Genomic DNA, 71897 nt, shown 5'->3' on the forward strand with positions numbered 1-71897 from the left:
AACAAATGGAAAGATGCTATGCAAGCTGAATTAAACTCACTAAACAATCGAAAGGTTTTTGGACCTATTGTCATTACACAAAAGTCAATGAAACCTGTAGGATATAAATGGGTTTTTGTGAGAAAACGAAATGAGAAAAATGAAGTTACAAGATATAAAGTAAGACTTGTAGCTCAAGGTTTTTCTCAGAGGCTAGGAATTGACTATGAAGAAACGTATTCTCCTGTCATGGATGCTATTACGTTTAGATATTTAATCAGCTTAGCAGTCTCTAAAAATTTAGAGATGCGCCTTATGGATGTTGTCACAGCTTACTTGTATGGATCACTAAATAGTGACATTTATATGAAAATTCCCGAAGGATTTAAACTCCCCGATGCAATAAGCTCAAAGCCTAAGGAAATGTATTCCATCAAATTACAAAGATTCTTGTATGGACTGAAACAATCTGTAAGGATGTGGTACAATCGTTTGAGTGATTATTTGATAAGCAAATGATACACAAATAATCTTATTTGTCCATGTGTCTTCATCAAGAAGACAACATCAGGATATGTGATCATAGCTGTGTATGTTGACGATCTAAATTTAATTGGGACACAAAAAGAAATTAATGAAGCAATTGCTCTTTTAAAGAAAGAATTCGAAATGAAAGATCTTGGAAAAACCAAATATTGTCTTGGTTTACAAATTGAGCATATGCATAATGGGATACTTGTACATCAGTCAATTTATACTGAGAAACTCTTAAAACGTTTCAATATGGACAAAGCAAATCCTTTAAGCACACCGATGGTTGTTAGATCACTCAATGTTGACAATGATCCATTTCGTCCTTGCGAAGATAATGAAGAGATTCTTGGTCCCGAAGTACCATACCTCAGTGCAATTGGAGCACTTATGTATCTTACTAACTGTACAAGACCTGACATTTCTTTTGCAGTTAATTTATTGGCAAGATTCAGTTCATCCCCTACTAAAAGACATTGGAATGGCATTAAACATATTTTTCGGTATTTAAAAGGAACTGTTGATTTAGGTTTATTTTATCCTAACGATTCAAAAGAAGGGTTAGTTGGTTATGCAAATGCAGGTTATTTATCTGACCCCCATAAAGCAAAATCTCAAACTGGATATGTATTTAAGAATGGAGGAACTGCGATTTCATGGCGTTCTCAGAAACAAACACTCATTGCAACATCTTCAAATCATGCTGAAGTCATTGCATTGCATGAAGCTTCAAGAGAACGTGTATGGTTAAGATCTATGTTACGACACATATTGATTTCTTGTGGACTAGAAAAAGATCGAATTCCAACTCCTATCTATGAAGATAATGCAGCTTGTGTCTCGCAAATGAAGGAAGGATATATCAAAAGTGACAGAACAAAGCATATACCACCAAGATACTTTGAGTATACTCGAGATCTTATTAAAGACAATCAGGTTGAAATGAGATATGTCCAGTCCAGCAACAACTCAGCTGATCTTTTCACAAAAGCACTTCCCACAGCAACATTCAGGAAACATGTTCATGATATTGGCATGCGCCATGTACGAACAATGTAACGACCTGTAATTTGAGGGGGAGCTATATACTGCACTCTTTTTCCCTTAGCTAAAGTTTTTTCCCATTGGGTTTTCCTTTAGCAAGGTTTTTTTAATGAGGCAGTACTTCAAGACCCCGAAGTTTTGAAATGGTGTCATCTAAGGGGGAGTGTTATGAATCACCACCGACAACCTTGCCGACAATATTGTATGACACCAAATTTCAAAGGCCAATTATATGACCTTGTCTACCAATTATACAATCTTGTCTTCTAAATAGTATAGTTGGTTGTAATATATATATTGTCACACCCTCAAAATCCACTAACGGAGTTTTACCGTCAGAGGGTGTGAACTAACAGGATCGGAATCATTAGTTATAATCAAACCATAAAACAAAGTTTCAAAACCATGAAAAACGTTTACGAGTAATTTAATGCGGAAGCGTAAAACCATAGCAAACAATGTTACGTCACGCAGGACGACTTAAAACCCAATGATAATAGTTTAAAATAAGTTTTGCATAATTAAAAACGTTTCAAGCAATATATGTTCCTAAACCGCGCGCCCGCCTCGGCTACCTGAGAATAACATACTAAAAGTGTCAACACAAGGTTGGTGAGTTCACAAGTTATATAAAAATAAATGTTTAGCGTTTGCGTTCAGCGTTTTGCGTTAAGCGTTGTGCGTTACAGCGTTTTGCGTTACAGCGTTTTGCGTTACAGCGTTTTGCGTTACAGCGTTACCAGATAGTGTTATGTCAATTATATATCTATAGGTAGCTAGCCTATAAAGCAAGTATTACTAAGTGTTCGACACCGAAGCTAACTGTTTATCAATTTGCCTTGCCACCAGGTCATCCAGACCATGGTATGTGTTTAGCCAAGATTACACCCGCTCGACATCCAGTCGAGTTTAGCGTTGGGTGGGGTTTGTCAAACCCAGTAGTACTACTCAACAGTGACTCGCTATTATCCAAATATTAACCGGTTCGATGTTATGAAGGACTTTAGTTTACGCGTTTGCCACTTAGTCTTTACAAGTGATATATAATCTATATTAACAAAATCTTAAATGCGTTGCGGAGTATGTTATCTCCCCCAAGAGAAAAGCGTTTAAAGAGTTTAAAAAGGGGAAAGTGAAACTCATTGTTTGCGAAGAAATTCCCAAATTAAATCACCAAGATGCGCGTCACAGAAAAACTCTCTCTAGCGTTCTAAAACAACAAAGAGATTTTTCTAAGTGTCGGAATATTATCGAGTCTCTAGACCCGGCACATAATACCTATGCACATAACATGTTTCGTGTTTCGTTTGTGAATCGTGTGTGGCTTTAACAAATGTATTTGTGATCCCTTACATGTGTAAGCAATTATATACGTGTCATGTATTCATAAAGTACATCACTAGCAATTACTCCCCGTAAGGGCAATTTGGTCAACACATAACAATTAACTAGCAACTATTCCCCACGAGGGCAATTTGGTCAAATCATTACAATCAATTAACAATTATTCCCCGCAAGGGCATTTTGTTCAAAACACGACAATTAACTTGCAATCATTCCCCTCAAGGGCAATTTGGTCAAAACACGATAATAAATTAGCAAGTATCATGTTTCATGCATTTTCACAAAAACTCAGCAGCTAGTTTCACCGAGACAGAAATTCTACTTGAAAGATTGTACTATTCCACCAATCATAGTATCTCAATTAATTTACCAAAAATCATCACAGAAGCATATATGTCTTAGGTTTCCAGAACATATTTTATTATATTTTTATTCCACATAGTTTTATCACAATCATCAAATCATTACAGCAAACTCATAATAGTCAAATTCATGCGCAACAGAATGTTATTTGAAATTCCCGTTAAACGAAAAATCCAATAAATGCAAGACCACTTGGGTTAAGTTCCTAACTCAATGAGTCAACTTCCAGAACTGGAACCAACCCAATTGACCTCGTAGTTCATGAGATATAACATTTACAAAACAACCTAACAGCAGGTCTAACAACTCAGCTTTGCACAACGTTTTTGTAAAATCATAAAAGTTAATTTCTACTTGTCCAAAAATTACAATTTTATATTCTTTAGAAACTAGACTCAACCTAGTTTACTGTAGTATCAATAATCTCAACCAATTTTCACATTTACACTTTGTTACAGTCACTTAAACATCAATAACACATTCTGTCCAGAAACTGTTTACATCCAAACTCAACATATTAACAATCTATGAACTATCATGCATTCATATAACACTCTAGACTCCATAAACACCATCCATGCACATCAATTACACATTACATACATGATTAGGGTTTTTGTTTGAACTCAAATCAAAGACTCAACAATTAACGTATAACAATATCAATACTAGTTATCATATCATTATCAAATCATCATCCAATCAAACAAAATCATATGAACACATAACCATATAGAATCGGCAGCTAGGGTTTGTGATTAACCCAACAAACATCAAAATCAAGTAATAAGGATGCATAGGATAATCAATTATACCTTCCTAGCACCTAATTCTTCAATCAAAAGCTTGAATTGATGGTTGTATGTGTGTGTAAAGGTGACGGCAGCCGTGAGGGGGGGAGGGGAGAAAGCTCCGATCGGGATGTGGTGTGGGGGAAAGAAAATAAGTTAGGGTTTGGTTAATGATGTATTTATAAACATAACATGTTACATTCAAGTCCCTCCACTTCTAAGTATTACTTTTCTAGCCTAACTAACTTGTTTGCATCTTGAGTTAACGTTTATAACCATGTTATCACATAACACATAAGTCTAACACATAATTATCACATAATTACTGTTTTGACGTTTTTCGTTTATTCATCAATCGTTTGCGTCAACTCGTTTACGTTTCGGTGCAATTCCCGAAAGACTACACATGTAGTAAGTGTTAAGCGTCATTTAAACCCTAGTTTAAATGTAATGAAGTGTGCGTTATAAATTCAATGATCTTAAGTTTGAATTGACGGAGTTGAGTTAACGGAGTTGAGTTAACGGAGTTAACCTGAAATTGACGATTGTCACATATATCATGTAAATGTAAGGGTAAAGATTATCCGAGACACGTTCTCATATTTGCTATTATCATCTTCCTTTCATAATCATATTCAATATTCTTATAATTGTGGTGATATTATAACACTAACCAGATTTTGTTTTGACTTTTTATGTTCACACATGTTTTTATTGCTATATTATATATTTTTGTTTTTATGTGTACTAGTATAATATATAAATGTTACACAAATTAAATTAAAAATAAAAAAAGGTTCTTATAAAACAATTAAAAGGACATATTTGCAAAAATCCTTAAATAACATAGAACAAGATTAGCTCGACGGAGCCTCTCACGCAGCAGTATGGATCTGCTGCGTTAAGCGACCATATGTCGAGCAATGATTGGTTAGTAATGTTTAAAACTCAAATGACATTCTATCAACTTGTCATATCAAAATGACATTTTCATGAATTTCCACAATAATAATTTCATGCAACAAGAAGGTAGAGATTGCATACCACTAGCACGAAGCCTGTTCTTTCCCTGCAAAAGCGAAAACAACGAAATCACTTCGATAATCCGATCCAAACAATATAACATTAACAATGTCCTTGGTTTAAATATCAAACCAAACATTTTAAAATTTGTACATGAAGGTTTAACCAACAACTTTACCTGAGCTACATCGGTGAATGCAATCAAAACAATCAACAACACCACCAAAAACAAAGCTGTGGATGATCGTCCACCTGCCATTAATGTACTCTCTAACAAAATCAAGATATAATAATATTGTGAAGATGAGTTGAAGTGGAGATATGGGTATATATTTTAGGGAGTGTGAGATATTTTGGTGTAATTTGTAGATGAGATTTACACACATTTGATGGTGTGAGGGTGGTGGTGGTGGCGGACGTTAAGGCATGAAAAAGGGAGATTGCAACCACCAAAAGAGTTGGTTGTCCAGATCGGGAATACCGATGGGAATTAAATTCGTCGGCTAAAATGCCGCGTTTCATGTACTTTATAGCAACGTTTTGAAACCCGGCCCGGCCCGGCCCGGCCGGTCGACCGGTCCGACCGGGACCCGGTATTATTACCGGTCAGGGTCATGGTGTTTGACCCGTTTTCTAATAGCCTGGCCAGGTCTTGCGGGCGGCGGGCGGACCGGACCCGGTGACCCGCCGGGTGAACCGGCAAAAACGGTAAAAGCAAATTTTGACGGAGGTCGATACACAGATAAACACAAAGTATTCTTTGATTTAAGATCTGGATGGCTCAATCGAGACCGAGTCGACATTGGGAGGTGAAACAGACACCAAACCGTCGGCGTCGAAGCCAGTGGTGTCGCTTTTGGCATGCCGGAACAGTGATCGGAAATCCCCATCTACTGATGTGAGCAATAAACGACTGTAGCTGCAACCAAGAATCCCCATCTTCCTTCACCGAGTTCCTTACACCGCCGCCAATCTCCATCGCCCTCCTCCGTATCTCCTCCCCTTCCTTCGTCGCCATCAATATACTCACTGCCTTTTCGACATCTTCCGCCACCACATCTTCCGGGTCGGTCCGACCTTTGACCCGGTTTTTATCAAGTTTTTCCAGTTTTATCCGAACACCAAACTAAATTTCAAAATTAGAACTAACTATGATGGAAACCGTTCTTGATCCGACGAATTAATGACCCTATCAGGACGTGTCACGAAACATACTATTTTGTCGGATATGGCAGTTTACGGTTTTGTTCGACGGATTAATGAAACAAACCGACGTAATAATAAACAGCTGATCAGTTCATGCTTCCGTCGGATCCAACTGTTTATGTTTAATTTGTCCGCTGCACCCTAGATTTTTTAATTCGGGAGTTTTTGATTTTGAGTTCTAGATTGAAAGTGAACATATGTTTGTGTTCTCCTCGAAAAATTAGGTGATTTGTCCGATTGATTTGCTTAATTTTGTGGAGAAATAAAATATAGAAAATGAAAAATTACGTCGAACCCACTAAATCTTGTCGGATCCATTAATATGTTGACACATCACACATGGCACGATTTTAAAGGTCTAAAAATTCCGTCTAATCTGATGGAAAAAAATAGGCTATTTTGGTAATTTTTTTTAAACATAGGTTATTGTTGAAAAAAATTGGTCAAATAAGGTTATTTTAAAAAAATTTCCCCATTATAAAATATATTACATATTCAAAGTTATAAAATCATACCGTATATATATGTTATTTGACCGATGGTATTGTACCTATCTCGAAACATAAAAGAAATCGACATTGAATCAGTACCGACCAACGGTACCCAATACGGTATGACTTGTTCATCTCTTTAGGCTATGCGTAGTTGAGGGGCTACAAATTGAGGCGTTTTGCGCCGTGTGGCGCCCAGTCAGCAAGGGGTGAGAATTTGTTTTTGGGGTGTAATGGTGTAGGGGCTACAATAGTAATATATATATATATATATATATATATATATATATATATATATATATATATGTATAACACACATATTAGTAAAATAATAATACTTTTCTTCTTCTTTCAGGTGATAAAAACACCGCGCCCCCGCCCCTTTTCGCCCAAAAATCGCTGGGGGCGGTGTTCGCGCCCTTTCTCGCCCAAACTCTAACCCCATTACACATTACCTAATAGTACATCTCGAGCAAGACAAGCTAGTTCCTATTGGATGGTTAGAGATCTTTGATTTGTGCCATAGGACGCACGAGATTTAACTATTTAAGTCATGTGCTGTTCCACTTGATGTATTTTTCTACAAACGATTTAATGTTAATACATAATAATTATTTTTCTACTTGCATTGGTCTAATGAAACTCTTTTCATGATTTTTTTTTACATATTTAAAAGGTGTGAAATTATGTTTTTCTTTTGGTCAAACATTAGTTTCGCCCTGAGACCATGAGTAGTTATAAAGCTCTAACCCTAGACGTTATGCGTCACGTGACGCTTAGTCATATTTATGGCTTTTTACAAAAAAACAAGTGTAGTCTTAAAAGCCTCCATAACTTTCTATAACTTTATTTATTTATTTTTAATTCTTTGCATTCCACCTGTGTTATGTACAAAACGCCACCCAAAAAGAATTATCCAAAACGCCTCCATAAAGCCTAGGGGGCGGTGTTCCTAGGCTTTTTGACCCCATAAAGTCTCCATAACGCCTCCAATTCGGGTGGTCTAACAACTTATTATTAATGACAATTTTATTGCGTGGTTAAATATATTTTGGTATTTAATGTAATAATATCAACTATTAATTTAATTTAAATTAAATTAAACAATTTGTGGATGGTATATGGCACATGAGAATATGAGGGCATGACGGCGGCAATTCGCGAAGCAAGTTAACGGCACATGTGAGACCGTGCGTAGCAATTAGCATGTACTTTTTCTTCATTGTGCCGTGTAATTAACGGCTGAATTGTTAATAATGCAATTTGTTGTGTGTGTTAGAAAGGAAAATTGCAGCAAATATATAAAATAATTGAAAATTATAATTATTTTGGTTTATACAAAAATGAATTTATGGATAAAAGATATATAAAAATGTTGTTGAGATCAACATATATAGTAAAAAATTATTTAAAATTTTACATCAATCGACCCGTATCCTCATTCCGATCAAAAATCCTAAAACATTAGTTTGAAATTCGGAAAAAAATATAACGGTGTTAAGTTCTTTTTAAGAGGGGACCATTGCGGGCCAACCTTTTATAATTTGAAACCGTCTATCCTCCTTCCGATCAAAAGTTCTAAAACATTAGTTTGAAATTCGGAAAAAAAATATAACGGTGTTAAGTTCTTTTTAAGATGGGACCATTGCGGGCCAACTTTTTAAAATTTAGAACCGCCAATGACTATAAAATGAATAGGTATTATCGAGCATTCGCGCAATAGTGGAATACCAATCAGTAGGGATTATTAAAATCCAATAAATGATATAGGCCTTAAAAATAATAATAAGGTAACGAACAGGGCCAGTGATGGGCTTGTGTGGGCTGCTCAACCCATAATACTCTAAAATGGTTTGGTCCACTATACAGGGAGTGATTTTGTTTGGGCCTGATCTAAGTCTCTAACACCTAACTTTAAGCCCAGTAGAAGCCTACAGATCGGCCTGCAATATATCTAATGTGAAAGAACATTTATTATGGTTGTTTCATTTTTATTTACTTACAATAATTTCAGTGTGTCAGTGTATGTGTGTGTGAATTTTCAGGGGTTATTGTTTTGTCACCTAACTAGCAAATTCGATATAGAGTTGTCAATAGTAAAAGGAGTAGGTTTTTACATGCAGTGTTAATTGTAAGTTAATAATGTTGTTTTTTCATTATAGACACATATTGGTCTCTTTATTTCAATAGGGTTTCTTTGAACGGCCATTTGGATAATTAACACGTATTGAGTCGCTGATCATCTCCATTCCACCGGAGGAAAATAACCCCTGGAAAACCGGTAATCCCTTTATTTTGTCACATACGAGACTTAAACTCAAAGCTTATATCTTTTTTTTTTCTCGCTCGGGTGTTGCTCATTAAGTTATAGGAAACACAAAATATATGAAAAATATAATTCTTAAAAGAAGAGAAACAGAAACTTGGTCGGATATCCTAGTTTAAAGAGTACAAAAGATCTACCAACTAGATTCGAGCCAATGGATAACACTTTTGACCAAAACACCCCTAGCTTATCCTTAACAGAAAACAACAAGTCAAACCCTTATACTTTAAAGAAATGTCATAAAACCCCCTCTAAATCTTAATATTCAAAACTCAAGGACATTTTGGCTTCCCTTCTTGAGTCTTCCAGTTATTGTAGCAAGCACACGACTTCTTGTTGCCGTACACACCAGCCGGCACACACAAGCATTTTGCACAACACTTTTGGCAGAAGAACATGCACGGCTTCTTGTGCGATGTTGCCGAGCACCGGTACGTGCATCTCGGCTTACAATCTGAACACCATAAACAATAATAATGTCAATGTGCATTAATATACATCATAAAAGCTCACGACTCGTAGAAAAAAGCTCGTTCAACACTGCATCACAAGCTGAACTGAAGTACTGAACCCGAGCCAATATAAAATTAATTTTTTTATATATAAATATTTTAAAATATATCCATGTGAAGAAATATAAAACTAATTTTTTACATATGGATATGTAAAAATATAAATTACTTTATTTTATGTATCAATGCGAAAAAACTCTAAAATTAATATAAAAGAGTATTAAAAAAACTAACTATTTCAACTTGTTAAGATTAATGTCATTCTAATCTTGGTGGGTGGCAGGGTGGTTAAGGTGTTAAATGTTCAAACCTCACAGTTTGCAAAAATTTAGTCATTCAAAAAAACTTGTTAAAATTAGTAAGTCGGCTCATTTAACCTCAACTCGCATTGTAAACGAGCCGAGGCTGAGGCTAACTTGGCTCGGCTCGGTTCGAACCCTTGTAACGTACATCTAAATGTACAATTAATAAGTGAACTTCCGGTAGTGATATCATACCTCGGGGACGAAGCTTGTTATACCCCTAAATGTGCAAGAGGAAAATAATATAAGAATAGTGAAAAGCATTGGCTAGAAATGTAGCTAGATTAATAAAAAGTAAACGGTAACAAATCTGTACCTGAGCTATGTCGGCAAATGCAAGCATAAGAAGTAACGATAGAACGAAAACCAGAGGTGTGTGTGAACGTATGACTCCTGCCATATTGTTTTTGTTTTAGTTTTACTCTCTAGATATGAATATTGAGATCTATTGATGGGATGTGATGAAGGGTGAATATGTTATTTATAGCGAATATAGGATGTGTTTTTCATGAAAAATGATGAATCGGATGTCACGTTTCTGCACAGTAGTGAGTACTGTTTTTGTGTTTGTGTGTGAGAGAGAGGAGCGGTGATGAAGGCGTGGAAAGGGGGAATGAATCAACTAATTTAGTAAAGCTAAAAAGTTACTTTTATATAAAGCCATTCATAGAAAGAGCTAATTATTCATTTATTTGTATAAAACATTGCCAACTACCGTCTTTACTCACCTTATCGTTATAGGTGGCCACATTTAAAATGGGTTGGGATTTTCAGTTGGCATGCGATTACATTTGGAGTCGATAGTAAAACTAGTTTTAATCTTATACGAGTTTTACTTCAAAGCATTGTTATAAAAATCTCAATTAAGCGTCGGTCAAATCCGACCAAAATCTTCAGTTTCTGGCGAGGTTCCGACCAAAATTAGTAATTTCCGCGCGGGATTCCATTTAAAACCAACGGTTTCCAGCGAGATTCAAGCCAATTTCCAGCCAAAATGTGTTTATGTATGTATATAACTAAAAATTACATATAAAAATGTGTGCATGTATATATAAAATTGAAAATATACATTAAAGTTTGATTCGATTAATCCCGACTAATCGCTAGTTTCCACCTTACCGCCCGACTAGCGACTTTTACAACATTGTTTTTGAGGATATACCAGTTGAAATCCATTAAAACCAAACTGGCCCGGTTTCAAACTGATATGATTTTCACCTTATAAACCGATTTCTAATCCAGTTCAGTTTAAACCGATCCGGTTTTGACGTTCTTTGCATTGACGCAAAAGGGTTTAAAAAAATGTAGTTTGGCCTAAAATCCGGTTTTGTGCACCTTAACTTGTAGGTTCGGTTCAGATGGCCTCGTTGATCAGTTCTTCATGTTAGTAATGGAATGACATGATAATATGATAAACCTGTAATTATATGCGTACTTGTTACAACAAGGGGATTAGTAACGGCATCAAGGAATGATGTAGACGATATGATTGTCAGCCTGGTCGAGTTCCGATTTAGGGTGTATAGTTAAGGATGGTGATTAGGGTTTTGAGAGGAACCCAGTTTGGGGAGATAGGAGACACAAACTTGTATGTGTGTTTTTGATTAAGTTATGATATTAATTTTCTCTCTCTCTCTCTCTCTCTCTCTCTCTCTATATATATATATATATATATATATATCAAAGGGGAAACACTTTATTAGCTAGTAAGAGTAATATGACACATCAGCAATTATCAAGCTAATATATAATAATGTATACTAATACTTTTAATCAGAAGGGTAAAATCGTTTATTATACTTTTTTTTGAACGACCAATTCTATTAACAAAGCCCTTAGAAGACTCGCAAGTAACTAGATGAAGGAGAGCCTTTATATTTTCTTTGGTTATATTGATTGACATTTGTGTTTTGTTGAAAATAGTTTCATTAACGTCTTCCGTAAACTCCAATAAGTCATGAGAATGATCGATTATATTGATTTTCGTTTGCCTTCATTATATAGATGGTTAAAAATATATATATCAATGCATAAAATACACCACGCTAAGAATACTCAAAAGCATCCGCTGGCTAGTTAATGATCGATTAGTGAAAACAGACCTGAGGATGTGGGAAACAACATTAGGGTACTCGGGGTGCTCGGGAAATCAAATAGGGTAACTATGGTAAACCGGGATCACGGCCGCAAGTGGCTCGGGTGAGGTGAGTAGGTGTTAGTGTTACGGCTGTTACCCAACAAAAGCTGGGGTTCGAGCCTCACAACAATCAAAAGATGGAGAAAAAAAATTAGTTGTTCGAAAAAAAAAATTACTTTATAATCAATTCAGATTTAAATTATTGGCGGGCTTATAGTAAAGACAGATTGGTCGATTGGGCTTCGAGTTGACTGGGCGGGCTTTACTGACCATGGAATGGAGGCCCATGTATGGTGAAGGGCCAGCAGTTGGTCGACTAAACAAGAAAGAAAAAAAGGTTTTTTTTTAATACATATATTAACATTCAAATCAAGTAATCAGGAGAATATGATTATAATGCATCCTTTTAAATTATCAGATAACCTCAAACTTGAGAATCCAATAATAATTTGTCAACAGTGTTTAATTAACAATAAACACAATTAGAGTGATGGAGTTTATCCTTAGAAACAAGATTTTGAAAATCCTATTGGTTATTGAAACCGTTGCACTACTGGTATGGCCGGTTCTGGGCTAGTGACGGATGTGAAACCATGCAATTTTATCTTATATATAATTTAATCACACCTAACATTTTTTTAAATTAGTTAGGCAACGCTTTAGTTGCATAATAGGTCTAAGCATGTTTTTTCGCACTGAAAACCTGTTACATAGCTGATCTGGTTGATCCATTTGAATCATAATGATGGTTGAACCGGAATTCACAACTTTAATATTCTCAAACTCCATTTAACAGATTAATCAAATACTTTATGCTTCAAGTTGTATCTATGAAGGCTTCACATTTTTATGTAAATCCACATCATTTGAAGATTCAGTAATTACCTAACTTATTTTAAAATAGTTATATGTTTATACAATATTTTGTTTTTAAAGTATTTATTCATGTCACGTGGTAATGTGGTACCAGTTTTCAAAACTGATTTCAACTTTTCAAGTTCAAAGCGCATTATCATGAAAGAGATATTTTTTGATAAGAGAGTTTATTAGAGTTGGAGTTTTTTTTTTTTTTAATGACTAAATTGTGCACTGGATTTAAGCCCATGATATTGTATTTCACACCAAAAAGCACAAAATTAGAGTGGCATGACTGGTGCTGGTTTAACTTTGTTAATTTTCTAATATAATTAGTGGTTCGGTTGGGTTGTTTTTCGTTTTGTTTTGTTTAGCTTCTTTTGTTTGGGCTACTTGCCTCTTATAAATGATCTCTCTTTTGGTTTTTATTTAAATAAAAAAATTACCACTCATCAAAGTAGGAGTTGGAAAGCATTTAATTTATATATAAAAAATAGAACCATGTCTAGGTCGATTTATTTTATTTATTATGTTCAATAAAATTTGTTGCTTGAATTTTTACATGTAGTTTATTTAATATATTTTTTACCCGGCCCATTTTGGGTTAACTCGTTTTAGTTTGACTTGTTTTTTGACACCCATTGGCTAAAATTTCTGAATTCACTATTGAGTGAGGTACACAAAGACTTCAATTTAAAAGGGGGAGATTGAGTTTAAGTCCCGTTAGGACCAAAAATAGGGGGGCTCGAGTTGGATGAGAGGGTTTTCTCACTTATAAATGAGTTTTCTCATGAATGTGGAATGAAGATGATCAGATTGACTAGACCGACTAGTAGCCCGTTAGTGATCCGAATTAAGTGTCCTAGCCAATTGAATCTTGACAAGAAAAAAGTAGTTAGAAACTACTGGATCGGAAGAGTCTGGACACGTGACGATGAGATATGATTAGATAATTCGATGAGGCAGGTCCGGTCACTTTGATGTAGGTGGTCTGTAACCAGCTTTGTTTACGTTGCTCTAAAACTAATGCAAAAGTATATTGCGAATATATTAATAATTCATAATTTTTAGTTCAGAAAACTATAGTATGTTACTTTGTTTCAGTTTTGAGTTATAGTTCCGTAGCAATTTTTAGTTTAGAAAACGGAACTTTAAACGAGCTTTTCTTGTTCTAGGCTGTGATGTTTGCTCGTCATCTAATAATAATTCAACCATTAATCCCATTTTATGAAGGAAAAAACCATATCGTTTGACAAGATTTTTTATCTTTTTTAAATCTTGTCGCTCATTAATGTGGGTCGGGTATTTTGTATGTATTTTAGTGTATTAATTATGTAGTTTTATGGAGTATATTGTTAGAACTTTGGTACTTCATACGTGCTTTTGTATTTCAGGTAATTGATCGTTAAAGATGCTAAATGAGAGATCTGTACGAGCATGGAATGATATCTCGGGAAGACCGAAGCATTATTTGATGTCTTGGGAAGTGTTTCAAGGATTCGGGAAGAGTATAGATGAGTGATCATAAGCCGATACTAAAACTGAACAGATGGGTTGACGAAATGCGACCTTGAAGTAAAACGAGCATATCATGAGCTAGAAAATGAGTTATGAGAGCCATGATATATGAATTTTGGGTTTCTCGACGAGAGGAATCTGAAAATGAGGTTTTATTAGGTCGCGGTACGCGATGGGATGGTCATATGGCCATCGCGTACCGCGACGGGAGTGCAGACGGGAATTTTAGGTTTATATGTTATTTTTCATTCTGAAGAACCCTAAGTTCGTTTTTGACGACCAAGACGCGATTCCAGCAGTCCAAGAAGACGATTTCCACTATCATAGCTCGTGTCAAGACCCTACATATGATTTCTATCATCCGTATCGAAGATTCGATGATGTCTAGGCTCGGCTAATCTCCTAGAATCGCACCCGGGATGTATAGTTTGTAACCTTTTACAGTTTTTCTCATGTGATTAAGAACACTTGTGTATTGTTATTGATGATTGATATATGATTATTGATGTTTAGTATTTCTGTGTGTTCGGTCGGTTTAGGTTTACGTTGGTCTGAACGATCTGTTACCAGTTGCTAGATAATTAGTCATATAACTGTTTGGTTAGATTGAATACGATAAAACGTACAATTACCCTTATCTGAGTCACACTGGCAAGGACTGTTTGATAACCAGTGCCGTGTGTAAAGTAATTGTTAACGTCTAAGGTTTTGTCTGGTTGATCAGTGTCTAGTTAATCGTTAATAATAAATCTGTTAGGTTGCATGAGATACTGTTTGGTTGCTTACTTGAATTCCCGGGTGTGGTTTGCTTTGTTAACTGCTTAATACTCGTTTACTTGTTCGCTGCTTAGTTCTTTTAATTCAAACTATTGCTTGTGTGATCAGCACTAAAACTTGTTACTTCATAATATTAAATCTGTTACACGAATTGCATTGACCCCACACTCCTTGTGATACGATACCCTACTTGCTCTAACTATTTAGAATAATTAGGTTTTTGATTGACTCAAACGACGGTCATTAAAATGGCGCCGTTGCCGGGGAGTTAGTGCGCTTAGTGTTTTCGTGTTATTTTATTTTTTTGTGTCTAATTTTAATTCTAGTCTTAATTTTTGTTTTCATTTTTTTATTTTTAATTTTATTTTTCTGTATTTTACGCGGGTTGTGTTAGTTGTGCAGATTACAGGTTTATGCGCACCCGCCATTCGAGCCGACAGTCTCCGTTAGTTTACGATCCCGAAATCGAGAGAGTAACTCGGCAGAACCCAGTACAAAACAGAAACTCACAAATGGAAGACCAGAACCAGAACGAAAACCAGAACCAGAACAATAACCAAAACCAAGATCCACTTCCACAAACCAACATGTTTCACCCAGAAAACATACCCGATCCACCAAACTTCAATAACCAGAATAACCAAAACAACTCAGCTCATGCCTCCAGAACCCGAAATCAAAACCGAAACCGAAACCTTAACCGAAACCTAAACCTCAACTTTGACCAAGCCGGACCATCCGCTCCAAACAACAACCCAAACCGTCGAGTTCGGATAAATATTAATGATGTTCGATCGAGTGTTTCGACTGAAGATGAGGATGAGGGTGAAGATAATAATGGAAATGAAGGTTTTCGGGCAGTTGATGATGAGGTAGATCGATGGGTTAGGAGGAATCGGGCGGTTGAGCCCGAGAATGAGGTTGATGAACTAGAGGATGAGGGTGATAATCAGTATGAAGAAGAAGTGTAAGAGCCGGTAATTCGAAGACGGGCTGAACCCGTTAACAGACACTGAAGGGATCGTGAAAGGGTAAATCGGGCAGAACGGCCCGAAAGAGTTCGTGGTATTCCGGTTAACCGGGGTGGTATGGGAAACCCTGGGGGGCAAAGGAGAAATTACATAGCCCCGGCTCATGGTGTTAACAGTCGGTTCAGGCCGACTATCTCAGACGGAGCATCCTCGTTGGTCCCACAAGAACGAGTGCAGGGACAACCAACTTTCAAGTCCCGGCCATCTTACATCAACATCGTTCCTCACTTCAACGGGATGGCTTCGGAAGACCCGTATTCACACTTAGCCGATTTTTCGGCTAATTGTGGGTCTATTGGTGATGGTACGTACGATCAGGATGAAGTCCGGTTGCGGTTATTCCAGTTCTCATTAAAAGACAAAGCGAAACTGTGGTTTAACTCGTTACCAACACACAGTATCAAAAACTGGGCTGAGATGCAACAAGTCTTCCTAAACGAGTTTTATTCACAGTCGAAGACTACCTAGGCCCGTTCAGACATTCATCACTTTTCACAATTACCAGGTGAGTTATTCCATGAAGCTTTTACCAGGTATAAGGATATGATCAGAAAATGCCCACATCACCAAATCGAACTGTGAGAACTGGTAAAGTGCTTTGTTGATGGTTTGACATACGAGGACCGAAAGCATTTTAAGGCCTCGTGTAATAGTCAGTTGTTGAATCAGCCTGAGGAAGATGATTGGGAATATTTAGAGTTCATGTGTGAAGATTCCAAGGCAGAAGCAACAGCTGAAAGACGAAGACGGGGTAATTCATCCAGATCGGTTAAGTCAGTCACGAGCGAGTCTGAAAGGATTGCTGAGTTAGAACGTGAACTGGCTGAGTTAAAAAAGGATAAGAAGAGAGAGATCGGGAAAGTTGGTGTTAAATTTCCGGTTTGTGAAGATTGTGGTGAACTCGGGCATAAGGCAGAAAATTGCCCCGAGTATTATGATGATGAGGAGGATGACACCGAGGAAGTTAATTATGCTTACGGGGATTCCGATGGTCAAGGGTTGAATTCAAACACCTATCCCCGGGCCTGAGGAATCACCTGAACTTTCGTTACGGAAACGCGTCTACACAGTTGAACCCGAACTTTCAGGGATCGAGCCAGAACAGGTCGCAGGGTAATTACCGCCAGGGAGGTTATCAGCAGCAGCAAGGTTCGTATGATCAGAATCGGGGGTATAACAGAAACGGTAACCGGGGTGGAAATTTATCGGGTAATCAGGACCAGCAGAGGGGGTCCTCGGGAAATGCGGATGAGTCGGTGCACTCAAAGTTGGATGCATTGATGAAGTTTATGACAGATCATAAGGCTGAAATGAAGAAACAGTTTGAGTTACATGATAAGTCAGCAGGGGTAATGTCAAAGCAAATTGGTTAGCTCGCAGCAGATATGGCAAAGTTGCAAAAGAGTGCAGGTCAACTCCCGAGTGATACTACAGTCAACCGAACCATTACTGCTCAAGCTCCAAGAAGGGAAACAATGTGCACATCAATGCTGTAAGTCTTTTACCTCATTTTGAAATTTTTAGTGCTGAAGTGAATTCACCACCACAATTTGTTGAGGGGGTGGTGGAAGATTTTAGTGGTGAGAGTGATTGTGTCGGTAAAAATGAATCAATTTTCCAAAATGAATCACAACCAAAAACATATGAAATGTCTTTTTGTGAATATTGCACAAGTGAAAAATGTTTGAATGGTAAATTGACCAACATGAGAGATGAGGAGGTGGAGAATAATACCACCTCAAGTAAACTCCAAGACCCAAGAGTGCCGCTTTTATCAATTCAAATTGGGAAATTTAAAACTGATCGGGCACTCCTAGATCTGGGAGCATGTGTTAGTATCATGCCCTGTAGTTTATATGATCAATATGAATTTGGCCCATTAGAAAGGGTAAACACCACCGTGGTGTTGGCAGACTAAACTCATACACTTCCCCGGAGCATGGTGACTAATGTAATGGTTCAAGTGGAGGAGTTTTTCTACCCAGTTGACTTTCTTGTACTTGACTATGCTAAACGTGTGAATAATACACAACCACAAGTCATATTGGATAGGCCATTCCTTGCCACAGCACATGCGGTGATTAATTGTGCTAATCAGATATTGGAAATCACGTGTGGAGACCGTGATAAACGGTTATTATTGTTTGAAAATTCTACTAACCCTCTTATTGACAAGTGTGTATCCTTGGACAATGATCGTAGAAAAGAGGAATGTTTTGTGACTGACAGGATAGATAAGAAGGGATTTGAGAAACTACATAGTGAAAAGGTGGAAGAGAAAGGTAACCGACCAAGGAATAAGAAAGTGAGACAGCCACCCAAACAAAATGATCAAGAATGGAAATTGAGGATGTTCGGGACAGATTCTGGCCTATCGGAAGACTGGCAACAAATGATTGAAGAAAAGCGTGCTTATAATGAGAAGGTTGCACGGGAGCGGGCCAGACGCCCACCTTGAATGGCATACAAGTTTCAAAAGAGTGGTAATTGTACATTTTGTATATTTTTAGTTTCTATTTTGTTTTAGTTTTTATATTACTAATTGTATTTCAAGCGTACCATCATAGCAAAAGCTAAGTGTGGGGATACCGCACCATCAGAAAACGAAGTTTGAGTTAAGCGATCCATAGTGCTTTCATGTTCTTTTTGCTGTGGTTAATCCAGGTACGTGTAAATTTTGTTGTATTTGAAACTTTGTGGGTGTAGTTCACTATAAACCCTCACGAGACCCCACTCGTCCTCTCGGGCTACCGGGGGGTTTACAGGGCTTGTTGCATACGCTAAATGCAATCGTGATTCCTACGAAAGTGAGTTAGGTCTTTTAACGTTTTTAACTAACTTAACAGATTTTATTATGAAACGAATTAATTTGGCTCGGTAATGGTTTAATAAAATTAACAATTATTCATTTTCGAAAATCTTAAAAGACCTATGTCTTACACTTGTGAGAAGCTTGCTTCTACACATCTCGAGATTTTGCAGGTTCGATTTTCAGTTTGGTAATTGGATGAGACGAGAGTATACGAGTGTTACGAGAGTTCACGAGCCGACTGGTCCTTCTCCAGTCACGTTAATATCAGGTGATTTCAGTTTCATAATTTAATTTTGTTTATATTACTTTAAACGTTAAAAGTGTAATTGTATAATTATTAATAGAACCGCCACACCTGACCCCCGAAATTTTAAAATTGCTTAATAGTCAAAAAGTCAATTTCAACCCCGTCTCTCAAATGTTTATTAATCGTTCCATCATGTTTAAATTTGAGGACAATGTTAACTATTCTTACATTGAGGACAATGTAAACCTCAAGTGTGAGGATGGGGGAAATTTGAAATTTTTTAGCCCGATAGTACCTCGAAGAGTGTTCAGAAACCAAAGTTATTAAATGTTAATTATTGCCATTAATGCCAAGTCATAGGTTTCTGGTCATGGTTGGTTTTTCAACATCTCATTAGTCTTACTCACAAATGTTTTTATAACGAGAAGTTGAAAATGGGGTCGTTTAGGCGGGAATAACGAGTAATGGGGACATTTACACGTGTGTGAGTTGACCCAAATATATATAATACACATATAATATATAGTACACACATGTCATTTGAGTGGTTTCACTGATGTTCATGGATTACGGGATCACAGTTGGCAAAATGCAAAAGTGATAGAGCCAGCTAGGTTAAGCCTCGACTGGATGAGCGTGAGTGTGGGTATTGGGGGGTTGGTGCCTCATTATTACACATATGAGGTGAGATTAATGTGAGGGGCGGGGGGTTGGGTCCTTTAGAAAACCTTTCTTGGACTTATTTTTCAATTGTTTAACCCCGACATTATGTTACGAGACGATCCGGCTTAATAGGTTTATTTGTAATTGTATTTGTTTTTGTTTTTGTATTTGTATTTGTTCCATATTTAAGCATCACGTTATTATGCTTAAAAAAACTTGTGGAAAAGGCCAAAAAGATGTCTGTTTATATTCAGTTATGTATTCAGTAGTTCGCTTATGTAAAAAAAAGAAAAAAAAAGAAAAAAAAAGAAAAAAAAATATGAAATCAGTATGTATGTTAGTTTGCTTATTTAGAGGTTCTATAATACGTCAGTCAGTTTGTACAGCAGTTTCATTTATTTAGATGTTTTGTAATAAGCCGGGTCAGATCGTTTGAGCTACTTAAATATTTCCCTTCCATACCCTTACACTTGGCCCCGTTACAACCCTTTTAAAGACCTCTTGATTTGCATTTGTGCCAAAGCAGCTTGATGGATTAATATGTACTTATGAGTGATATTGAGAGCTGAGTGATACTGGCACATCTTTTGCTAGCCCATATATTAAACCGAGAGGAGATATGTTATATTACGAGTGGTATGGGCATGAGGAGAGATGTTATATTACGAGTGGTATGAGCATGTGTGCCTTAACCGGAAACAAAGTACATCTGTCTGGGCGGCTCTATTGTTTTTATTATAGCATTTAACTGTATTTGTGAGATGTCAATCTAAAAACAGGAGAGATGTTATATTACGAGTGTAATGACCGAGAGGAGAGATGTTATTTTACGAGTGGTATGAGCATGTGTGCCTTAACCGAAAACAAAGTACACCTGTCTGGGCGGCTCTATTGTTTTTACTATAGCATTTAACTGTATTTGTGAGATGTCAATCTAAAAACAGTGTCAGTCTGGGAAACTGGGTATGACCTTAAACCTTACTAGTATTAATGGCGATAATCTACATACCTATGATGGAGGTTAATGTTTACTTTAGAGTTTGCTTGAGGGCAATCAAAAGATAAGTGTGGGGATGTGATGGTCGGGTATTTTGTATGTATTTTAGTGTATTAATTATGTAGTTTTATTGAGTATATTGTTAGAACTTTGGTACTTCATACGTGCTTTTGTATTTCAGGTAATTGATCGTTAAAGATGCTAAATGGGAGACCTGTACGAGCATGGAATGATATCTCGGGAAGACCGAAGCATTATTTGATGTCTTGGGAAGTGTTTCAAGGATTCAGGAAGAGTATAGATGAGTGATCATAAGCCAATGCTAAAACTGAACAAGATGGGTTAACGAAATGCGACCTTGAAGTAAAACGAGCATATCCTGAGCTATAAAATGAGTTACGAGAGCCATAATATATGAATTTTGGGTTTCTCGACGAGAGGAATCTGAAAATGAGGTTTTCGTAGGTCACGGTACGCGATGGGATGGTCATATGGCCATCGCGTACCGCGACGGGAGTGCAGACGAGAATTTTAGGTTTATATGTTATTTTTCATTCTGAAGAACCCTAAGTTCGTTTTTGACGACCAAGAGGCGATTCCAGCAGTCCAAGAAGGCGATTTCCAGTATCATAGCTCGTGTCAGGACCCTACATATGATTTCTATCATCCGTATCGAAGATTCGATGATGTCTAGGCTCGGCTAATCTCCTAGAATCGCACCCTGGATGTATAGTTTGTAACCTTTTACAGTTTTTCTCATGTGATTAAGAACACTTGTGTATTGTTATTGATGATTGATATATGATTATTGATGTTTAGTATTTCTGTGTGTTCGGTCGGTTTAGGTTTACGTTGGTCTGAACGATCTGTTACCAGTTGCTAGATAATTAGTCATATAACTGTTTGGTTAGATTGAATACGATAAAACGTACAATTACCCTTAACCGAGTCACACTGGCAAGGACTGTTTGATAACCAGTGCCGTGTGTAAAGTAATTGTTGACGTTTAAGGTTTTGTCTGGTTGATCAGTGTTTAGTTAATCGTTAATAATAAATCTGTTAGGTTGCATGAGATACTGTTTGGTTGCTTACTTGAATTCCCGGGTGTGGTTTGCTTTGTTAACTGCTTAATACTCGTTTACTTGTTCGCTGCTTAGTTCTTTTAATTCAAACTATTTCTTGTGTGATCAGCACTAAAACTTGTTACTTCATAATATTAAATCTGTTACACGAATTGCATTGACCCCATACTCCTTGTGATACGATACCCTACTTGCTCTAACTATTTAGAACAATTAGCTTTTTAATTGACTCAAACGACGGTCATTACATAACGGTAAATAAAGGAAAAACTTTGCCCACCATTCGCTTGTGACCCAATCTGTTACAACAATGCGGAACTGCCATCCTTTGTTTCAAATGCCCCGAAAAGTATGTCTCGGGCCACCTTAGGGTTCTATAGCATGTTATGAAAATACAAAAGGGCAAATGGGTAATTTCTTAAAAATATAGGAAATATGTAATTGATTTTAAGAATTAGAGAAATGTGTAATTAAGGCTCTTAGTATGGAGATATATGTAAAAATCCTTAACTTTTAAGTTGATTTCTTAAAATGTGTTCTATACAATATTTTAATATAAAAAACTATGACACGTGCGTATAAAATATATTAATATATTCTAGAATTTATTTTGAAAACATTTATATATATAAATTGTGAAAGAAATCTATATACTATTTTTTAACCTTCGATCGTACATGTTGCCACATTTCGTTAGTTTTATCCAAGATTTTGAATGCACTCTGTTATACGTGCACCAGGAAGCTATGGCTAAATTTAAGAATTAATATAAGGTTATACGGTATGGTTTATTATGATCATTCTCTATCATTTGTCATATCAACGCTATACCAGTATTTTATCTATCACTTGACTATCACTTAACTCAATTTTAATAGGGTATGGACCATTCTTTATTTTCTCTTTTTGTTTTTTTTAATGTTTTTAATTTGATTTATCTTTAATTTTTAATAATAGAAACAATATATAAAACTTAAAATAAAAAGTACATTAAAATCTAAAAAAATAAAAAAAAGTTAGAGATAATATGTTCTAACTAGGGGTGGCAAATGTGACCTATTAGGTTGAACGAGAAAAACGGATGAAACTTTTTAGTATTTTTACCTTTTAAGTTTTTGATTTATATTTCGAGTTATATTTCTTTAATTATTTGTTTTTTATTATTTTAATGAGTGTTTATGAAATCTCAACCCATTTTGACCCATTTGAAAAACACATCATTAAAAAAATAAAAAAAAATAATTAAAAATTATAACTCGAAATATAAATCAAAAACTTAAAAAATAAAAATACAAAAGAGTTTCCTCCGTTTTTCTCGTTCCATAAAAAAAAACTCGAGAAATGTCGACACGTTTTAACCCATTTCAATCATTTTATTTTTTTAGTTTAACTCATTCTGACATATTATATACATTTTAAATAATATGATATTCAACCCTAAACAATTTTTATTCTATGAAGTGTCCAATTAATGTGTATACAAGTCATTAATGTACATGGTACCATGTTATAGATACTCAAAGGCTATATGTACTGGGTAAGAATGAGCGAGAACACCGCCCCGTGAGCGACAAAAAGGGCGAAAAGGTCGGAGGCGAGTTCTTTTTCTCGCCTGTTTGTTTTTTTGGTTTTTATTATTATTATTATTATTATTATAATACACAGTGAGTGTGATATATAGAAACATGATCAAATACATTTTATTCTTAACATGAAAACAGTGAGAACCAATTTCATGTTATTATTAGGTTTATTTTTATAGGTGTTTGTTGTTTTTTTTGTTCGTATTTGATAGTTTTCGATTATGAGACGTTATAAGTATTTGCTGATTTATATTTTTTGTTATTATTAGATTGTTTCTTTTGTGGTTATAAGTATTTGTTGGTATTTGCTGTTATTGTTTTGCTCGTGATTTTGATTATTTTGTTGTATTTTTTAGGTTTTTTTCTTTGTTATTATAAATCATTGCTTATGTAGATTGGTGGTGTAGTTGGTATTGTTTCTTACGTTATCATTTTTTTATAAATTATTTTTATTTCATACGTTCTCATGTTAAGATTAAAATGCACATGAACCTTCCCCGTGATATATATATATATATATATATATATTAGGCTACAACACCACTACACCCATCAAACAAAACTCACAATTTGCTGACTGAGCTTCACGTAACGTAAAACGTCTTATTTTGTAGCCCCTCCATTGCACATAGTTTAAGACTTGCTTTAGGATTTCATAGTTCATGGACTGGTAATCTTGAAGAAGATCCGTTAGTGTTCTGCTCCTATCAAACTGTCATATCACCCCTCCATCTCGAACCTCTCTTCAACATCCCCTTTTTTGTCCTTTTTCTTCGCCTCCGCCCCTTGTACCAGTCGTTAAAATAATTTAAAACCACAGCGACCCTATCAACTAAAAAAACACTTTATTTTTACTAAAGAAACTCACCAACAAAAGTAGCCAAGGTCACATCGCATTCATTCAACATTTCCCATACCCACGTCACTACCTATGTCATTTTCGTACTTTCTGCCCTCTATTTATTTAGTTACCATCCACACCATAATGTCCAACAACTACTATTATCTCCGTCAGTACCCGAACCTTCATTTAATTCATCCATGGCCAAATCTCCAGAAACTGAGCATCCAATCAAGGCCTATGGTTATGCAGCTCGTGACACTTCAGGAGTTCTTTCTCCACTTACTTTCTCCCGAAGGTAATAATAATAATAATAATAATAATTACATACATTGTGCATGGACTTTACTAATTTTGATATTAATGGAAATATATATGTTGTTGATCATTATTAACAGGGTTACTGGTGATAAAGACGTGAGGTTTAAAGTTTTGTATTGCGGGATCTGCCATACCGATCTTCACTTTGCCAAGAACGACTGGGGCTTCACGACTTATCCCATTGTTCCAGGGTAAGTTTATATCTCCGTACCATTAAAAATGTTATGGTTTGAAAAACACAAATATCAAGGTAGATTGAATGATTACTTTTTACTTACCAAATGACAATAATGCCTTTGGAAATTGGGTTCATCAATATTGTTTATTAGTGTTAGTCGTGTGTGTTTAAGGGTAAACTTAGAAATTGATTAATAAATTTTGAAAGTGTACATTTATAATATGAAAAATAAAACTAGGAAATATCAACACTTTTAATGGGACGAAGAGAATATTAGTTTGGAGTAGTGTATTGTGCAAGAGTAGGAGTACGATATATTTGCCGTTAAGAAAAAAAATAAAGGTTTTCAAGTAATTTAATAAATAATCAATTGTCATGATTGCAACAATTTTCATTTTGATTCTTTCGATTTTCACTGATTTTGATGGGATTTGAAATTTTGACTGAATTGTACTATTGCACTAATTGGTGCAATCAATCCCATAACTTGATTTGTGTTGACTCAATTGTTTAATGACCTATTTTGTGTTGTAAGCTATTCTCTTAGCTTAGTTACATTACAAATTGATGATAACCGTCCAGGTTAATTAACAGAAACGAGTTATGTGTAATAGGTTTTCTTTTAATTATATTTGTTGTGTTGTATTGAGAGTTATCCAGTATCAGTTTATGTGGGTGTGCTCGTTTTTTGTTTATCAATTCGTTCTTGATTGATTAATGTAGGCATGAGATCGTGGGTGTGGTGACAGAAGTCGGCAGCAAAGTAGAGAAATTCAAAGTCGGTGACAATGTCGGGGTTGGATGCTTTGTGGGATCATGCAGATCATGTCAAAGCTGTACTAATGATCTTGAAAACTATTGTCCGAAACAGATTCTAACTTACGATTTCCCCTATCATGATGGCACACGTACATATGGTGGATACTCGGACCACATGGTGGCCGATGAGCATTTTGTGTTGAGTTGGCCGAAGAATCTGCCCCTTGATTCGGGTGCACCATTGTTATGTGCGGGTATCACGACTTACAGCCCGCTCAGACACTTTGGGTTAGACAAGCCGGGTACGAAGGTGGGTGTGGTTGGGCTTGGTGGGCTCGGTCATGTTGCAGTCAAGTTTGCCAAGGCTTTTGGGGCCGAGGTTACCGTGTTTAGCACCGCGCAGGCTAAGAAGCAAGAAGCAATTGAAGGACTTAAAGCTGACCATTTCATAGTTAGCAAAGACCCTGAACAGATGCAGGTGGGATATTCACTTCTTGAAATGTAGTTAGTTACTATTATTTAAAAAAACTCACTGCTTGCTTGTAAACGAGCTGAACCGAGCCTGCTCTATTTGTAAACGAGCTAGCAAGCCGATTCTGTTTGTAAGCGAGCTGAGCCCGGGTCAAGGTAAGCTTGACTTGTTGGCTTACTCGTCTAGATAGAAATCCAAATTTTAATATATTATAAATTTTAAAATTTGTAGTTTAGACATTGATTTTTTTGGTCTATTGTTGTAATCAGGCTGCTGCAAGTACATTGGATGGAATAATCGACACGGTCTCGGTAACTCACCCAATTGCGCCATTAGTGAGTGCGCTTAAACCAGATGGGAAGCTTATTCTTGTGGGTGTACCCGAGAAACCACTTGAGATAGCTGCGTTTTCTTTAATCATGGGTTCGTGTTCTTTCAATTCATAGTTGATAGTTGATACTATATTTTCTTCATAAAGCTGCATTTTGTTTAACTTGATGGGATTTACGTACAGGGAGGAAGATCGTTGCTGGTAGTTCGACTGGAGGGCTAAAAGAGACTCAAGAAATGCTTGATTTTGCAGCTAAACACGGTGTGACTGCCGATATTGAGTTAATTCCAATAGATTATGTGAATAATGCAATGGACCGGATGGTGAAGTCCGATGTTAGATACCGATTTGTCATTGACGTGGCGAAGTCGCTTAAAGCTCCATAGTTCGATTTTGTGGTAATCGGTTTAAGAAAATAAGCCAGTTAAACAATAGTTTGTCGATCAACTTTCTGTTTTTTGAATAATATGTATCATGGCTATGGGAGTCATTATTGTCTCAGTGAGTTATACACATAATTGAGGCTGTTATATCACTTTCAACACTTTTCGTTCAAGCATCCTTTCAACCCGTTACATCAACCGTATCCCACCCTTCTAAATATAACTTAATGTCTTAATGACAAATTTTTTTATATGTTTAGAACTACCACAACAATGTAATTACTTCATTAACTAATCACGTTAAAAAGTTAATCTAATTGATCATACACATGGCTGTGATTCCCCATCACCAACTTGATCTTGTACCTTTTCTAAGATTTCATTACACATTTCTGATCACACACATACTTTGTGATTCAATATAAATCACACCAACTTGATCACATACTTTTTCTAAAATCCCATTGTAACATTTTTTTATCATACACACAAGCATAGAATTTGATCTCAATCAAGACCGATTCTTTTGGTTTATTATAATTCTTGACGCACATACAACGATTCATAATCCATCTATTTATACTAAAATAAACCATACTAATATTCCTACTTAAACTAAGCATAAACTTAACATGCTCAAACACAACCTCCTAACTTATAAAAAAAACTAGTTAAACTTGCAAAGCATTCAAAAGCAAAACATATAAATCAACTCTATACATAAAACATATAGATAAACCAGTCCCCCAATTACACAAATCAAAGTACAACACCATAAGAATAAATTCAACTCTATGCAACTTATTATTTATTTCACATATGTAAACGGTGTCCGACCAAGCAAGTCTTTTTTTTTATTATCAATATATATGTTGCATATTTGAGATTTTAGGTATTTCTATAGAGTTTGGTTTTTCTATACAATCTCTAGAAAATGGTATTTTACCTAAACACGATATTTGTAACACTCAAACGTTCATATCGTAAACATTGTCCGGTTTGTCCGTACTTGCATTGAATATTTTTTGAAACAAAAAATAATTTGGTTTAGAAAAGTCAAGTGCATGAACAATTTAATATCTAATTTGGTTAAGAAAAGCCAATGACATGGGTCAACACAACAGCAACTTTTTTCATAAATACATCAGGTAAGATGCAAAGGTCCACTGGCTGCTATATGCAATAATGGAATACGATCACTCAGCTGGCCAGCTTACCTCAACATTAACCAAAGACCACTAATTATTTTATTATAGGGTTTTTAAAATTGATCTTCCTTTTGATTTTTCCTAAAGGACTACGCACCAAATCTTTCTTATCATAATTTGATTATTTAAGGACCGTTCTTATGTCATTTCCCAATAATTCAATTTAACTTATACTTGTTTTACGCCAGCGCCTATGTCATTTATGCACTAATAATGAGTTCCCTTACACTCTATTTATACCTCTCACAAACACTTGTGTAAAATTAGAGAAGTGGAAATCACAACACAACCAGTACAAAACTTGAGTAGTGAACAGAATATAAAGGTAAATGCTCATAAAATGCTTCGAGCTTTTTTTTATTTCTGGATAAATAAAAATGCATACATCTACTGCTATAAATACTAGAAACAAGTACTGGAAAAGGAGATAAACTAGGAAGAAGACCCAACGGTCACTATCTGACCCACTAAACACATGACTCAATCAAACATAAAAGTAGGAACTGAAACACTTTAATAACCAACAAATAAACACGTGCAGCAGGACTTATTCTTCAACGGCTAAATGACGTGTCCTTGATGTTGTTTAGTCAACAACTTGTCCTACACCAAAAGCAATGGCGAATTCACCTGAATCCGAGCATCCAATCAAGGCCTATGGTTATGCAGCTCGAGACACATCCGGAGTTCTTTCTCCACTCACCTTCTCCCGAAGGTATGCGTAATTATGTGATCTTATCGATCTCTTTTTTTTATTACTTTCGTTTAATCTATAATTAATCATGCATGCATACACTTTCGTAGACGTAGTTTCTTTTCTTTTGAATATGGTGATCATGAAGATAAGAGGAATGTGTGGTTATTGATGATGCACAGGTCTACAGGTGATAAGGATGTCAGGTTTAAAGTTTTGTATTGTGGGATCTGTCATTCTGATCTTCACTTTGCCAAGAACGAATGGGGCCTGTCTACTTATCCCATTCTTCCCGGGTATGTTTCACAAGTGAATGCTGTGAAATTTAGTGTTTACATAAAAACAAAAGGCAAACAGGCAACAAGTTATAATACTATGATAAATACAATAAAACATAATCAAATACATTTTTTTAATCATACCGACTTTTTTTGTGTATTAAAATGGGTGATTTGATTATCAAAACAGTAAAATATAGTGTTTACATCAAGACAAAAGACAAACGAGCAATAAGTTGTGCCTCAACCCTCTTTTAGATAAATTTTATGAGATAAATTAATCACTTTCAACCTAGTTATCGGTCAAGAGCATCTCCATCACTAGAAAGCAGATGGAGAGAGTGGGCTCTCTCTCTCACACAACCTACATATTTTTTTAATATATATTATTTAGTTTTATATATATAGGAAAAAGGACGTTTGAAAGACGACGAAGCATTATAAAGAACATGAATGTTTTTTAGAAAATAAGTAGAAATCTCATGTGGCAGCTAAGTAACGTCTGATCATGATTTTCTCAGGCATGAGATCGTGGGTGTGGTGACAGAAGTTGGCAACAAAGTAGAGAAATTCAAAGTCGGTGACAATGTCGGGGTTGGACACAAAATAAATAAATAGTAGATTTCGTTGGAAATGCGTTGGAAGTATTCCAACCCCGTTAATCTTATTGATGTTTGTTTTTAATATAATAATTGTTTAATTTATACAATTTTAATTATTTTTATAACTTTTGAAAAAAAAATAGCCTAAGATCGACTCGAGCCCGTGTATATTTTATTCATGTTTAAATTTCTAAAACGAGTTTTGATTTTTTATGACATCTCTAGCCAAAAAATATCTTAATTATTTTGGTTTTTTCATTTTATAAATTTTGTAAGTTTTATTTTTGTCATAAATACGTAGGGAAAAGAAAATTAATAATAATAATAATATGTTTTTGTTGAAAATACAAAGGAAACTTAAAATAAACAATTATTATAAGTTAATAATATTGTACTATATATTAATTTTGAACTTTTCTATGCATAAATGGTTGTACAATCTGTTACATTTGTTGTACAGTATGTATTCAATTAACCTTGCTCCACGTGTTCTTGGAGACTTTACACGTGTATGCGATGTAGCTCTTCACTTATTTTCAAAATACACATATCACGCGTCACCAGGATTGTTTTATTTTACTTTTCCGGCGACGGACATGAGGTTTCCGGTCAGTCACCGACGTCGTTGGCGACCCTAAAATAGACGAAGATTACGCTAACCCAAAGACATAAAACAAGGATTTCTGGCTCATATCGGAAGATGCTTGCCCTCCTACAAGCAAATTGTGCAGTATGTGTATTTTGAACTTCCAAACTTTAATCGATGTTTCGCCCCTTTAGTGCTTGATAACGGCCGATCTTTGGTTGTGTGATCTTTTTCAGGAAACGACAACCATCGGGGGTTTAAATTGCAACACGGCCGGTGGGGTTGCGGGGTTCGTGGCAGCAAGAGGTTGTGGAGTTGGAGAGTCAAAGAGTTTGGAAGGCATATATTGTAAGATTTTTTTTTTTTTTTTGCTTAATTAAAACTTGAAAAGTATAAGAGAATAAGAGAATGTAAATTGTTGTCCCTTTCGATGTTTACATCCCTATATATACAAGAGATATCCCGATATATTTGGGATTTGAATCAATATCAATCTCATCTAAACAAAGCTAACCAATCAATCAATGGTTCTAAATAAGCACATGATTATATAATATAATTATATACAACTTATATGCATGCTATTAGACCCTCGCAGTCGAAGCCGGAGGTTCGCGAAGGCTGAGACTGGCCCGAAAATCTTCGAATAACACCTTCGGTAGACCCTTAGTGAAAATGTCTGCAACTTGATATCGTGAGGGAACATGAAGAACTCGAACAAGACCTCTCTGAACATGTTCCCGGACAAAATGAATATCGAGTTCGATGTGCTTTGTTCTCTGATGCTGAACTGGATTGCCCGATAGGTAGATGGAGCTGATATTGTCACAATACACCAACGATGCTCGACTAAGGGGATGATGAAGTTCCATAAGGAGGTTACGGAGCCAACATACCTCTGCAACTACGTTGGCGATTCCTTGGTACTCTGCTTCTGCGCTGGATCGGGAGATAGTACTTTGGCGTTTCGAGGACCATGAAAGTAGATTATTGCCAAAATATACGCAATAACCTGAAGTTGATCTTCTGGTGTCAGGGCATCCAGCCCAATCAGCATCGGTGTAGGCCCAGAGAGAGTGAGATGTGATTGGGCCTAAGGTCAGCCCGAGGTGAGAAGTTCCCTGGATGTATTGGATTATGCGTTGCAGAGCGTTCCAGTGAGAGTGACGAGGAGAGTGCATGTACATGCAAATTTGCTGGACCGCATACGAAATATCCGGACGTGTGAAGGTTAGATATTGAAGGGCACCGGCGAGGCTTCTGTAGAGGGACGGATTTTCATACTCGGGGCCGTTTGAACTGAGTTTACCCTTTGTATCAACCGGCGTCGTGACTGATTTGCATGAACTCATCCCAGCTCGATGAATTATTTCACGCACATATTTTTCTTGAGATAAGAACATTGTATTTCCCGTTCTGTTGACCGATATTCCCAAGAAGTAACTTACCGGTCCAAGATCCTTCATGGCAAACTCAGAACCAAGACGTGCCATAAGATGTAACCGAAGGGCATCTGATGAAGTGGTCAGTAATATATCGTCCACGTACAACAGAAGGTACGCGGTGTCTTGCCCGTTCTGGTAAATAAATAGGGAATTATCGCTGCGACTTTGTTTAAAACCCAACGACAAGACATAGTCCGTGAAGCGTTGGTACCATGCCCGGGGCGCCTGTTTGAGACCGTATAATGACTTCTTGAGTAAGCAAACGTGGTCGGGACGTGTTTTGTCTCTGAATCCCATGGGTTGATACATGTATACTGTCTCGTTTAGGTGGCCGTGTAAGAAAGCGTTTGTCACATCCAATTGATGAACTGCCCAGGCCTGAGATAACGCAAGTGATAACATAGTGCGAATGGTTGCCGGGTTGACAACCGGACTGAAGGTGTCCCCACAATCTACGCCAACCTGTTGTACCCGACCATCGCATACTAAAAGCGCTTTATAGCGCTCCAACGACCCGTCTGATTTAAACTTGTGACGAAAAATCCACATGCTTCGAATTACATTCATGTGGGGTTGGCGCGGGACTAACTCCCACGTCTCATTTTTAATAAGTGCATCGAATTCGTTGGTCATGGCGGCTCGCCATTCCGGTGTTTCAAGGGCTGTTTTGGGTGAAGTCGGTAGGGGTTGAATTTACGTAGTATGAAGGTTAAATCGAGGTTTTGGTTTAGAGATTTCGTCCATTGCGCGGGTGCGCATGGTACGTGTAGAGGGTGCGGGTATAGGCTGTGGGTTGGCCTGGTTAGACATGGACCGGTGTTGTTGGGCTGTGGGTACGTGTTGGGGTGTTTGAGGGTTCGGTTGTCTTGCGCGACGAGTGTAAGTCAAGATAGGGTGTGGCCGAGAGGCAGGGGAGGTAGGTGCCGACATTGTGTTGGCCGGTGGAGGTGTGGTGGCAGTAGTGGGTTTGGTTGAAGTGTTGGGTGTGGCGATAGGTGGATTGGGTTGGGCGGGTGGTTTAGACATGGATTGGATGTGGTTCCAAATTGTCGGGTGGGGTGGATCGGATAGGAAGGAGTAAGAATCAGCTTTTGGGGAGGGTTGTTTGGCGAAAGGGAACACATGTTCGTCAAAGATTACGTGACGAGATGTGATCATTTGACGAGTGGTAAGTTCAAAGCATCGGTATCCCCGGTGTTGAGGCGGGTACCCGAGAAACACACATGCATTAGAGCGGTGTTCGAGTTTATGTATGGTAGTGGATGGCTTTAGTGGGTAACATAAGCAACCGAACACCCGTAAGTGATCGTAGGAGGGTGGGCGGTTGTATAGGACTTGAGTCGGGTTGACAAGGTTGTTTGGTTTGTTTGGGAGTATATTTAAAAGATAGGTGGCGGTTTCGAGGGCGTAGTGCCAGTAAGTGGGTGGAAGGTTGGCTTGGGCTAGGAGTGTTCGGACCATGTTGTTAATGGTGCGGATTTTACGTTCCGCTTTACCATTCTGGGACGAGGTGCAGGGACATGACAGACGGAAAGGCATGCCATGTTGGTCGAAGAACTGTTGGAAGGAATTGTTTACGTATTCCTTGCCATTGTCACATTGGAGCTGTTTAATTCTTTTATTAAATTGTGTTAGAATTAATTTGTAAAAATGATTAAAGATTGAGTAAACTTGAGACTTTCTACTTAGGGGGAAAGTCCATAAAAAAAAGGAAAAGTCGTCAAGAAATAGAATATAATAGCAGTGACCCCCGGAACTCAAAATCGGTGAGGTCCAGAGATCATTATGAATAATGTCAAAAGGTAATAAAGTGCGATTACATGAATAATAAAAGGAAGTTTAACAGTCTTTCCGAAAACACAAGGTTCACAAATACGTTTATTTAACTTAGAAAACGAAATAAAAGACGACTTCTTGAGAGAATGCAAAGGACTTGAGCTCGGGTGATCAAGACGTTGATGCCACAGTGTCTGGGAGATAGCCACATTTGCCGAATGAGGTTTAATTTTGGAGAGCATGTGTGGTGTCAGCAGGTACAGATCACCGGTACTGTTGCATCGTAGGATATGGGTCCGAGTCTTGAAGTCCTTCACAGAAAAACCGAAAGGGTCAAATTCAATTGAAATCCAGTTATCCGTAGTTAGGCGTCTAACAGATAAAAGATTGTGAAGTAAGTTAGGTGCGTATAGGACATTGGTGAGTTTTAAAGGTGGGAAATGTGGTTTTATGGTTTGGGTGCCATGTCCAAGAACGGGTATGGTTGAGCCATTGCCAACGATTATGTTTCGATTATTGCAATTATTAAAATAAGACGAGAAGTTACCTGGCTGATTCGTCATGTGTGTTGTTGCTCCACTGTCCATAGCCCAGGGTGAATCCGGTGGGTTGAGAGACATCGTGTAAAGGGCTTGCTCGATGTCGGTGGGCGCGTATCCAACAACATAAGACTGATTTGGGCGTTGACCAAGAATTCCCGGGGCTTGATTACCTGTGGGCCGAGAGGAGATGGGATAAGGACATGGAGGCTGAACCGTCCATTGTGTATTTTGTGATGGAGGACCCCATGTTGGTTGAAAAACCCAGCGACCGGTTACAGGTGTTTGTGGAGCATGTGTAGAGAAAGAGTCTCCCCGGTTCGGAGATCCTCGTCCTCCATAGCGGCCTCGGCAACGTCCCCGGCTCCTGCCACGGCCGTGACCACGGTCCGACGTACCGTCGGTGTTACATAGATCGTTCCGGGTGTTGTTGGTTGGGGCATCAGTTTTAGTGGTAGTGGCGTTGAGAGCCGTGTGTGTGTTTTGAGAGGCATGAAGAGACATGTTCGTTTTTCGGTCATACTCACGCATGAGTTTGGACCGTGCCTCCTGGAACGTGGGTAACGGTTTAAGGTTTGAGATGAGCATGGCGATCCCTTCATATTGTTCATTCAGCCCGGTGACAAGTTGTTGTACCATCTTCTCGTCGGTTAGGGGTGCTTCGACATTGGCGAGTTGGTCGGAAAGTACTTTGATCTCCTGGCAGTAGGCTGCCATATTGTCAAAGTTATCCAAGCGGGTGTTGTTTAGCTTCTGGGTAAGGTAGATGCACCTGGAGGACTTGTTGTCTTGAAACAAGGTTTCAAGGGTCGTCCAGGCTTCGTGGGCGGTTGTGTCAGGCTTGAGGATGGTGTTGAGGAGATCCATGGAGATGGTGCCATATATCCACTGGAGAACTATGGCATCAAGGCGATCCCATAGGTCATCGGGTTTAGGTGCTTCGGTGGGTTTAGTTACTTCGGTGGAAGAGGAGGCGGGTGGTGGTTGTGTGGGGCGGGGAAGGAGATGATCGTAAACCTGATAAGCACGGCAATGGATTTTGAACAAGACGGACCAAGATGTGTATTGTCCGGTTTCATTGTCGAGGGTAATCGGGACAAGGGTTTTGATGTTGGTAACGGTAATTGCGGGGTGTAATTTTGATTCCATTAATTCGAGAATCGGGTGGGAGATGAAAAGAGGTGGTCGCAGATCGAGAATCGGGCTGAGAACTGCCGATTGTTAGAGGAGGAGAGGTAGGGCCGGCTGGTTGCGTGATACCATATAAGAGAATGAGAGAATGTAAATTGTTGTCTCTTTCATTGATGTTTACATCCCTATATATAAAAGAGATATCCCGATATATTTGGGATTTGAATCAATATCAATCTCATCTAAACAAAGCTAACCAATCAATCAATGGTTCTAAATAAGCACATGATTATATAATATAATTATAAACAACTTATATGCATGCTAATGTTTTCTGTTAAATTTGTTAGGCCATTCATAAAAAAGAAATAATAGTTACCGAAAACATTGTTGTAGGCTCAACATTTACTTAGATTAAGAATGATGAAAACATCGTTATCATTTGGAAAATTGTCATATATTTGCTCAAGCTCTGCAACTTTGAGAGCCCAAGGTATGTTCATCTCCGTTTTTTCCCAAGTTCTTCATGATTTAAAACAAATTTCTTATTTTTGAACGGGTTTGCAAGTGTAGATGGAAAATCATTGTTTCTATATATTTGTTGCTCACCAAGTGTTAGATAAAAGTCCCCAATAAAAGCATTAGTAGTGGTAGATGAATCTATGGTTGGGGTTGGTGAATGGTTGATAATGCACATCTTTTGAACTCTCTGTTGTGGATCCTGCGCATGTTAAAGGTATTATGTTGTTTTTAGGTTTTTCATATGACATATATGTCCGTGTCTTATTAGGTGTTTTGATTGTTGATTTGTTAATGTTGTATGACTTATGACAATCTTTATAAGTTGTTAGTTACCACTTACAAGTATCCGGTTGTTTCTAAATGAATTGCCTTAAACCTGTAACACATTTGCGAACTAGGATTAATCTAGGGTCACAGAATTGTTAGAATTCATTTTTAGGCGTGAATTATGTGCTTTTAAAATTAAAATCTATTTGTTTTATGAGATGTTTGCTATCTTTTTTGCTTTTTGGATTGCATGCAAATGTTTTAGCTACATTTTACTTTCTAGGTCCTTCATTTCCTGTTATGTTAGACACTTTACATGTAATTAATTAGAAACACATTTTGGGTAATGAGAAATGGAAATAGTTGACTTTTGGAAAGCTGTCTTTAAATGGGTTAACTTTACTTTGCAGGTCCTTTGTTGAAGCGCTTTTAATTGTTACAGAAACTTTCAAGGTAATTATTTTCGCTTTATTTACTCTGTTTTGTGTTTATACTTTGTTCTTAATGTGACTTAACATATTTGTAGGTGATACATTACAACTGATTGGTGGTTACTGGTTGGTGTTTCAGATTCTCCTAAACAAAAGGTATTGTCTGTTTTAAAGTGTGTTTTACTGGTGAATGTAAGCTTTCAAAAGTTGCATAACCTAATAACTAATGGTGTTCATAATCTGGTTTTCGCGGTTTTTAAGTCAAAACTAAAAACCAAACCATTAGTGACGGTTTCTTATGGTTTTCGGTATGAATTATAAACCAAACCCAAAAGTTAAAAAAAAAACCTTGAAACCAAACCGATGACCAGTCTAGGCTGCTTCGTGGTTTCAAACTGGACCGTGAACATCCCTACTAATAATCCATGTTTCTGGTATTAACTTCCTTATTTTGTAATTAGTTGTTTTTTGAATGTTGTTTGTTGTAATTAGTTAGCTTTTAATTATGTATGTTTTGATATTTAGTTTATTTGTGCACATATTTCACGGCTGCAAAGGAGCAGGGGGGCAGTAGGTGTTTCGAAGAAGGATATGGTTATTTTGTGAAGCTAATGTTGCGATCGTCTCTTTGGTGTTTGTTCATTCCTTTTCTGTTTATGGGGTGTTACGTTTATGGAGTTGTTGATTTTTAGTTTAGGTTTTCTTTTTCTTATGTATTTTTTCTTTCCATTTGTTTTTAATGATATTGAAGACAAATGTTTTTTTCTTTTGTGGGCTCTAAGTTAGACTTTTATATGTATATTGATTGATAGTGTTGGAATAAAAAGGTTCACGCCATTTATTCAATAAAATGTCATTTGTTTTGGTTTATGTATCCGTCTATGGTTTCATAATCCCCCGCAACGCGAGGGGTCGAAATACTAGTTAATTATTATTTTTGAAAGACTGACATAAATATATATAAAGAGAAAAAGCAAATGGCCACGACTAGTAAGAAACTAGATAGGGCAAAAACGGAAAGATGGTTACAAGTACATAAGGCCGCGGATTCATCATCTAACCGGTCTAAGTAACACAACGTTTACTAGAAGTAGATGTGTGTTTTTTAACCAAGCTTGACCCGAAGAGACCCGATACCCGAATAACCCGACCCAAATCTACCCTACTTGGTTAAAATCCTAACCCGAACCCAAGATAAAAAATATCGGGTTAGTATTTGGGTTGAAATACCCAAAATCGGGTAGACTCGTACAACCAGAAGTAGGAATGATGCATGTAGTTATTAAGAATACATTAATATGTTTGCAACGCATTTATGTAAGTCATCGATTGGATTATTTGAGAAGACTCCAATTCAAACATATCTATTGACAATCCAAGATTCATGGATGCCACCCTTAATGTTGCCGACTCCGATTCAAATTTCAAAACCTATCTAATGGCAACAATATGTGTTAATTGTAAATGAGTAGTAGTATCGTTCTTGAATAAATCATAATTTCAAAACATATGGTTGTATGTTGAATTTGATTTAATTATGGTTGTATGAAGGTTTAGAATATGGTTTTATTTGTTTATGATCTTGTTAATAATGTAATAATTTTTTTTTAACTTGTTAAACCTGAAACCTAACTCGAATTTACTCAACCCATTCAACTCAAAACCCGAAAAACCAGATCTTATATGGGTCGGTTCTTAGGTCAATCTGCTTTGAGCTCAAACTCGAACAACCCGAAACCCAAAATATAACCCGAAGAACACCCTTAGCTAGAACGCCTATAATACCAAAAAGAAATAAGTTGAACAATATCGTCATAACGTTCGTCCTCGATTCCTTTCAATTGTAAGAGAGTGTCATTTCTCATTCTCCAAGTAATCCACCAAGTGGTAGATACTTGATCCCCTAAATCTTTTTTTATAGCACTGGATAAACTGAACCGAGCCAAGCTGTGATAGAGGAACGAGCTTGATCCATCGGCAACACAAGTCCCAGCAAGCAACAATTTTACTCAAGATCCCAAGGATAAAAGGGCAACTAACAAATATGTGATTACTCTACTCATGACAAAGATTGCAAACTTAATAAAGAACATAGGGACATCATAATTTCTATCGACAACGTCGGAAAGGGTAGGAAGACAATTCAGTAAAACCCTCAAATCACATATGCTTATCATAAGTTGTAGTAAGAGTGGTGACCCATGTTCTTGTTCCTTTCCTGTTACTTGTGTTTTGAACAAAATGAATGGAGATAGTTTATGAATGGAAAAGAAATGTTCGGTTTATCTCATGTGTGTGAGTTAAATTGTTTTCCTTGCTAGTTCAAATTCAACATGTTTGGATGGTCTTATTGGAGCTAAATCTGAATTAAGTGGTGTATCTGTATCTTAATTCTCGTTTAGTTTTGCCTTACGACTAGTTCGGGTGGTAAATTTGTATCCCGATCCTACCGTTGCCTATTCGTTTTCAATTTTCATATCCTTTACTGGTGATATCCTATCAAATAAGCTCGGTACCAATTATGAATTTCCGGACCTCGAATTTCCTTACTAACCGGTTTTTTTGGCGGGAATTAACCGGTTAGACCGTTTTTTTGGGTCGGGTAGTAACTGGTTTTGACCGGTTAGAACGGACCGGTTAATAACTGAAAAAAACCTGATTTTTAATAAAATAATAATAAAAAAAATTGGTTAACCGGTTTTGAAATCAATAATATAAACCGGTTACTAACGGCGGTTATGATCAGTTAGTAACGGTTCCATTTTCGGGTACGAACCGGAGTCTGTGTGCACCTCTACTTTAGACTAAGGATAAGCCCGGTACTAAGCCGGTACCGATCCCAAGTTCTCGATCTCTAATTTCTCAAAAACTTGGTACCAGAGCATATTCAAATTCTGACTTTCTTCAAAACTTGGTACCAGTATCGATACCGAAATATTTATGTCATTACTAGTACCCGGTATCATTTGTCCATCCATATCCCATACATCATCAATTAAAACACTATATACCACTTGTTGGTTGGTTTGGTTTGGTTATTATTAACCCATCATATTCATATTGTATAGCCCTTTTTATGCTTACGTAAAACGCGACCACAAAAACAAACCTTGGTTCGTTGGGTTTCGCGGGAGCAATAACGGTATTAACCACCACCGTATCTCACGCTTCAAGAAGCCCACCCATCTAAACAAATATATAGTATTAACATACAATTCAATCCCTTCTCCCAATCTGATCACAACTCCCGTAAATCATGGACCACAATCAACCGTCACTGGGGTCCACCGTCATACCGGTCGTAAACAAGCTCCGTCAAGTACTCGTAAACGTCGGCGAAGGAGAATCGAGATTACAATTGCCGGTGGCGGCGGTTGTTGGCAGCCAAAGCAGTGGGAAGTCGAGTGTGTTAGAAGCCCTAGTTGGCCGTGACTTCTTACCTAGAGGTGCGGATATATGCACCCGTCGTCCACTGCTGTTGCAGTTAGTACGGACTGATGAAGAAGCCGGTGAGTATGGGGAGTTTATGCATTTGCCGGGTAGGAAGTTCTTCGATTTCGCACAAATTCGGGCTGAGATTCAGGTAGTTAGGGTTTACATTATCAATTGTGTATTCAAAATTCATGTGTAGTTCGTGGAGAAGTTCGTTTATTTAATAAACCAGCGGACATAAATGCATGTCTCATTCGTTAACGTTTGTTTATGTTCATTTATGTTCAGTCGTTTATATTTAAGTGTAAGTTAGTTAATGTATTCATCTAGTTTTAATAACTTTTTAGGCCTAATACATTGTTCTTCACATTACTTTTACTGTTGGATATCAACTTCATATATTGTAAATCACACGCGTCAGAATAAGAACAGGGGATCAATTGTGATGAATCTGGTCTGTGTGAGAAAGTCAAAGCAGACTGTACATTATTTGAAATTGATCAACGATTGTTTACAATTGAGTGTATTTGTAATCTATGAAACGGTACTAACAAGGTGGTATATCCGGTCGTTTGGGGTACCATAAAACCGTCATTAACTGCCAATTAATGGCATTTGTGTTTTGTCAAAGTTTGACTTTTGTTTTCTGTCTTGTGTCCATTATATAATAAAATACATAATAAAAATAATCTAAGTCTAAATTACACTCTAATATTAACTAGTTTTAGCTCAGCTATTTTTGTTTTCTATGTTCATTTATGTTCGTTCCTTTAAGTTCATAAACGAACATAAACAACCACGAACACAAGAAAACCCTGTTTGTTTAATTGTCTGTGTTCAATCGTTTTTTAGTTAACGTTAAGCGAATGGACATATTCTGTTCGTGTACGTTCTGTTCGTTTACCAGCCTAATCTTGTGTTTTGAAGGCTGAAACTGACCGAGAAGCCGGAGAGAACAAAAGGATTTCAAGCAAAGAGATTTGTCTCAAAATCTATTCAAACAGAGTTCTGGATATGACATTGGTGGATCTGCCTGGACTGACCAAAGTGCCCATTGGTGACCAGCCGCCAGATGTTGAAACACAAATCCATAAAATGATACTATCTTACATCAGACAGCCACATTGCTTAATAGTAGCTGTTACCCCTGCAAATTCAGATTTGGCAAATTCAGATGCACTTCAGATTGCAGGCATTGCTGATCCTGATGGTAAGTATTTCAAACAAATGAAAATGATATTATGTTTTGTTCTTGAAGGAATTATATAGTTATGTAACTATATGCACCTTGTTTTCAGGTAATCGAACGATTGGTGTAATTACAAAGGTATTGCAAGGGTTGGGTTGTAACTTTGTGTGCTTTAATTTTTTGAAATTTTGATGTTTTTTTTGAAAGTGCAGTTGGATATCATGGATAGAGGTACTGATGCTTGCAACATTTTGCTTAATAAGTCGATTCCTCTTGGACTTGGTTACATTGGTGTTGTCAATCGCTGCCAAGAGGTAAATCATTGAATTCCTGGAAGTAGACTGGTAAATGAACCGGATGCGAACGAAACATGTTCGTGCTACTTTAACTGAACAAACGATCGAACATGAACAGTTAAACGAACAGGGTTTTCTTGTTCGTGCGTTAAGAAAATGAGCTCGTGTTCGTTTGTTACGGGTGTTAACAAACAGTTCACGAATGTAAGCGCACAAACATATCTGAACATAGATGAACGTACATAACTGTGTGAACATCAATTAAAAGTAAACTTGAACATCAATCTGGCATAAAAAGTTAGTAAACCTAGACCTCGTTGTATGGAGTTTAAAGATATTAATTAAATATATAAACGGACAAACTTAAGCAAACGTAAACTAACGGACATTAATGAACATAAAGAACGTCTACAAACATAAATGAACAAGCAAGACATGTGTTCATGTCTGTTCGTTTAACTAAATGAACAAAAAAATTAAAAAATTGTTTATGAACTTGCAGTCGAACGGTTCAGCAAACATTTCATTTGTTTACAACCCTACCTGGAAGTCTCCAGTCAGGGGAGACTACCCGGTCATAAGGAATGCAATGAGCAAAACAGACAATATTGGTTGGTATAAGGGGCAAAATGTTACATACATCTTGTGTACTTTTGTTATTGAATGTGTTTTGCTTTTAGGTTTATCAAAGAGACCGGAAAATAAATATCTGAAAGCTGTAATTAGAATAGAGGAGAAACCCTATATAGATACAAGTGAGAAACCGGAAACCTTTGATCAACATATAATGGATCTGTGGGCTAAAGACGACTAAACCCAAATAACATATTAGTAATGCTAATACTTATAATTTACATCTAATTTTATATCATGTTTCACAGGATATTCAACTAAATAGGGGTATACAAGATGCACTTGCATTTGAGGCAGCTTTCTTCCAGAGTCATCCAGTACACACTAAACTTTAGATTATACACATATGCGTATATGGTATATGTTATATCCATATCTAGCTACTAACACATTGTTTTATGGTGATGTCACATAGGTATATAATAATGTTTCAGATTGTTGTGGTATTCCCCAATTGGCCAAGAAGCTAAATCAAATTTTTGTACAATACATCTTCAAAATGCTTCCAGATTTGAAGTCAAGCATCCGGTCAAAGTTAGTTGCTGCTGAAAAGGAACATTCTTCTTATGGGCACATGCCACAAGAAGTAAGTAGCATGCACCAATTGATATCATATTCTTACGTTGACTTTTGTTGACCAAAGGAATTTATGTGCTTTCCAGTCTGACTATGCATCATTGGTTTTAGGCATACTTCTCAACTACTCCAAAGGTAAGATATATTGTTGGTCATTTGTTATGTATGTATATATGTGTGTGTAGTGTATTTATGTAGGTAGGTATATGCCTGTAAATGGACTGAACGAACACGAACGGGTCATACTCGTGTTCGTTCATTTAACTTTAATAGAACAGAAGGTTGAACAGAAACAAGAAACGGGGTTTTCTTGTTTGTCTTCGTTTGTTAAGAAAACGAGTGTGTTCATTTTTGTTTAAGTTCGTTTGTTAATAGTATAAACGAGCGTTTCACAAACATATACAAATTCAAATGAGCGAACTAAGCAAATGCTCACGACCATAAATGAATGAACAAAACATACATTCACGTTCGTTCGTTTAACTAAATGAACAAAAAATTTTGTTCATATGTTCGTTTTAGTAAATAAACGAACTTCCCGTTGAACGGTTTACTGAACGTTCAGTTAATTACAGCTTTTGTGTCCCTATTGGATGGAAAAAACGAAGAACTCCTAACATGTGAGTTGTATGGTGGTGCACGAATTCGTTATATATTCCAATCAATATTCGTGAGACGTTTGGAGGTAATATTGTTTAATGTTGACCGACATAAAACGTATCATAATGTATAAATGTTACACATTATTGTATTTATGGTGCAGGAAGTGAACCCGTTTGAGAGATTAACTGACGAAGAAATTCGCACATTAATCTACAACGCAACTGGCCCCAGCTCTGCTTTATTCGTGCCTGAGGTTTATTTATTTGTTTATTTATATCTTTTTTTTATGTTCATAAGTTGGGAAATTACAATTTCTTTGAAACTTATAGGTTCCGTTTCAAGTTCTGGTTCGAAGGCAGATAGCTCGGTTGTTGGATCCTAGCCTTCAATGTGCTAGACTTGTATATAATGAATTAGTAAAGGTTGGTTTAGTTATTTCATATTAGACCTTTTTTTTAATGTAAGCCATTTGTTTTGGGAATATTAATATTTTTAATATGTCTTAGATGAGTCACAGTTGTCTCGTGCATGAACTTCAACGGTTTCCTATTCTTAAGGCGCGGATTAATGCAATTGCTGAGAGCTTTTTGCTTGAACGTCTAGAACCTTCAAATAAAATGATCCACGACATAGTTGAAATGGAGGTATTTTAATCCAAGGTTTTTAATTCCTGACATGACATGAACCTAAACGGGTTCGTGTCAGCTCTGTGTTGAATACGTGAACATCGGGTCAGGTTTTTATGTGTTTTGTAAAAAATGCGTATTATGTCATAATTTAAACTGACTGGGTATTTTATGTAAAAGATAAATGAACATCAGGTTTTATAGTTTAATTGTTATTGTTTTATGCACAATTCTACTTTTTTATGTAAATTGGTAAATTTATTTGTATTGATAATAAAAAAAATGGGTATTATATCATAATTTATATGTATATTTTATCATAATTAAATGCATACTATATCATAATATAAACTAACCGGGTATTTATGTCTAAATTATAAAGGTAAATAAACATCAGATTTATAGTTTAAACGTGAAGGCACATGTCGTGATCACTGATCAGGTTCATCTGCCTGACACGATTTCGGGTTCGTGTAATTTTCAGTTTCATGTCGTTTTGTACCTGCAAACACGGCCCATTTAACACCAATATTATAATTGAACTTTTAAAACAAGCCGTCGACAAACAATATTTAAAGACATATTTTATGTTTTTCATATTTCAGGCTGACTTTATAAACACATCACATCCAAAATTCATTGGAGGAAACAAAGCAGTTGAGGTTGCTTCAAATCAACTCAGGACATATAGATTAACTTCACCAAGGTCAAGGGTATAATCGTCCAACCAATAACATTAATGCCTTCTTTTGTTGTTAAAGAAGATTGATAAAATTAAGGTTCAGTTTTGCATAACATTTGTATCAGGACGGTGTAGATTCAGATGCAGTGTCGGTTTCCGGAAGCAACCGGATATCTAATGCCATTGTGGCTAGAACTCTATCCAATGGAATATTTTCTGATCAGGTTTTTTTATTTTCCAATTTAATACAGTTACATCGAGACATTAAACTTTTCATTTTCTTTTCTGCGTTCTTGCGCACAAATAGGGAGTTCGTTCGGTTGCAGAAATTGAGAGAAACGGATCACCTGGTAAATATGCAAATTTATTAATTTAGTTTTTCTTATATATATTATATATATATGCTAATGCTAAGGTATTTTTATTCATTTTGTAGGAAGCGAGAGGAGTTCAAATTGGAGAATTCCAGCGTTTTTTCGTGGACGAGAGGTTCATAATCCTGAAATTAATATTTCCCGAAGTAAATCGGACCATGCAACCGTGAATCATAGGGAACATGCTTCATCTACAATACATCTTAGAGAGGTTTGCATTTTACCTGGTCCGATTGGTTAGCAGGGTATTGGTGGGGCCCATGAGTTGTATCTGTTAATGATGAATACGATTTGTTATCACTGTATTATTATTAGGATTTTTTGTCCCTAGCCGCAGGCTAGTTATAGGTTTGCCTTGGGTTTTTCTCTATTACTTAGGGTTCCCTCCATTGTAATTGCAGTATCAAATATACTATTCCAGTCTCTTTTACAAAAAAACACTAAATTATAATATAGAAAACTTGTAAAAGAGGCTGAAATTATATATCTGATAACTTTGATTACAATGGAGGGGGCCCTCAATATATAGGAAACTAACCAGAAACCATAAACCTATAACGAGACCGTGGGCTAAAGATAAATAAATCCTAATAACAAACTAGTGATAATAAACCCTAATTCTAGTTGACAGTCCTTAACGGGTTCTCATTGTTACCAAAAAAATCCTGCTCGTTATCTTAAAGTTTTGGATTTTAACTTGGTGCATTTTTGTCTGTGAAAAATAAATGGTGGTAGCCACCGTTAACGTTGAGTTCATTAGAAATGCACTCGGAGCATGAAGCCATGGCGTTAGTGGTTACAAAACTGTTATTAGAATCATACTATACCATCGTGCGGAAGAATATACAAGATTTCGTCCCCAAAGCAATCATGCACTTTATGGTGATCTTTATATTCACTTGTAAATTTTGTTACATAATTCATGTTTATTTTTGTAACAAGTTATATATAAATGGTTTTGTATCTAGGTGAACCGCATGAAGAGAGAGTTACGCAATGTCTTAATCAAGAATTTGTATAGGTGAACGAGAAGGCGGGCTTCTTGTTTGTTAAAAATTATACTAAATTTAAGTGAAATGAAATTTATTGGTTTTCGGTTTTGCACAGGGAGGATCTCTTTCAGAATCTGCTAGAAGAAACCGAGGAGGTATCTAGGAATAGGAATCGTGTTGAAGAAACTCTCAGAGCTCTTCAAGAAGCCTCGCGTGTAAGTTTAAGCTTTTTTAGATAATTAAATGCAATGAAGTTTGACACAGAGTGAAAGCACAAAACATAAAAAACATAAAATAAGTCACTTTATTATTTTCGTTGACTAGCTCTTAGATGAGATACCAACTGAAGCTGCAACAGCCGAACGGGGTCTTTTGTGAGTATCATAACAATTTTCTCAAGTTAACCGTATTCTTCTGAAGTGCATTTTGAGCAACAAGATTGACAGTGACTAACTATTCATTTGAAACATCTAAGGATGTACATCATTTGAAACAAATTAATTCAAGACTGGAGATAAGAGAGAATGATAATATGCGGTAGCTAGTTACTTGTTTATAACTTTATTTATTAAAATTTGAAACACAAGTTAGGCTTTGAGCTTGGCTAATACATTCTCATTATGTATTGGTTTTTGGTCAATGGCACATGAAAATAGAAAACTTGTTTGTGAGTTAACCTATATGTAGACATTCAATTTGCTTGTTTGTAACAAGATAGCTGGGATGATCATAGCTTGTTTATTATTATTATTATTATTATTATTATTATTATTATTATTTGAACGGCCATTTGAATTACTAACATGCCACTAACCTACCCGAAAATTCAAGAAAATTTGCAAGATTAACAAATATTGGTTATGGGAGCCCGAGCCTCTTTTAAATGCACTCCTTTCCTTAATTTAATTTCTTAACAATGTAGAATGCATGACATGTTTTATAAATACCACTTTATTTTATCATCAATGCAGAATGACATAATTTTTTTTAAAAAAATCTTATAAGATTATGTATGTATTTTTATTGTTCACCAATATGATGTGACAAATTTATTAATTTATTCGAAGAAATTAATTAGGAAAAAATATTAAATGGTATGTACCACATAAAGTTATAACATTAAGTTTTATCTAAATTCTAAAAATATGTACATGGATGTATATAGTTGTTTAATTTCATTAGCTTGTTTATCTTGTTATTATGAGTATAAACCTAGTTACGTAGATAATAGAAGGGATGTTATGCAACTCTTTTTTTCAGAACTAAAATTTGCTTGACGTCTCAAGATATTTAGTCATCGCTACTGTTCTTATTTTAACAACATTTACCCCAATACCCGATTGAATCATCTTAATGTTAACCGTTCATATTGATTTTCATCGTTACTCTACTATATGTATGCATCAGGCAAATCAAGTTTTGACTGAACACTACTTTACTTTAGTTATGAAAATATTGAGTAAACTATTTTAATCAAACGGATGACTATTATTATATAACACACTTCTCTCACTAAGTTGGTACCCAACCTTAGAAATTTGGATCACCAAATCCAGTTAGGAATTGGGAAGTGATAGTGATGTAATCAAAACTAACTACTATGAGTACATTTATCTCAGTATTGTTAAAAGGGTTCACTAACTTTTTTGTCCATAGTATACAATATGGTCCATTAACTATTACCAAGTTAAATAAAACGTCCATCAATTATTAGTATCTTCAAGTGAGTCAAAACTAGATATTTATGAGGTGTTAGTCAATTATTAATAGAGATCGATGTTCAAGGTTCGGTTCCATTGACTTTTGACAAAATTTGTGGACCAAACTGTTAATTAAGGTTTCGGAAAGAAGATAAACCGAACCGACCAAGTTGGTTGGACTAAGCCGGCCGGTATGATTTAATAATACTGTTTTGGCCGTTTTGGGGGCTTTAGAGAAAGTAATAATAATTTCAAAAGTATAGCTTTCTATTAAATTTTTCTACATGGTAAGGGTTGTCCATCAATACAACATATATATGTAACTTTATATTTTTAAAACGAAAGATAAAAAAATAATAATGTTAAACGGCCGGTTCCAACTTTTGAGACGTAATTCGTTAAAGCCGAATCAGGAACATAACTATTTTCACTTTTGAACCATCTACATATTAACCGGCAAACTATTTTTGCTTTAGACGGTTCGTTCTGTAAAACTGACAATTCATGAGTACCTTAGAATAGTGTCTAACTGGAAACATGAAAAGTATAAGGGTGTATAACATAAAATGAGCATAGTTGGGATATTAAGCATATTATTTTAACTTAAACCTCTATTGACTCTTTAAAGAAAGAGAATGGGATTCTGTTAAACTTACTTCTCAATTGAGAAGTGACATGATCAAAATTGGTGGTGTGGTTGGTCAATATGTACTTAATTTTTATAACTAATTTATGTTTTGTTGTATCAAGGAAATTAGTTAATAGTATGGACATGTAGTAGGTTTAGTTCACCCACTTGTGCTACCATATTTCCATGCATGACTTTCTAGTTTCTACACTTGTAGTAATAAAATATAATTAAATATTTTGAGCGTGAAAATAATATGAATAATTAAATATTATGGTAATCGACCAAAGAAAAATAATATAACTTTGCAACAATAAAAATTTAATCATAGTATTAGTAATAAATCCTAAATCATATTTGTTCATTCGAATTCTTATGCTAGATTGTGTTTAACGCTACGTGTATAATGGATATAATTCATCATTTGGCATTCTTTTACTTCAGCGTCATTTTACACTTCCTCCGCTACTAGACATGTAGTATTAGGGGTGTTCAACGAATCAAATTTCGAATATTTGAATCTTTTTTAATAGGAGGAAGTGTAACTTTAATTGGGTGGATAGGTTAAAAAAGATTCTTCCATCATCATCTTGTAATTCTTTCCGGCTAGTTTTTTTTCCTAGTCGTTTTTTTATATAATTTCCGTTGTGAAAAAATAGAAAGAAAATCTATATTTTAAAGTTGACCAAAGAAAGTGACGGATCGGGTTGATTAAATAGATGTGTGGAAGAACCGTTCAAAAAGTTGACAGAGCCTTTATGGTTTTGAGTTATGAACTGATCGTGCTCATGCTTGAAACACTTCTCTCACAACTTCACAAGTATAACTAGTAGCTAGCTAGGTGGTGTTTACTGTTTAGCCAAATTAGTTTTGACTCATTTATGGTTAAAAATTCATGAAATAAAAATTGTTTTGATAGATTCAAAAACTTTGACCTTTAAAGCAAAACGATTATGACATCTCTCCTCTTGTAAACTTAACTTTTTGAAACATCTTCGTATAATATATTCCGTTAATATATTTGTATTGCTTAGACTCGTTTTAATCAAACTTGAATCTTTTTTAACGACGAAAAAACTGTTTCCTTGTAGTTTTCAACGGAACTTATAAAAGATATATATTTTTATAAATCTCTTTTAAGGATGGAGGTAGTGGTTCATTCCATCTGAATATAAGATAAAATAACATTCTACAACTTTGAAAAGAATGCAAGCCATGCTAAAATATATATAAAAAAAAAAAACGATCCATATGGAGAATGATTTTTTTAAAGTGTGTGAAATGGTTTTGTAAAAAGGGGGCTGAATTTTGTGAAGTGTTATGGTTTGGTAATTCTAATAGGTTAAATGCAATATTAATTTTATTTATATATAAAATTCGACCATTGAGCATTTTCAGAGCCGTTGGAGAAATTTCAAAATCAATCGGGATGGCGGCTTCTAAAACCCGTTGAGTTATTTTTTAGGTGGGTACCGAGGCACAAACAGTGACGTTCCCGCTGATACCAGTCGGTACCAACTCCACCACGGCACCACTCCGTCCATCCTGACACTCTTAATATGTTTCTTTCTATCATATGTCAATATTCGTGAATGAACATGTTTGATGTAAATTTCAAAATCATATGATTAGGTGCATATCTTTAACTCAGGATTTTTCTTTTAATTGTGGTCAATCTAAGCATCGTGTTTTTGTTCGAGCTAATCAGTTTTGGAACACCGATATACGATTTAATATTAAATCATATGTTGACTGCGAATGATTTGATGTCGCCTTTTGCATTGTTGATCATTTGAATGTGCTTTTATAATAAAGACAAATAAAAGTATTTTATCAACACATGATATTTATTAGCGTTCATAAATCATTATCCACATGTTATTAATTATAAAATTCTCAAAAGTTTGTATTTACTAGCATATAAACATAAGTAGTTCGAATATAAACCAAAATTTAATAACATTGTTATAATAAAAATATAACACTACCGACTTATCAATTAAACGAAGTTAACTAGCCAAACATATAGTAGTTAGAAGAAGTAAAATCGCCATGAAGAAAAGTTGAATGATCAAGTTACGGTACGTCATATGGGCTGGTAAGAGGCAAAACTAATTTGATGAAGAACATCATTTAAACTTGACAAACGATTAATTAAAATAAAAAAGATATGTGCTTATCTGTTAACAAAAGTCACTCAGTAGTCAAAAGCATAGAGTAAAACTTTTAAAAATATTCAAAGATTCAAATAATAAATAGAATGTTGGGGGTTAAAAAATCATTACTACTCTAGTTACAAAATTTAATTTATATACAACTAAATTATTATATATATAACTATGTAACATTTACATGTAATACGGAAAAAAATCTAACACGATGAAATTTAAAGTTTTTAAAGGTATTTAGACATGAGATTAAACATAAACTTTTTTTTCAGGTTTAGATAAATATGATGTTGGTTTATACTTGTCCGAGCACCCGGAGCCATTCAAAACCTTTTGTTGGTATATAAAATTATTATATATTATGTAGTTTTAAATTTTAAAAATAATAAGAATTATGAAGTTGTTGACAATTTAAAAAAATATTAAACCAAGCGTAGTGAAGAAGATGGTGGTGGTGGTGGGCGTCTTGGCGTTTACCCACCGCCACTACTGATGGTCTTAGAAGATACAAAACAGTCAAAAGAGTAACAAGTTACTTTTACATTAAAAAATCAGATTTACATGTAAGTATACATTAAACTTCAAATACCAAAAACCCCATCAAGTAACTCTTACCATATACCACAATAAATGAGTATAACCGATACCTAAAACCATACAAACAAGATAAATAGGTAGTAACCAATACATCACATATATTATATTTAAGATCCAGTAAAACACTTTACGAACCTAACATATATAAACTAAAATTACCAATACCCGTCTTGACAACATTTATCATTATCAATACTTTTATGGTATAACTTATACAAGTATATGTTAAAGATCAATAGCTTAAAGTTGAGGTAATACACCCAATGACCCAAAAGCACCACTTAAAAAGGACATATTGGGTTATAGTCATATGAGTGACAAAATGATAAGAGGTTTTAGTTTGAGCAAGAAGTATCGTCTATAATAAGTTTTCTCCTGAGATGAAACAAAGATGACCAGATAAATTAATGGTTATTCAAATAACTTCTTAAAAAAAATAAGACAAATAATCTTATAGCCTTTTAAAGTAATAAAATAAGATATAATTTGAAAAAGGAAATAAAATTAATGACTCCATAGAAATAGAATAGTCCCTATCCATATGACTAATGAATTTGTTGAAATGGTGTATAAATACCTACACACACCTTATTAGTTATTCCATTCTAAAAAGCCTTCTCTCCGTTGAAAGAACTATAATTCCGGCTTAACAGTATTTTCCGGCCACCGTATTCTCAGCCGGAGAGGCAACATGGACCACAATCCAACCTGAAACTGACTCACTTTTCTTGTTTTAACAAACTTTTAAATTTTAAATTTCAAATTTCAATTCACCGGAACCCTAAATTTGAAGCTCCAAGGATGAACGGTGATTTACACATTTTTTTATTTAATATTCTTTTACTGGGTTTGTGTTATTTAATCTGATTTGGTGTTTTCACAATTTGATTGATTGTAGAAGAAGAAGAAGAAGCTGTAAATAATAATCACAAGGTTATACCGATAGACGACGACGAGCAATCGTCGCCTCGAGGCGTACTGGAATCCGATTGCCAGAGCAGTTTGAGCAGCCGTGGCTCGTCGTTTAATGAGAAATCTCCGCCGTCGACGGAGGGAGATACGGACTCTGCAACCGATGAGGATGACGGCGGCAGAGCGGCGGTGAGGTGGAGGAATCTGGTGTTTAATTTGAAGTCCAAGTCGTTGAAGGTGTTTTCGAGGAAGACTTTGATGAAAAAGCCTAATAATAATAATAATAATACTAATAATAATAATAATAATAATAATGAGGTGGCGGTTGACGGAGGAGATTGGGCGGTTACGAAACCCTCGTGGCGGAATTTCACGTTTCAGGAACTTTATGCCGCCACCGATGGCTTCAGCCACGGTAACAATATTCTCTTTTCTTTTCCCATTAATGTTTTTTATTTAAAAAAAATGTTAAAAGTAATAATTAAATTTCTTCAAAAAAAATTTATTAGATTTTTTTAAAAGAATTATAGACATAGGTGATTTCAATTGAATTCTCGTCGACTAGCCATTGTAACACCCGTGTTTTTGTTTTGAACATGTTAACTTGACGCAACTATTTTTTGGAAGTTTTTCCGGTAAAGTAACATATGTATCCGATATTGACCGAGCTCGTGTCGACGCAACACCATGCTTTTGTTTAAATAACGGAAATATTTTTTGGGTTTAGTTATGGTACTGTAACAAACGTAGCCGAGACCGACCAAATTCGCTTCGTCTTGATGCTGCAATGTCGTATACATTGTTTTAAATATGTTATTTATTTGTATTGTAGGTTGTACGAGTGTAACTATTAATATTGGTTTTTATTAATTTTTTTGGGTTTAATGTCTATACTGATATGAATCTAAGTGATACCAACTTAATTTGTGCCCGCCACCCCAACGCAATGGGTTTGCTACCCAGTTTTTATTATAAAACATTTATTATATTTTTTAAAAAATATAGACGTTTCTCACACATATAAATTGTTATATGATAATTGTATATCTTATAAATATATATTCATGGCACTTATCGAAATAGTCAAGTATGTATAGGATCTTTTTAATATAGTATTACTATTAGCATCTCACCATCTATATATCGGTAGACTTTGAAATTAGTCAAATATTGGTATTTATGAAAGTTGACTAAAGTGTAATCTAAGTCAAAATCAGGTATCTCTTGTAGTTTATTTTTCATCCATGAGTATGACCTTTTAGTTTGTTTTCTCATATGTCCTACTTTTTGGTATGACTTGAATTTTGGGTATTTTGTTTTCATCTATTATTGTTTTTTTAAAGTATAGTATTTCTATTCTTTTTGTATTTATTTATATTTGTGATTTCTCATAAAGCGGGTTTGTGAAATTTTTCATCATTTTTAAACTGTGATGGTTAGAAAATATGTCTAGTAATGTATAGATGTAACCAAAAGTTGGATGTATATGTGATTTTCTCTTTTGGAAACTTTAATCTTGTTTAATGTTTCTTAATTACTATATTGAAGTGATTAATTGCATTTACAGTTCAACTAAGAAAGCTAATTGACAACCAAACAGAGTATAAATTCTATTACCATAAATGTCAAAAATAAATTTAATTTTTGGTCATGATTTTGTTATTGTCTTCAAATTTTATTTCCAAGCAAAGAATAATTTGTTCTTTCTTCTTGTTGCTGGAAAGTAGGTCTAGCAAAATGAACAAACTGATCAAATTTTTTATAAAATAGTGTTTAAAAAGTTATCACTACAAAAAGCTGTTATCTTTATAATATAGGGTTTATTAAGCAAAGATATGGAGGTTAGCGTCATGTGAAACCAACCAGTAAAAAATATTTTTATTTATTATATAACTCGAGTGAGCGACACTGATTCGTCAAACTTTTATATCAGTAAAAAAATTTATCGGTTACATTGACCACAAAAATAATTGTAAAATATTACAATGATGCTAGTGACATAACATAAAATGTCAAATTTGGTAGTTATTAACTGAAATTTTTGTGTACCTATAATCTAGTGCACCAGGATAGTGACCTTGACATCATAGTCAAACCTATAATCCAAGTTGTTGACTTTATGAAGTCAACAAGACCTGTCTATTTCAAGATTACCTACCTTATTTGCCTTTATCAACTTATTATTTTAAATATATTGTTGCCAGCTTAATAAAAAGGGGTTATGGCGCAGCTTGTTGCCCGCTTACCTGCCACTTCATTGCAAATTGTTTGAATGATTTATCAACAAGAAATATATATAAAAAAATGTATTGTTTTATTTCATTGCATAAATGAAAAAAACATTGCCATATTAGGAAATAAATGTGTAATATGGTTTATGTAGATAATTTGGTGGGACGAGGAGGACACGCGGAAGTGTACAAAGGATGCTTGCCCGATGGTCAACTAGTGGCGGTGAAGAAAATCACAAAAAGGGAGAAAAAAGATGAAGACCGAGTTGAGGATTTCTTATCCGAGCTTGGGATCATAGCTCATATTAACCATCCGAATGCAGCCCGCTTGATCGGCTTCAGCCCCGACACTGATTTGCACCTTGTCCTGCAATTCGCACCTCATGGCAGCCTTGCAACTTTACTGCATAGTACAATTAATAATTTTTTATTATATCACACACGGACAGAACAGGGATGTAAACGACCCGAGCCCGAGCTTGTCCAAGCAGACAAGTAGCTCACTGTGGCTTGACGTGTTTACACCCCTAACCCGAACCATGTGATCCAAACTAAGGGTGTTCATTCGAATCGGGTTCAGGTTATTCAACTTATAAAGTATTTAAACTGAATTTGAATTCAGTTAAAATTCGCAAGAATGAAATTGGTTCTAAATCGGGTCTATTCGAATAAACCTAATTAAACTGTTATTAAAATTCTAAAAATTAAAAAAAGAATGAATAATACGTACACGGGTTATTCGCATCGAATTGGTTCGAGATATTATAATTCAAATTTGATTTAAAAAAAATGTTTTGAATAAGGATTCGATTTCAGTAAAGCAGAATTGGAATTCGTTATTCGATTTTGGTAAGATTTGAATTTCGGTTTACTCAAAACGCATCAGTTCGAGATATTTAAAATTTAAAATTTTTGTACGATTCGAATTTGAATTAGAAATTCGGCTTGAATAAGGATTCCATTTGATTAACTTGAAATTCGATTTCTGTTTGATTTAGTTTTTGGGTTACTCAAGTCCGATTCGAATATTTAACACCCCCTATCCAAACAATGTCATTCTGTTGATCCAATTGTTTTTGTACAGATGGTGAAGAAAAATTAGAATGGCCGGTACGGTTGAAGGTGGCAATTGGCATAGCAGAAGGGTTGCAGTATCTCCATTGTGAATGCCATAGACGAATAATTCACCGCGATATCACAGCTTCAAATATTTTGTTGATGGAAGATTATCAACCTCAGGTTAGTTTAATACCTGTTATCGTTAATGCAACCGTTTAGTCCTTAAACGCCTCACTAAATTTAACAAGTTGGTCCTTTTCGTGTAGATATCTGATTTTGGGCTAGCAAAATGGCTACCAGAGAAATGGATTCATCATATTGTTTTCCCCATTGAAGGAACTTTCGGGTACATGGCACCTGAATATTTCATGCATGGACTCGTTCATGAAAAAATCGATGTGTTCTCGTTTGGAGTTCTTTTGCTTGAGCTTATCACGGGTCGTCACGCGGTTGATTCTAGCCGACAGAGTCTTGTAATCTGGGTACGTTAATACTTTACAAGTTTTAAAGATTCAATATTTTGAATTTTGGAAATGGAAGTCCTTAATATAAGTTAATGTGTTTTATAGGCAAAACCGCTTCTAGAGCAAGGTAATGTTAAAGAACTTGTGGACCCGCGTTTAGATAACAAGTATGACATAACCGAACTAATGCGTGCAATGTCGGCGGCTTCGGCATGCATTCATCACATGCCACATATGCGTCCGGATATGGGACGGGTGATACAGATACTGAAGGGTGAGGGGTTGACAACCGAGCCGCAACAGAAAACTGGTGGTGGGCGGGCGGTACTTTTAGACTCGTGTGACTTGGATGAGTACACGTGTACAACGTACCTGAAAGATCTAAATCGACACATGGAACTTGCTATGGAGTGATGGTTGATAAACCTTGAAGAGGGTGTGTATGAACAAAGACTTTGATTTTGGTTTTAAATGCAATGTTTTGGTGGTGGCCTGGTGGGTGTACAAGAAATCTGTTTTAGAAGTTTTAGGGCCAAATCTTGTTTTAGTTGTGGGCTTAGATGGGGTTGATAAGTTGTAAGATTTCTAGTTCATATGAAAATGAAAATTCCCATGTATAATCTAGTTGACATTTGATAGTGACAATGAAAGTAACCACCAACATATTAATTACCATGGGGTTCATAGTCATGATTATAGGAGTCGCTAGGCGCTGCTAAGAGCCTAAGACGACCCAGGGACGAAGCTTAGTTGGGGCTAGGGGTGGCCCCGGCCCTCTCCATTTTTCGCTCGATAGTGTAAATTTATACTGTTGAAAATTTTTATACATACTGTAAATTTACCCGTTTATGACCGAAAATTTGAGTCCGGCCCTCCGTTTTTTCACTCGGAAGTGTAAATTTATCTTTTTTTCGGCCGAAAATTTGTATACATAGTGTAATTTACCCGTTTCCGACCTAATTTTGAGCCCGGACCTCCGTTTTTTCGCTCGGTAGTGTAAATTTATCATTTTTCGGCCGAAAACTTTTACACATAGTGTAAATTTATCATTTTTCGGCTGAAAACTTTTACACATAGTGTAAATTTACCCGTTTATGAATTTTTTTTATACATGTTGAGTCCGGCCCCCTTGACGTTTATATTCAAGCTTCGCCACTGAGACGACTGATTGGGGAGTTGAGGTTATTCGGGAATTACTCGTTGAATACTTGACCTAGGCGATAAGTACTCGATGAATTACTTGTCATTGCAAAAGTTATAAAACAATGAAAATCATAGTGGTTACAAAAATTTCCTATGAATATTCTCAGGTTTCAAAAAGGCATAGGTTATTCCCAAATCATGTAGATTATTTGGACACCATACACGTCTATGCGGCTCGTATAGGGGCTATACGAGCCGTATAGATGCAAAATTTTGTCATTTTGTGCTGCAGAGCTTCAGGTGTTTAAAACCTATACGGGTCTAGGGGTTATATGACCCGTCTATAGGAAAATATGTCATCTGTACATTAGGTAGTCATGTAAGGGTTATACGACTCGTATAGCCTCTATACAAACCGTATAAAGTTATTAATACACCTGCATAAAGTAGTGTTTGAATACAACCATTCAAATCAAAACTAGGGGTGTCATGTCACATTCACAAGACTAGTTATGGCATATAATTTACAACTTGAAGATTGGAAATCACAGCCGTTATAGTAGTTCAAAATCCCAAATATTTTATACCAACAATAAATCATTAATATCTTTTTTATTCTTTGATGCTTCACCTTATTTTTTTTTATTTTATTTTGAACGGCAATGCTTCTCCTTCTAGTTGGTTGATTTATTAAATAAATTGTAAAGGCCAGTTGCCACACTGGTGCATAAAATAGAAGGTAGATCAATATTTTAACACTCCACGGCCCACATAAATGACAACAATACATGTTTTTGCCACTGATTTTATAACATTACGTGATTTTAAGGGGCATTGTAGAAAACGTGACAAATTAGTAGGAAGTAAATTATCTATTTCTAAATTGATGAGAAAAAAGATATTATGCGAAGAAATTGATGTGTAGTTTCAGGGCACGTCCAAAGATTATTTTTAAAAATATGAAGTAAAGTGAGCCTTTTCAACCTTTTTTTTAAATGGCTCTACACATGTTTCATATAACCAACACAAAAGAAACCAACCCCTTATCTCCCTTAACACGCTAATACTAAAACAACCTGAAGAGGTATGTACCCGCCTCAACACCGAGCAAGGCGGGTCAACCCACAAGATAAAGACATTATGAAGGCACAAAGCCAAAACCTATGCGCATGGCGCATACAAAACATGCTCAGGCATCATATGCCCAGGCACACATATGCTCGCGCATCGCATATGCGCGCGGCGCATCAGCGCGCGGCGCATATCACATGCCCGTGCATATCACATCTGCCCAGGCACACATATGCTCGCGCATCACATATGCGCGCAACGCATCAGCGCGCGGCGCATATCACATGCTCGTGCATATCACATCTGCGCATGAAATATCTGCGCGTGAGAATAAAGAGAAGACCTCGCGCATCCTCAGGGTGGGCGCATATCATACGTGCACATAATCAACCTCGTCCTTATCCAAATCAGGATTAGAGCAACCTTGATTGTGCACATCAGACAACCTTCCAGAAGGCATCTTTTTAAGGAGAAAGAATATGCTGATGTTGACAGCTGCCAAATGAAAGGTCGACAACTCAGCATGACACATGTGTTACCACGTGATTACAACCAACGAGAAAGCGCCAGGTGTCCCAGAGGACACGTGGCGCAGTGCGATTGGAGGAGGCCAACGAGGTTGAGCCCAATCAGTGGAAACCCTAGCATTATAAATACAGCATCAACTCCACTTTGATGACACATTCATACTCAATCATTGACAGTTACAAGCAGTGATATCACATTCAATCATATTGAATTACATTCACTCACAATCAGTTACATACAAAACACACAGTCTCACAATCAGAGGGTATTCAGCTATTCAGCAATACTCTTGAGATTCTTTGACACTCATTATCATCTTCTCCACAATATACTGATTCTCACGCCGGAGGGTTACCCCAAAGAGGACCCCTCTGTCCCTTTCTGAGGGGTAAGTAACGGCGCTGTTCATTTTGTAGGTGGAAGAACACAGACCCAGAAGAACCATCGGTGAAATAGTATAATCACACCCGAGGAAAGTAGATCTGCTACCAGTGAGTAGATCCACGTTTCTTCATTGGCGCCATCCGCTATTACAACAAACGGCAATCAGATCTCATCAGATCTATAAAAAAAATCAATCACCATGGTTTCTGGCGTTCGTAACGTTGATCAAGCTCTGGAGGATATTGAACGTGAGGGTGTTAACGACGGACAGCAGGTTCTGAGGGTTCCGCGTGATTCTACGCGTACCACCAGCAATCGTCCCTTCGTCACAACCCCTCACGGCCAGACTGAAACTCCTCCAGACGATCTCACGTTACAAAATATGGCCGGCGCGAAACTGAAAGGACCAATGGGTCCAGAAGAAGAAACAAATGATCCGAATGAATGGCTCATAAGCGAGCAGCGGCGTCTGATGGAAAAGTACAATGAAATGGTCAAGCAGAAGAAGCTAGCCGACCAAACACAAAGGCAAGCTTTTGATAAGCAGACTACAAAAAGGCCGCGCGCGCCCGAAAAAGGACATTCTGTCCACACTGCACACACTGAGTTCAGTGATGAAGAAGTGCATAGCATGAGGAAGACACGGGATACTCATGCAGGAGGCTCACAGCTCCGCGCGCCTGTGAACATGGCGCCTGGAGCCAGAGCAGATCTGGATCTGCACATGCCGTACAGCCCACCGGTCAGAGGGCAAGTGGACGTAACCACGCCCTACAGACCAGCCATCCTGGTAAAACACTCAAAGTTTACTGCGCGCATCGAGCAGGCTCCCATCCAGCACAAGACCAAGATGCCAAGTGGTCTGGGCAAATATGATGGCACAACAGATCCAGATGACTTTTTGCAAGGTTTCTATAACACGGGAAACCTAGAGAGCTGGACGATGCCAACATGGTGTCATATGTTTGCTCGCTGCCTCACGGGCGCAGCGCGGGTATGGTTCGAGAGCTTGCCGACAGGGCAAATTGATGGGTTCGAGGAACTATTAGAAAAGTTCCAAGCCCACTTCGTACAGCAGCGCAGGCACACGCGCGATCCTGATGACATCATGCACTGCATACGCAGGAATGATGAAACGATTGAAGATTACATCACTCGTTTCAATCAGGAGTCCCTGGCAATCGGGGGTATAACTGAGCAGCTCCTGTGCGTCGCCTTTATACAAGGCGCGCGCAGTGATCAACTCCGCCGGGCTCTCGTAAGCAAAGATGGTATGCCCACCACGTGGGCCAAGTTAATGGAGGCATCGCGAGTTTTCGCGAGAAATGAGAAACAGATTGCCCAAGATAGGGCAAAAGAAAGAGCGCATCAGGCAGAATCACCGCGCAGCAAAGAGAAGAGGGCCAAACAGAACTCTGTATGGTCCAGGTTGCAGCCAACAAGTTTTTCTTCCGCGGAAAAACAAGTGCAACCAAGCTCACCCCAGCCCCAAAAAGAAGTTCGTAATCGCGGGGAGGGTGACAAGAGGGAGGGCGGCAGAGATCCTAGCAGACCTCTGCCAAGAATGTGGACACCCCTCACTAAAACACCTTCACAGGTGTTAAGTACTGAGAATGTCCAATTCAAGCCCCCCAAGCAGCTACACTACAAGGGACCGCAAAACAGTGGCAAATATTGTGAATTTCACAGGTCCCCGGGCCACAACACCGACGCATGCCATCATTTAAAGGATGCGATCGAGAAGGATGTAAAATCAGGCAGGCTGGCTCACTTGGTGAAAAACCAAAGAATAGAAGATGAGCAACCGGAAGGAGCCTCTGCCAGTAAGAAATACAAAAGAATCTGTGTGGCTGAGGGGGGACGACAAGGGCAGACGACAAAAAAGAGAAGCGCGCAAATCCACGGGGATTGGCGCGAGCAGCAAGTCATCTTCCCAAGAATCAGGGGAGGCCCTTCGATAAGCAGTCCTCTCGTCATCACCACACACATTGCTCATTACGAAGTGTCAAAGATCCTGGTGGACACTGGAAGCGAATCTGACATTATGTATGAGCAATGTTTCAGAAAGTTAGACCCGGCAGACCAAGCGCGGCTCGAAATTGTGAACGCACCAATCTGTGGTGTTTCAAATGAAATCATCCATCCCCTAGGCCAGATTCAGTTTGAATTAACTATGGGGGATGATGAGCATAAGCGAGCAGAAGTTGTTAACTTCTTGGTCTTGCCCACCACGTCATGCCACAATATGATCCTGGGTAGGGGAACGATTGCCCAATTTAATGCTGTACCGTCGCCAGCGCACGGCGCATTGGGGTTCCCTACACCAACAGGTGTAACATTTGTTTACCGCGATCATTTGTGCGCAGTGACAAGCACGCCGCGGGAAGGGAGAATGAAACTTCCAATGGCGGACAATGCGCCAGAGAAGTGGATTTTAAACCCAAAATTCCCAGAGCAAACGGTCACAATTGGCGCTACCATTTCAGACGAAACGAGATTGAGAATGAAAAGGTTGCTCACAAAATACGCGTCGGTTTTCGCGTGGCATCACTCCGATATGACGGGGGTCCCGCGAGACTTGGCGCAACATTCTCTTAACACGTTCAAGTCGGTGGAGCCAATTGCTCAGAAAAAGAGAATCATGGGGGATGAAAAGGCGAAGGCCATGAATGAGCAAGTGGAGGACCTGTTGCGCGCAAACATCATCCGCCCGATCCGATACCAGACGTGGGTAGCCAATCCTGTGATGGTAAAGAAAAGCAACGGGTCATGGAGGATGTGTATTGACTTCAAGGACCTCAACAAAGCATGTCCGAAAGACTGTTACCCCCTCCCAAACATCGACGCAAAGGTGGACTCCGTGGCGCCATTCAAGCTCAAATGTTTCCTGGATGCCTACAAAGGCTATCACCAGATTCAAATGGCACCACAGGACGAAGACAAGACTGCCTTCAGAACCGACAAGGGTGTTTTTTGTTACACAAAAATGCCCTTTGGTTTAAAGAATGCAGGCGCAACCTATCAGAGACTTATGGATTCGGTTTTCAGTGAACAAATCGGAAGAAATCTAGAAGTCTACGTTGATGATTTGGTGATCAAGAGCAGGGAGGAGAGACAAATGCTCAAAGACATCGAGGAAACTCTTCAGCGCCTAACGGAAGTTAACATGAAGCTCAACCCGAGCAAATGTACTTTTGGCGCGGAAGAGGGGAAATTTCTTGGTGTAATGGTCACTAAGGATGGTTTCAAGGTGAACCCTGAAAAGGTGGAAGCCATCCTCGACATGCCTTCACCATCCACCATGAAAGAGGTTCAGAAGCTGAATGGTAGACTGGTGTCAATCAACAGGTTCCTAGCAAACCACGCCAGCAAATCTACTCCATTCGTTAACACTTTGAGGAACTGCTTGAAGAAGAGCCAATTCAAGTGGACGCCTGAGGCTGAGCAAGCTTTCACTGAGATAAAAGAATGTCTCATAAAGCTGCCCGCGCTCACAGCTCCACTTCCTGGCGAAACCCTTACATTGTACTTGTCAGCTGGAGATCGCGCCATCGGCGCAGTATTATTGGTGGATCGCAAGGGGATCCAAACGCCAATATACTATGTGAGTCGGGTGCTCACAGACCCTGAGACGCGCTATTCCGTCATGGAAAAGTTAGTTTTGTCACTAACACACGCGTCGCGCAAGCTCCATAGATACTTCAATGGTCATCCTATTGAAGTTCTGACTGGTTACAACATCCAGCAAGTCTTGCGACGCCCTGCGCTATCCGGAAGGCTGACAAAGTGGGCGCTGGAATTAGGTGAACACACGATCACTTATAAGCCCCGTCCAGCAATAAAGGGTCAAGTTTTGGCGGATTTCATCACGGAAATCCCAGAGGGAAAGATTGAAGAAGCTCAGCACGAGGTAGACCCTCCGCGAGCAAATGATGAAGAAGATGTTTGGAGGCTATTCACTGATGGAGCCTCCAACAGCGAAGGGTCCGGCGCAGGCCTCAAACTGGTGGACCCTGATAATCATGAATATACTTATGCTATTAGATTGGACTTCAAGAGTACCAACAATGAGGCTGAGTATGAAGCCCTGCTGGCTGGTCTGCGCATTGCGCGCAAGTTTGGAGTTAAAAGGCTAGAGGCCCATGTTGATTCTTACTTGGTAGCTGCTCAGGTCAACGGCCTATATGACGCCAAGGAGAACACAATGCCTCTATATCTAGAGCAGGCAAAAAAGCTCGTTGAGCAGTTTGACTTCTTCAGAATCATACACATCTCGCGCAGCGAAAACAAGTCCGCTGACGCGTTGAGTAAAATGGCGTCAACTAATTTTGATCACTTTGGCAAAGATGTCAGGGTGGAAGTAATGAGCAGCCCATCAGTGCAAACGCAATCGGTCCTTGTAATTCATACAACCCCTTCATCCTGGATAACTCCAATAATGGAATTCCTGAAGGAGGGGAAGTTACCGGACGATCGCGCGCAGGCGAGGAAGATAAGACACAAGGCGCAGAACTATGAACTACTTGAGGGTACATTATATCGACGCTCTTATCTTGGACCGCTCATGAAATGCCTGGATGCTGAAGACGCAAGCTATGTGATTAGGGAGATTCACGAAGGAATCTGTGGAATACACGCTGGCCCGCGCATGGTGGTTGCCAAAGCAATGAGCGCAGGCTACTATTGGCCAGGCATGTACTTGGATGCGCTAAAAGAAATCCAAAAATGCAAGGCATGTCAGAGCCACGCGCCAAACACCATGCGGCCAAAGAACAACTTGATTCCAGTGACCTCCGCATGGCCTTTCCACAAATGGGCCATTGATATTGTGGGGCCCCTGCCGCAAGCGCAAGGGCGAGTGAAATTTTTAGTAGTGGCAGTAGACTATTTCACAAAATGGGTTGAAGCCAAGCCACTAGCAAAAATCACAGCTGAGGCGATGAAGCAATTTATCTGGAGCCACATCATTTGCCGTTTTGGCCTTCCTATGGAAATTGTGAGCGACAATGGCAAACAATTCACTGACAGGAAGATATCCAGCTGGCTCAAAGAATTGCACATCAACCAAATCTTCACTTCGGTCTAACTAATACCAGGCTGAATATGATGGTACCAACCTTGATGATGCATTGATATTGAGTTTTGATCAAATGGCAATGCGTAAACCGGTGGCACGGCAACATAACTAATACTGGTTCCGCCGCCATAATACTGTGGTGGCGGATAGTACTGGTTGCTAACCAGAGGCGGAGGTGGATTCTGGTCCACCTCGGTACTAGACGCCTCTAGGTTCTTTGAAGATCCATCAATGGGATAGGAGCTGACATCATAACTATTGATCTCGAAATTTGTCATCGCATTCAAACCTTTATATTTTATTGCTGCTATGTCATAAGCCTCCGCAGCTTCCTCCTCAGTCGCTGCAATATATCATCATATCGTTAAAGACAGTAATAATACGATCAAACTTAACATTTTAACAAGTCATTTAATAAGATGTTATAACTTACCATATGTGCCGAGGTAAAGATCTTTGTTTCCAGCAACAAGTCCGATCCTTGCTTGCCAACGACCTTGATGTTGATGCCTTGTTACTCCTCGCTAGATCGAAACTCCCCTAGAAAAATCATTGCTATTCCTGTCCAAACAAAAAATATCTCAGATTTTCAGGACCCACCAATACTATGTTAACCAATAAGATCAGGTAAAATACAACTTAAGCTAGGCAAGTTGCCTTCAAGTGATTTAACATATTAAAAGCGATATAATACTCAATATTGAACCTTCTTAAAGATGCGACGAATTCTTGTTTGCTTACAAATCTCATGAAGAAACACTAACCGGACCCCGGGCAGATTACGGGTAACCTGGGGTTAGATAGATGTTTCCCACGAGGGGTTAGACCCGCAAAGATGGTTCTTCTGATAACCTGCAAAACAGACCGTGAGCTTGTCACTGAGAAGGGGGGGGGGGTTCCTCCTTGTGACCACCCTCCGGCGTGAGAATCAGACTAGATTGCTCTTTAAATATAAATGTATATTAAGAGATTGCTAGAGCAGATATCAGGTATAATATGATAAGATATGATGAGATGAGATGGTCATACCATTTGTGGTATTTATAGCCGAAGGTAGGTTTCCAAGGAGGTGTGGCCGGCTGCAATAGTATTTCTGTTCTACCAACTGTGGCCTACGCACGTGCCCTGCTGGTAGTTGGTGGGTAGGCAGCGGCTGATAGTGACCAGGCCTACTGTGTACTATTCCTTTTCCACCAACTGCCGGCTATGCACGTGGTATGACAGGAGTTGGTGAGTAGGCAGCGGCTAATAGTGACATACAGTACAGGAGCATGCTGCTCGCCATACTGTTGTCAATAAGCTGTCGTATCTTTAGTCAGATCTTTTGCCCATACCTCGTCAGGTACAGTACAGAAGATCTTCCCGTATCGTACGGACTGGCTTATTTGGGCGGGAGTATTCCCCCTCCCGCCCTTGTGCGGGACTGTTCCCGGCTTTGCTCATTCCTTCAGGTGACACTGAGTGATTGAGAGCTAAGTGCCTTGTGCGTGTAGCCTTGCTGCGCGGGTGGCCTTCCCTGATGGCTTGTATCCGCAGCTGCGGGAACAGGCAGAGTCCTTCACCATTGGGAGGCATTTCCTGCGGGAACAGCTTGCGTACTGCGCGTAAGGACGTCACGTCTCTGAGCATGGTTGGTCCTGCGGATCCAGTTGGTTTCTGCGCAGACGTCCCTTTTCAAGGTGAGTCTTGCGGGTCCAACTGGGCTCTGCTGGGACCTACCTCTTCAAGTCCCCCCAGTCCAATTGTTCGTCTCATGAGTGTTTAATAAAGTGAGGTGAACTTTTGGACTTAAGCAAAAGGTTTTGAAAAGGGTTTTTTAAGGTTTTCCATGGGGATTCTTCCCGCGGAAGTCCTTGTCACTTGCAGAAATTCCCGAGTTTCCTGCTTGATCTTTGGGTATGATGCGGGTAGGTCTGTAACATCCTCGCAAGTCAGGAGCGTTGAGTCCCACTTGTGTGGATTCTCCATGAGGTTTTGGTAGTTTTGAACATAGTGATCAATTATGTTAAAACCACCAATTCCATCCTGGAGCTTCAAACAACGTAGTTCTCGACGTTCCTGCTATGCGAGGATGTTATTTCCGTTTCCGCAAGCATTGCCCAGAAGATCCTTCTTGGTTTCAATTCTCTGCGGAGCGCTAGGTATGTGAAGGGTTTTGCCTTAACACTGTACCTGCGCTCGTCTTACGGTTACTTAACTTCCAAGGTATTCCTGGCGTCCATTCCCTGCGGGTGCTAGGTATGTGAAGGGTTTTGCCTTAACACTGTACCCGCATCCGTCTTACGGTTACTTGGTTGCCAAGTTATTCCTGGCTTCAATTCCCTTCGGGTGCTAGGTATGTGGGGTTTAGCCTTAACACTGTACCCGCACCCGTCTTAAGGTTACTTGGTTGCCAAGGTAAGGGGTATTTTCCCGCTTACTTTTGAATCTTTTTGAATTTTGAAATTCGAAAGGTTGGTGAAAGGATAAGAACAGTCCAAACCTCTGAAACGTCGTGCGACGGTTTCTTCTGACTGTGTCAGGACGTGCAGGAAGTTATGGTGACGTGACAGTACATGGTCATTCCAGACGCTTTTTCAGGCGCGTGGGCGCGATTTTTCGGGCGCGTGGCCGCGAAATTAATGGTACGCGTCCTGTCAACAGCTGTTGCCAGCTTGCTTTTTGCCACGTGTCATAGTTTCATTGCACCTTCAATTTCTCTCTCTTCCGCATTAAATTCATCGCATTAATTGCGATTAGTATATAAAGGGGGAGAGGGTTCTTTGTAATCCACACTTTCACTCTTCTCTTCATCTTAAGAACAATTTCTGGCAAATACTCATCTTTCAGTCGAGCATTCTCTTGAAATCGTTTTCTTCTTTCTTTTTGCAAGATGTCGTCTCGTGATCTCGAATCTACAGCCGATGACAAGAGTACTGCTGGCGAGTGCCAGTGTGCTCTGCCTGGCGATCTGTATCAGTACATCGTCAGGAAGTTCATGCTCGAGTCTCTCGAGCCTGAGTTTCCTGAACCCCACCAGACGGTGTATGTGCCCCCAGAGGCAAGATCGGGGTTTATGCTGCATTCTTTGTTTATGGGAATCTTAGGTTCCCATTGACAAAGTTTGTTTACCGTGTCCTTCAGAGGCACGGTGTGCACCTGACAGAGGTGCACCCGATGGCGATTGCCAAGATTCGGCACTTCGAGTGGGTGTGCCGGATTCTGGGCATTGAGCCCTATGTTGACCGCCTGATGACCTTCTACACTTGGAGGTGCATCCAGGGGTGGTACACGTTGATAACCCGGATTAAGGGTTTGAAGATTTGCGCAACCGAGCGCAGTCTTCGCTCGTGGAAGCGAGAGTTCTTCTACATCTCCGCTCGCGCCATCCCCCTTGCCATGAAATTCAAGAACGGGCAAGCACTTCCCAGCCTTCACGCCTCCAACTACGAGGAGGCGGAATGGTTTTCGAAGATATCCCGAGTCCAATCTCCGGTTTACCGGTTTGCGGAGTCCGGGATGGTAATGCTGGGGATGAGCCGGGTGTGGAAGGAGGCGGATGCGCAAAAGGTCCCAATCGTCCTTGAATACGGTTCGAACTCTGTTCCTTACGGTATGCTCTGTTTCTTTTTGTTGATTTAGAATCTCTTCTAACTTTTTTCCTGTTTATTTCAGAGGGGAACGACTTGCAGTCGCTCCTGAACCCGCGGGAGGCTGACGGTCCCGCTCGGATGGGTACTCGCGCTCTAGACGAGAACGAGTTGCCCATCCTAGAACAAACGGCGGATCGGTTCGTGGAGGTCTACCCGCTAGGCCACGAGATCCTTAGCGCCAAGCGGCCAGGTAAGGCGCTATTCGACCCTCGACCCCTCAATGTTGAAACCTCTGCTGGAATTCCTTTAATCGTATGTTCTGATGAGGAATCCGCAGATGGTCCTCCGTTGGTGCGGAAGAAGAAGGCTGCCGGCGGGAAGGGGAAGGAGAAGGTGGCCTCCACTGCCGATCCGGTGCCTCGGTCTGATTCGGAGACCGAGAGCGAAGAGGTGGCGGGGAATCCCGGTGGTGATAAGACCACCGCTCCGGAGGCTGCGACGATTGTCACCTCCGTGGAGGCCAGGATGACAACGGTGACCGGCGTGAAGAGGCCGGCTCCATCGGGTTCATCCCCGCCCGTCCGTACTTTCAGGCTCAAGAAAACCCGTAAGTACAAATTTTACTTTTAACTTCATAGCTCTTATCATTAACACTTATCTTCTTTACGCAGGCGTGGATGTTGACGCATTCCAGGGTGGAGCGCAGAGGAGTACCTCTCCGCCAATGACGGTAGGCTTGGTCAGCCTACCTGAGGCGACGACCCAGGCGCCTGCCTTCGCTGGTTCAGTTGCTCACTCCTTTGAGCCGGCTGTTCCAGCTGTGATGACGTCACCGCCGGCTGTGAGTGATGTTTTTACCGCATCTTTCACCGAGCCGGCGGTTACTTTTGCTGCGGATTCCGCGGCGGCGGCCGCGACGGCTTCTACCATACCTCTGCTATCGGCAACGACGGCCGAACCTTCAGGTATGCATGGGGCTTATCGCCAACCTCCGCCTACTTCCCATCTGCCTGACCGTTTGGATGGATTTCCCTTGGGTTCAGGTGATGGGTTTGGCGGCTATCGGCCTGTTATTGACCCTACATGTGCGTAGGGTTCTTTTGGCCCATTTTATATATTATTATTATTTTTTTTTATCATCTTTTCTAACTGCTTTATGTTTTTTGCAGTGTCGGATTCCAATGAAGTGTATGTTCTACGATGGAACATTCGCCGAGGAACAACCCTTCGCACCCCTGTGGAGTGCGTGGAGTGGGCTCGTCACGCTGCTCCTAGTGGTGCGTTGGGGGAAGCCATGGCTAGCTACCAAGAGGGTAGGCTAAGCAATGAGCTTCGGGTTCTCCTGGCCCGGGTTCTCCTGTCCCACGGATGGCGCCAATGAAGAAACACTAACCGGACCCCGGGCAGATTACGGGTAACCTGGGGGTTAGATAGATGTTTCCCACGAGGGGTTAGACCCGGCAAAGATGGTTCTTCTGATAACCTGCAAAACAGACAGTGAGCTTGTCACTGAGAAGGGGGGGGGGGGGGTTCCTCCTTGTGACCACCCTCCGGCGTGAGAATCAGACTAGATTGCTCTTTAAATATAAATGTATATTAAGAGATTGCTAGAGCAGATATCAGGTATAATATGATAAGATATGATGAGATGAGATGGTCATACCATTTGTGGTATTTATAGCCGAAGGTAGGTTTCCAAGGAGGTGTGGCCGGCTGCAATAGTATTCCTGTTCTACCAACTGTGGCCTACGCACGTGCCCTGCTGGTAGTTGGTGGGTAGGCAGCGGCTGATAGTGACCAGGCCTACTGTGTACTATTCCTTTTCCACCAACTGCCGGCTATGCACGTGGTATGACAGGAGTTGGTGAGTAGGCAGCGGCTAATAGTGACATACAATACAGAAGCATGCTGCTCGCCATACTGTTGTCAATAAGCTGTCATATCTTTAGTCAGATCTTTTGCCCATACCTCGTCAGGTACAGTACAGAAGATCTTCCCGTATCGTACGGACTGGCTTATTTGGGCGGGAGTATTCCCCCTCCCGCCCTTGTGCGGGACTGTTCCCGGCTTTGCTCATTCCTTCAGGTGACACTGAGTGATTGAGAGCTAAGTGCCTTGTGCGTGTAGCCTTGCTGCGCGGGTGGCCTTCCCTGATGGCTTGTATCCGCAACTGCGGGAACAGGCAGAGTCCTTCACCATTGGGAGGCATTTCCTGCGGGAACAGCTTGCGTACTGCGCGTAAGGACGTCACGTCTCTGAGCATGGTTGGTCCTGCGGATCCAGTTGGTTTCTGCGCAGACGTCCCTTTTCAAGGTGAGTCTTGCGGGTCCAACTGGGCTCTGCTGGGACCTACCTCTTCATCTCATTTCTACCAATTCTCGTGCATAATATGCAACCTTGAAGCAGATTAAAACCATGTGATTAGACAAACACCAACAATAAACAATATCAAGTCAATAACAAAGCACGTCGTAAGCTAGTGTACCGGAAAGTTTATAGTGGCCTTGGTCCCCCAGTACTTCAAAGCGGCTAAATCGTATGCTCTTGCTGCCTTTTCCTCCTTGTCATAACCACCTAATTAATTATTAACCTAAACTCCATTAGCATTGTGTAAAACCTTGCCAACTTATAGGCGATTTAGAATACTACATCCCGATGCAAAAAAAAAAAAGAAGAGTTTACTCACCTAAGTACACTGTGGATCCGAAAATCGGAAGTTAAGTAACAACCACCGCATCCACCAAGCAAAATGTAATCAGTGAAAGGACGAGAACAATGAACGTTAGCTCGCATTAGTGATCAACATAAATAAAACACATGGCTAAATAAAATAAAAGTAATGAACTATTATATAAATTTAATTTTTCATAAATGTAACTTCTTTTCCTTTTTAGTTATTATTATACAAGATGTTTTAAGAAAATATAGTTAAATAACTTCAATAACTTTATATTAAATGACAAAATAAATGTGACAATGGGAGTACTATAATATAAAACGTTTTTATATAGTAAATATATATAATAGGTTTAAAAGATAAAGGAAAAGGCATGTGTACTAAAGCACATGTCATGATTATAAATAAGGATGACAATGAGTCACTATGAGGCGGATTTGGATAATCTCCGTCTCATGGCCGGATCTCTGATTACAAAATCATGCTTGTTACTCGTCGGGTACCCATAGAGTTGACCGATATGGGTAAAATAACAGTTGGAAAGCTCGTTATTCGAAACCCAATTTCAAACTAATCTCAAAAGCAAATAGGAATATAAAATACTCAACTATACTTGGAAATTTTATATATTTAATTACTATATTAGTTTCAACAACTCTTAACATATACTGTTATTGTTTTTTTTAGATTGCAGTATATTATATATTCGTGTAAATGGGTTCAGTTAATTAGACAAGACGACTCGGGTATCACCTAATATCATGAAACACTCAATTTCATAAAAATTTCTAAAACTAGGTTCTTTAACAAAAGCAATATGGTCATATAATATTCATAAGAATAAAAACTTCTTCCAAAGTTTTTAATTAGTTAAGTACCTTGACGTCCTCTCCTTGCTTGAGCTTCATTTCAATAGGTGTTATCCCAAAGATGCGCTTCGTATCTACCAGTCCACCTATGTCTGCACACAATATCTCTTTAATCTTTAATCATGGTGTCCTATATCGAGTTAACAGTTGAAAATACCAACTTCTATTTTAAATTACCAACTTCTTGTATTATATTGTTAAGCAAAAAGTCAACATATTTATAATCAAAGTTAAAATAGCTTAAAGATCTAAAAATATATATAAAAAAAAAAGTTGCTTGTCACAAAATCCTATGGTCTAGCTAGGTCCTTTATCCTAACTGGCTTCTAGTATTAAAAGTAAACCAAGCAGTTGCATGCTTGCTTGCGTTTATAAAAACTCATAAACCAACCAGCTAAACTACTTTTAAAAAACCAACCGTGAAATCAAACTGACAATGAATTTAAACAGTTTCTAAGTTTTAAACAGAAACATCAAAAGCCCACCTTAGAATTAATAATGTAAGCATATATAAATATATAATTATATGATAATGCGCACATTAAACACCATTGCATATATATATATATATATATATATATATATATATATATAGTAACACCTCTGTATTTTGATTTTTTTGTTTCACTTCTCTTCTTACAACTCTTCTGAACACCAGAACCACCAGTCTTCGGGTCACCGCTTGCAGTTAACTCGTTACCTGACTCAACCGACTTCCCGGTCAACTCAGTCCGTTGCATGGCTGAGTCATCCACTTCGGACCCCGAGTTAGTCTTCGATACTGTTTGGAACCCACCAGTGGTTTCGATACCATTTGCATGAATATCATTATTATTATTATGGTTAGAGGTGGTAGAAGTGTGCATCACCGGAGCCATTATTATTATTATTACTGTTCACCGGAGACAGCTAGCAGAAGGAATATTAAACATGCAAGTTTGAAAAATGTGACAGAATGAGAGAAGAAGAAAGATTAGTGTTGAAGGTGACACATGCATGCATGCAGCAGAAGCAAGCTTTCTGACTCCGGCACCGG

At 38.0% G+C, this 71897-nt stretch overlaps 4 protein-coding genes and 2 pseudogenes across 7 annotated transcripts; 4 read left to right on the forward strand and 2 right to left on the reverse strand.

Annotated features, from left to right (window-relative positions):
• Nucleotides 1–9179: 9179 nt before the first annotated feature.
• LOC143562637 (protein RSI-1-like) lies at nt 9180–10393 on the reverse strand. The gene is made up of 3 exons (XM_077050385.1): nt 10229–10393; nt 10108–10132; nt 9180–9552 (listed from the first exon to the last, which is right to left on the reverse strand). The coding sequence occupies exons 1-3, from the start codon at nt 10310–10312 to the stop codon at nt 9371–9373; spliced, it is 291 nt and encodes a 96-aa protein (XP_076906500.1). The 5' UTR covers nt 10313–10393; the 3' UTR covers nt 9180–9370.
• A 14169-nt stretch (nt 10394–24562) lies between these two features.
• On the forward strand, nt 24563–26981 carry LOC143562638 (8-hydroxygeraniol dehydrogenase-like). The gene is made up of 5 exons (XM_077050386.1): nt 24563–24753; nt 24854–24967; nt 25678–26191; nt 26455–26608; nt 26700–26981. The coding sequence occupies exons 1-5, from the start codon at nt 24656–24658 to the stop codon at nt 26900–26902; spliced, it is 1083 nt and encodes a 360-aa protein (XP_076906501.1). The 5' UTR covers nt 24563–24655; the 3' UTR covers nt 26903–26981.
• A 1738-nt stretch (nt 26982–28719) lies between these two features.
• On the forward strand, nt 28720–29697 carry LOC143562644 (cinnamyl alcohol dehydrogenase 2 pseudogene; annotated as a pseudogene). Its single transcript, XR_013140529.1, has 3 exons — nt 28720–28822; nt 28984–29097; nt 29601–29697. The product of XR_013140529.1 is annotated as a cinnamyl alcohol dehydrogenase 2 pseudogene (transcript).
• A 9906-nt stretch (nt 29698–39603) lies between these two features.
• On the forward strand, nt 39604–46438 carry LOC143562658 (dynamin-related protein 3A-like). The gene is made up of 19 exons (XM_077050401.1): nt 39604–39961; nt 40738–41020; nt 41109–41137; nt 41212–41313; nt 42177–42245; nt 42344–42514; nt 42591–42639; nt 43080–43189; nt 43268–43360; nt 43437–43529; nt 43614–43751; nt 44339–44446; nt 44541–44639; nt 44723–44765; nt 44852–45000; nt 45525–45671; nt 45758–45810; nt 45897–45996; nt 46106–46438. Exons 1-19 carry the CDS (start codon nt 39635–39637, stop codon nt 46157–46159), a joined length of 2217 nt encoding a protein of 738 aa, XP_076906516.1. The 5' UTR covers nt 39604–39634; the 3' UTR covers nt 46160–46438.
• A 5056-nt stretch (nt 46439–51494) lies between these two features.
• Nucleotides 51495–56210, forward strand: LOC143562659 (receptor-like cytosolic serine/threonine-protein kinase RBK1). 2 transcript variants are annotated; one of them, XM_077050402.1, is made up of 6 exons: nt 51495–51682; nt 51776–52201; nt 54170–54427; nt 55102–55256; nt 55343–55558; nt 55646–56210. In XM_077050402.1, exons 1-6 carry the CDS (start codon nt 51676–51678, stop codon nt 55952–55954), a joined length of 1371 nt encoding a protein of 456 aa, XP_076906517.1. In that variant the 5' UTR covers nt 51495–51675; the 3' UTR covers nt 55955–56210. The 2 variants fall into 2 exon arrangements, with proteins under 2 accessions (XP_076906517.1, XP_076906519.1); XM_077050404.1 differs by having other exon boundaries at nt 51779–52201.
• Nucleotides 56211–63748: 7538 nt separating this feature from the next.
• LOC143562645 (AP2-like ethylene-responsive transcription factor AIL6 pseudogene) lies at nt 63749–64493 on the reverse strand (annotated as a pseudogene). The gene is made up of 3 exons (XR_013140530.1): nt 64450–64493; nt 64177–64304; nt 63749–64086 (listed from the first exon to the last, which is right to left on the reverse strand). The product of XR_013140530.1 is annotated as an AP2-like ethylene-responsive transcription factor AIL6 pseudogene (transcript).
• Nucleotides 64494–71897: the final 7404 nt, after the last annotated feature.

The sequence above is a fragment of the Bidens hawaiensis genome, unplaced genomic scaffold, assembly GCF_021521415.1.
Source record: "Bidens hawaiensis isolate Kalapana, Puna unplaced genomic scaffold, B.hawaiensis_p1.1 tig00021044_1, whole genome shotgun sequence".
In the NCBI taxonomy this organism is placed as follows: domain Eukaryota; kingdom Viridiplantae; phylum Streptophyta; class Magnoliopsida; order Asterales; family Asteraceae; genus Bidens; species Bidens hawaiensis.

What these genes read in the sequence shown, in the direction of transcription:
- LOC143562638 (XM_077050386.1), top strand. Translation starts at nt 24,656, where the DNA reads ATGGCCAAATCTCCAGAAACTGAGCATCCAATCAAGGCCTATGGTTAT. An exon ending in AAGACCCTGAACAGATGCAG is followed by an intron (nt 26,192 to 26,454) that starts GTGGGATATTCA and finishes TGTTGTAATCAG; the next exon opens with GCTGCTGCAAGTACATTGGA. An exon ending in TGCGTTTTCTTTAATCATGG is followed by an intron (nt 26,609 to 26,699) that starts GTTCGTGTTCTT and finishes ATTTACGTACAG; the next exon opens with GGAGGAAGATCGTTGCTGGT.
- LOC143562637 (XM_077050385.1), bottom strand. Translation starts at nt 10,312, where the DNA reads ATGGCAGGAGTCATACGTTCACACACACCTCTGGTTTTCGTTCTATCG. An exon ending in CATTTGCCGACATAGCTCAG is followed by an intron (nt 10,133 to 10,228) that starts GTACAGATTTGT and finishes TTGCACATTTAG; the next exon opens with GGGTATAACAAGCTTCGTCC. An exon ending in TAACAAGCTTCGTCCCCGAG is followed by an intron (nt 9,553 to 10,107) that starts GTATGATATCAC and finishes TATGGTGTTCAG; the next exon opens with ATTGTAAGCCGAGATGCACG.
- LOC143562658 (XM_077050401.1), top strand. Translation starts at nt 39,635, where the DNA reads ATGGACCACAATCAACCGTCACTGGGGTCCACCGTCATACCGGTCGTA. An exon ending in AAATTCGGGCTGAGATTCAG is followed by an intron (nt 39,962 to 40,737) that starts GTAGTTAGGGTT and finishes TGTGTTTTGAAG; the next exon opens with GCTGAAACTGACCGAGAAGC. An exon ending in ATGGAATATTTTCTGATCAG is followed by an intron (nt 44,640 to 44,722) that starts GTTTTTTTATTT and finishes GCGCACAAATAG; the next exon opens with GGAGTTCGTTCGGTTGCAGA.
- LOC143562659 (XM_077050402.1), top strand. An exon ending in TGGAAGATTATCAACCTCAG is followed by an intron (nt 55,257 to 55,342) that starts GTTAGTTTAATA and finishes CTTTTCGTGTAG; the next exon opens with ATATCTGATTTTGGGCTAGC. An exon ending in GACAGAGTCTTGTAATCTGG is followed by an intron (nt 55,559 to 55,645) that starts GTACGTTAATAC and finishes TGTGTTTTATAG; the next exon opens with GCAAAACCGCTTCTAGAGCA.